This window comes from Amborella trichopoda, chromosome 12 (assembly GCF_054954075.1).
Source record: "Amborella trichopoda isolate Santa Cruz 75 chromosome 12, AtrichopodaSantaCruz75HAP2 v2.0, whole genome shotgun sequence".
Taxonomy (NCBI): Eukaryota; Viridiplantae; Streptophyta; class Magnoliopsida; order Amborellales; family Amborellaceae; genus Amborella; species Amborella trichopoda.
In genome coordinates, this window is record NC_142347.1 from 43969390 (window position 1) to 44029004 (window position 59615).

Consider the following 59615-nt stretch of genomic DNA (forward strand, 5'->3'; position numbering starts at 1 on the left):
TAGCAGTGGCAGTACCAATCGGTCCCGCATAGGATAAAACAATATTTCCAAAACAATCACGAATAACACCACCAATACCAGTCGGGCCCGGGTTCCCAAAAGAGCTCCCATCAAAATTTAGCTTCAGACAATCCATAGGCGGAGCAAACCACAATCCCTTAGGCCAACATCTACTCACACCAAGAGAAAACATATTAGAGAGATTTACCATAACATCAACTTTTGAGATCCCCCATCCCTCCTTGGACATCGAGAGACTTAACCAAATAGAAAGTTTGATTAAATGGATTAACTTGTCAAACGGCAAAACAAATCCCTCAAAAGTTCTCCTATTTCTCTCCTTCCAAACTTCCCACAGTATCACCCCTTTGTAATTTTCCATATTACACCACCAATTTTAGGCAAAAAGGGGAGCGTGAATTGAGTGACAAAATCAAGCATACTAAGAGGCAACACTAGGGAAACTCCTACCAAGTCCATCAACCAATGCCAAATCAAAAGATGAGCTACTGATTCCCCGTCTTGTTTACAAAGTAGACAAATGTTTGGCAAAATCTTACCCCTTTTCTGAAGATTATCAATAGTCAAGATTTTGTCATGTGCAACCAACCAAACAAATACTTGAACCTTATGGGGTATTAGCCATTTCCATATCTGAGCAAGAGTAGGACATGACCATCTCCACCGATCATGGAAAAACAAATTATAGCAAGATTTTACTGAGAAGTTACTATCACATTCAATTTCCCACACTAACATATCATCTGCATCTTCTGAAATATACACTTTGTCCAGGAGTTCTATCAGCGAGCGCCATTGGGATAATAGCATATTATATAAACACCTATATCTGAGAGAGATATTCCATGAATATCGCTGGCCTCTCCTTTTCACTGCTTCACAAATCAAAATAAGGGTTAGAAACCACACAGAACAAATCAGGGAAAACAGATTTGAGAGAAAAATCCCCAAACCATTTGTGATGCCAAAACAAAACCTATTGACCACTTCCAACATTCTACCTAAAGTAACCAGAAATCATGGGCCTACAGTTGTAAATAGCTCGCCACATATAAGACGTCTCCTTACGTCTACCAGTACTAAGCCATAAGTCATAACAATTCATCCCATATTTAGAAACCAAAACTTGGTACCAAAGATGATCTTTCAAGTGTGTGTTGTGCTACCACTATTTACACAAGAGAACTTGGTTAAACATTCTAATTTTTGAATACCCAATCCACCTTCACGGTTGGGGGTACAAACTCTATCCTCATCTTAACAAATGGAATTTCATGTTCTCATCATAGGAACCCCACAAAAAATATATCATCATCCTTTCAATTCTTTTCCCTATCGAAGCTGGAATTTGGATCACCGACATCTGGTACACTGGAAGGTTGGCCAAACATAATCTTAAAAGCCTAACCCTACCTCCCAAGGATATATATTTATGCTTCCAAAGATCAAATTTGACTTGCACCCTCTCAATTATCATATCCCAAACTGCAATAAAAAATTTTGAATCTGAAATTTGTAAACCCAAATATGTGATTAGGAAAGAACCCATTTGCACCCCATTACAACAGCCAGATTATTCACCAATGATTCTGCACAATTTATATCTATTAGGGATTACTTGTGGAAATTAACTTTGATCCCAGGGTCACTTCACAAATTTCAAAAAATCTTTACAATATTACCCAACTGTATTGCCTCCGCATCACAAAAAATAAGTGTATCATCAGCATATTGTAAGTGGGAGACCATAAATCCTGAAAAGGCTCCTACCGTTTCCACTCTAGTCAACATTAAGCTAAAATATTATGCATAAATGGTAAATAAGAATGGAGATAGTGGATCACCTTGGCGAAGACCTCTAGAGGCATTGAAAACCTAATGAGACTTCCTTTAAAGAGAACAGAGAAATGAGCTGAAGAAAGGCAACCACAAATCCAACTCCATCTCATTCCAAAACCCATCAGCTTCATAATCTCTAACAACACCGCCCACTCCACCCTATCATATGCCTTTTCTATATCCAATTTTAGCAAAACTCACAGCTTCTTGCTCAACACCCGAGAATGGATACATTCTTGCACCACTAGAGCACTATCAGTAATTTGACGGTCCTGAATAAAAGCAGACTGCGAGGTTGAGATGAGAAAAAGAATGACCCCTTTGAGGCGCTCAGCAAGAATTTTCACAATAATTTTATAAACACTCGACAACAAGCTAATAGGTTTACTATCTATAAGCTTAGATATCACAGCTTTTTTCATAATCAAGGCCAGAAAGGTTGAGTTAATTCCTTTAAAAATATGACCTCTAATAACTTTGACCAACATCAGTAATTCATCCTTAACAATATTCCACAATTTATGGAAAAAACTCAAAGGGAAATCATCTAGGCCTGGCGCCTTGTCACCGGACATTGTTAAAAATGCAGTTTTTACAATAAGAGGAACATTTCCTTCAACCACTTATTTCTCTATCTCTATTTCCATCATTCCTTCAACCACTTATTTCTCTATCTCTATTTTCAATAAATTTCCTCTAATCTCCATAACTCCTCTAACTCCTTAAGTTTCACACTACGTTCAATCACTGCTTCCTCCATAACCACACCATTCACTTGAGTGTTAAGATCCAGCATCTCGATCTCAACTAGAATCCCCTCAATCTTAGCCTTTAGATCAACCTTATTCTCTTTCTTCCACGCAAGTAGTTTATGTTTGATATTCAGCAATTTTTTGTGAAGTTGGAAATCCATGGAACCAACAACCTCAATATTTAACCAAGTCTTACTAATAAGATCAACCACATCTTTATCTTCCAGCCAGCTTAATTCAAATCTAAAAGGTTTTGGCCCACCTCTGAGACTCCCCGTATTAAGAAGAATAGGCAAGTGATCGGAGGATAAACATACCAGAGATTTGACAGAAACAAGAGGAAAAGAATCCACACATTCTGCCACAATCAAGAACCTATCCAATTTTGACATCGCAAGATTACCTACAGTATTATTGAACCAAGTGAACCTAAAATCAATAATAGGAGGATCCAAGAAGGCATTATCTTCAATAAACTTGTTAAACCTTCTCATAGAAGAATTAATAGGATGGCTTGTTAAACATTCATCAGGCCACATAAAAAGATTGAAATCCTCCTCAATTACAACCAGGTAAGACACAAAACGAATGGCCTCATTCATATCATTAACAAAGCCCACTTTTAGAGAAGAGATAAAAGGCTCATAAACATGCATAAAGCCACAAGAAAAACCCAGATTGGGACCCATAAAACCCAAAAGCAATAAGTTGTCTTTAACTACAGACTCAAAATTAGAAACCATTAAAGGATCCAAATCCCACTAGAGTTTCCAACAGCATCAATCCCACAAAAACATACTGTCCTTGAACCCAAATTTTCCCTAGCCCCAGAAAGAATAGGACGGGCAAGTTTAGTCTCTTGTAAAGCCAAAATAACAGGTTTAAACTTAGAAACTAAAAACAAAACATCCATTTTCCTCCTGGGGTCACCTAACCCCCTTACATTCGAAGACATAATATTCATCAAAAATAAGATGAAGGAAAGGAAGAAGAACCTGGCCTAGACGGACCATCTCCAAAGTAGGCTTCTTCCAGCATCATGGACTCTAGGTAATCTTCATCTATAGATGACTCAGAAGCTGAATCAATATGCATCATCTCTGGATCACGATAAGCAATCGTCACAGCAGCCAGAAATCCTCCCTTAAGGACACCATGTGCTTCCAATCTCGCCGACGACTGCACACCACGCTTAAAAACCTTCTTCTTTTTCTCCATTGCTGGAGCTTTACCTGTCGGGGTGCTGACCATAGCGTTCTCTGAGAGACTCAGAGTCACATTCTGCTCCACCTTACCAACCACCGCACACTTAACCTTTCTATATTTTCTTATCTCCTCCATCACCACAGCAAGAGGAACATACTCCATGCCCATGTCAACTGACATTTTTTGCACTAACAAAGAGTCATTAGCATGTGCCTGAATGGGTAGAGGACAAGCGTCTGCAGTCGGAGGATTAACGTCCAAAAGTAGTGCCACAGGGGACACTACCAAAAGTAACTCCAAAGGATCAAGAACCACCTCCTCCTCCTGTAACTCATCTGCAATCGGGGGATTGACATCCAAAGGTAGCGTCAAAGGGGGCACCACCAGGGGCATCTCCAAAGGTTCATGAGCCATCTCTTCCTCTTAGATAATAGTAGCTTCACCCTCCAAAAGTAATTGTGGCTCATCAGGATCTACTACCTTATGGCCAAAGGGTCAATTAACAACGGGTCAAACCGTGAACAACTTTTCATCTGTATCTTTGCAGCAGCCCACCAGAAAAGCAGATGATGCATCTTCAAATTGAATAAGACTATCACAACCAGGAAACACGAGGCCTGTTCCACTTTTTTCCGATGAACAAGAAGACACCAAGGAAGTCACCGGTGAGGAAAAAGGCAAGCAGCAGAGCTCAACCCTCTCCTCCAAAAGCTCCTCTGTCGCAGCAAAGGAGAGAGCTGCCACCTGTACTGGGAAATTATTCCCAACGATCGATTGTTGACAGGTAATATTTTCCCTATACGAGGAAATCTCGGGACTAAAATCCACTGCCAAGATGTCACTTTTTCACTGACGCAAAACTGAGAATGAGGTGGACCTGCACGATCACCAACTACCAGTGTCTTGGTCGCACCAAAATGTTCTTGCAAATGATCATCCAAAATCCAACCCTTCGAGACTTTCGTAACTACATCCGAAGTTTCCGCCTTTATATATATCGTCATGTCGTCATTCCCTTCTTTGATAAATTCTTGGGAGTTACTAATTGAATTAGAAAAACCCATTGTGAAATCCGAAAACCTGCCTACAGGAATTCACCTTTTCAAAATTTTGGGAGTTACATAATTTTGAATTTTGAATTTCGAATTTCCCAAAACGCTAGCGGAAATGACTATTCGAATGAAACCTCCTCGGAAAAATAGCCAACATCCTAACTTTTTCCGACAACTTCCTGGCATTCCAAGGATGACCACTAAAAGCCCTAGCAGAACTCTCCATCCCCTTTGACCTAGACTCACAAAAAAACCTGAATATTGAAGAAATCATCTCCAATGGCGAGGCAAATAAACTCTGAGACATAAGAACCTTTAGCTCGAATCATTTTAACAAGCACCCAATTACAAATAGGATTCAGAAACGAATCCCAATCCATGTCCAAATAGGAAACCAAGTTTCTACAATCCTTTTAATGATGGCCAAGTTCTAAGCATGCCTAAAGACGAACACAAACAATCTCTTTTTAAATAAAAGAACGATCAGCTGGCTTCCATAAATCCAACGAAAGGAAACTACCCCGATTCTACAAAAACGATTTTGGGGAGCTCTACTAACCTCATCCTTAGAACAAAGTTCAAAAACAATTTTATTCTCTCCAATAACCTTAACATCGGGACAAAAAGAAATATTTCATCCCCTCTAAGCCCAGTCAAAAAGACCAAAAAAATCAAAGATAGGAGGAGAGAATGAGCCTGACACAAAGAACTCGGGTTTAATATTAAGCTTGTCCCATTCTGATTTCTCAACTCGCACCACTGTAGGAAAAGTAGACCGACCATAGTCTTCCCCCAAAACACCCACTGTAGTAGCCATCCCAGATTTACTCAGTCATGGCCAAGAAACCCCGCCACAGCCTCTCCATTCTCATACTTCTTCAACACTAACTGAAACCCATGTTCCAAACTACAAATCGCTACAAAGCCAATACACCCCAAATCAGAAAAACCAACTTTTCTCTCACTAATCCAGCAGCATTACAACTTCCCCTTGCACTCTATAGCTATTTTGAGTCCTCTGAAATCAACATACCTCCTCCCGTCCAACTTAAACCCTAGTTTTTCCACTCCAAACCCCACGTAGCTCAATTTCAACCTCACCCATATGCCTAACTTTTCTAGCCATCAAACCCTAGTTTAAACCCTTGCATCATCATCAAAACCTTTACCAATCTAGAAAGCAAAACCTTTTTCCAATCCAAAACCTTTTACCAATCTAGAAAAGCAAACTCAAGATGCTCTTTCCCGACCTTTATCCATGGCCCCAAATTCATTTTTTGAGAGATTCTAGACAGAGAAAGAGCTTGTCCATGGCCCCAAATCCTCTGACCACTCTTTCTTCGACAAAAATTTCTTGGACTCCCAAGTTTGCAACAAAACCCTCCTTGAGAGGTACGTCTTTGTGAAAATCCTAGTCCATCCTTAATTTTTCACCAAAAAAATATCATTTTTTAATGTTTGATAAAGACGTTTCTATCCATATTACCATTATTGTCAACCTTGACATGATCACTTATTGGATATCTACATGCAACACACATAAGTTTACTACTATTCATAATATTATTCTTAAAAGATTGGTCCATGTATAAAATTTTGGAAATCTTTTGTGATCTCTCTATGAGTTGTAGAGTGCCTTCTTCTTTTCTTATCGCAAATTGAAACATGTATATTTTTTCGAAAATCTTTATTTCTTATCACAAATTGAAACACACATACCTTTTCGAAAATCTTTAGAAATCTCTATCTATGAGTTGCAAAGAGCCGTTCCCTTTTCCGTCTCTCTCTAACGAGCCTTTGTGAGTCCTAAACTTGGTCATGTGCCTCATACCCCGGTTGCTTGACAAAAATTATCAATGCACTCCCCCATCAGCATAACTTACGACATTAGTTTATTAAAGTTATTTTTTATTACAATATCATTCAAGGATCAAAGTGATTTGTTACCAGTTAAATTATGTAATTACTTTCTAGATATCCTAAGGAGTGTTATGTCATGTGTAAATTAAAATTATTAATGAGGACATCTCCACATTGCGTTACTTAGATTTCCATTAGAATCAGCAATTTCTTGATACATTTTGATTTCTTAGTAGTTCCTACAAAATTTAGAATTGATATCATGGGAATGTATGTGCATTTCCAATTAATAAAGGGTATGGTTTGTATAAAAATGAGGCCCTAAACAATCAAAGTAAAGCGTCCTTCCAAATAATATCGAAAGATGTTGTTTTAGTATCAAAAATCTTTATGATGACCTAAAAATTCATTTTCATCTATAATTATAAAATTTAAAGCTTCAAAAACAGTGTCCACCAAGTTGACATGAACACTTGAAAATCTTAAAAATTGATGGTCTAGATAATGCATTACAAGATGCACTATTTTCAAGATTTGAAGTCTTTTTTTTTTTTTTTACCTCCACGTATTTCAAGGTCAAGATGATCGGATTTGAGGGTTTTTCATCGAAGCAACTTCTTCTAGTATAATTTTGAGGTGTGCCTTAGTTTGATTGTTTAGGCCTCAACCTTTTATAAACGTTTTCCATATATAAATAATTAAAGCTAGGCATCTTCGTCCAATATGTACTCATGATTTATAACTTTTTTTTTACTTAGGTGGATTAGCGATGCTGAAAACACAGATGAGTAGCACATGAAATGAGGTTGTAAGAGCCCTCCGCTGTAAAATTCATGCCAACCCTTCTTGCTCGAAACTCGAAGCTCGCATAAGCTTGATAAGTCATCAACCTGATGAATGTAGTAGTACATTGGGTTTTTTACCTTTGATGTAGTTTATATTTTTATTCCTTTGTTTTTCAACTATATTTGTTATATTATAGATTCATTTCATCATGCTTCTCTGCTCTCCCTTGTTTTTTTCTTTTTCTTTTTCTTTTTATTTTTCTTTTTATTTTTCTTTTTTTTTTAATGTTTTGTTATATCTATAGGTTGGGAACTAAAATATTTGAGTAACTAGGATGATCTCGCATTCTCTCCCAATATTTAGATAAGGTATGCTCCATTCTTATCCATCCTAGTAATTTTATTATATAAATGATATATTGAATTTTTTAATTAATAGGAAATTAATAGATAGTATTTTTGTGATTCAAATTATTTCCATTTTTTAGTTAATAAATATAGTGTTTCTTCTTTCCCAATATCCTCTAAAGTTTTATTTTGTAATGAAATGATTCCTTGTTCTTTTTCTTTTTTTGGCTTTCTATTACAAGAAAGAGGCATGGTTGGAAAGCTAAATAAATTGGATATTTTTGTAAATATGTATTCAAATCTAATGGTCAATTTTTGAATTTTTTGGTATGCAATAATGGAACTTTTTTCTTTTCTTTTCTTTTTTTTTTTTTCTGTCAATGATTAATTTATTATTTATTATTTTATATTATTACTAATAGGGATTGTATATAATGAGACCATTTACCTTTGATACAAGGTGGTCACAATTACTTACAACCATCTGATGTACAGTTCGATAGCTTGGATGTGCCACAAAGTTAGAGAAAATTTCTTTTGAATTTGAGCTTGGTCAATGAAATAATTACTGCCATCCAATTTCACATCCAATGGTCAAGATTAACGTCTCACCTTGTATCAAAGTTTAATGGTCTCATTATTGTATGTAATGAGACCATTTACTTTTGATACAAGGCGGTCACAATTACTTCCAAACATCGGATGTGAAGTTTGATAACAATTACAAGGTCGTCACAATTATACTATCTTTCTACATTTATAGCAATCAAAAGCACTAATCAAAAGCAATCAAGAAATGATATATATATATATATATATATATATATATATATATATATATATATATATATATATATATATATATATATATATATATATATATATATATATATAGGGCGTGGTTTGTATAAGGTTGCAACCTTAAACAATCCAAATAAGGCTCAATTTCAAATTTTATCATAATACGTAATTTTGGGGTAAAAAATTCTTAGGTTTATTTGAAAATCTATTTTCATCCCTAATTATAAAATTTTAAATTAAAAAAAACTCAAAATCAAGTAGATCTATAAACATATGAAATCTTGAAAATGAACAGTCTAGATAATATTTTGCAAGATGTAATATTTCTGGGACACAATTTTTTATTTTTTATTATATTCATACATATTGATGTTGATATGATTGATTTGAGGGTTTTTAAACATTAAAACAACATTTCCAATGAAGTTATGAGGTGCATCTGTAATTCTATATTTTAAGGTTGCAACCTTGTATAAATTTTTTCCAAAAAAGAAGCCAAAATGCTCTCAACAAAAGAAAATTATTGATAATAATATGAAATAAGGCACTTTGTTATATGTTAAAGGTCCTCAAAATAATAGCTTAATGAGTCACCAGTGGATTTAAAAAATATTAAAATCAATAATTTAAACAGAAAAGGTTTTGGAACTAATTTTCTATTTCAAAGTTATAAAGAAAATAGTTTTAAAAATATTCGAAAAGATAAATATGTCAAAATTTAAATAACTAATTTTGAGGGATAAAACTTTACGCTTAAATTTTATAATTTTTTGGAAAAGAAAAAGAATAAAATCTATTAGAAAATATTAATAAATAATTGTTTGGGGGATAACATAGTTTTTTCAAACATTAGAAAATGGTAATAAATAATTATTAAAATATCAATAAATAAGTATTAGAAACACGATCACACAAATAAACTTCTTTAACTTTTTTAGGAGAATTTAAATTACAAAGAAAAATAGGCAATGCTTCTTTCAAATTTGAGGGGAAAAATGATTTCTTAAGGACATCATTGAAGTCATGCAAAAACATAAAAGAAAATTCCAATAACAAGAAAATAAACGAAAATGTCCTTAAGAAAAGTATATTACTAGGAAGAGAAAGTATAAAATGAGACTATTTACTTTTGGTACAAGGTAAGACATTAATCTTGACCATTGGATGTGAAATTGGGTGGTTGTAATTATTTCATCGACGAAGCTCAAATTTCAAAAGAAATCTTCTCGAACTTTGTGACACATCCAAGTTATCAAACTTCATATCGGATGGTTGTAAGTTATTATGATTACCTTGTATCAAAAGTAAATAGTCTCGTTTTATACAATCCCTAATGAGAAAGTATAAAATAAGACCATTTGCTTTTGGTACAAGATGAGACGTTAGTCTTGACCATTAGATGTGAATTGGGTGGTTGTAATTATTTCATTGGCCAAGCTCAAATTTCAAAAAAAATTCTCGAACTTTGTGACATATCCAAGTTATCAAACTTTGCATCAGATAGTTGTAAGTAATTGTGACCACCTTATATCAAAGGTAAATAGTCTCATTATATACAATCCCTAAAAAAATGTAAAATGAGACCATTTATTTTTGGTACAAGATGAGACGTTAATCTTGACCATTGGCTGTGAAATTGGGTAGCTATAATTATTTCATTAACTAAGCTCAAATTTCAAAAAAAAAAAATTTAAACTTTGTGACACATCCAAATTATCAAACTTCACGTCCGATGATTATAAGTAATTGCAATCACTTTTTATTAAAGGTAAATAATCGATCCCTAGCATAATTTGTTCTAGTCGATCAAAATAATCACGCCACGATTTGTTCTAGTTGATCAAAATAGTAAATAATCATGCCATGTTTGTATAAAAATATTATTATATTATTTTTATAGATGAGAATGTCTAGTATTTCGTGCGAGGCACGAACCCCTTGTCTCTCTTTGTACAGCTCTATGCCACTCTCCCCTATGCATTCGTTTTAGGAATCTCTCTCCCCCTCCCTCCCTCCCTCCACACACATTATTTTTAGGAGTCTCTCTCTATCTCTTACATATTATTTTATTTTTACCCATCAGGTCCAATACGTAGACTTGGATCAGGACCCAATTTAGGTTGACTCACCGGGTCTGCGGGTGGATCCGACCTCAATGCCACTCTTATTTGAAGAGATTATTAGTAATGATTACTTAAATATTATGAGTGATGCACAAAAACTTTTATAGAAAAGTATATAATAATACATTTGACTTTTAGTACAAGGTGGTCATAATTGATTTTAATTTTCCATTGACCAAGCTCAAAGTTCAAAAGAAATTTTTGTTTTTTTAACTGTGTGACACATCCAAACTATAAGATTTCACATGAGATGGTTTTAAGTACCTGTAACCTCCTTATAGCAAAAGTAAATAGTTTCATGATATACCATTACAATTTTTATTTCCTACATGTACTATTGCAAAAAGAATGTATATTCCTAAAAGGAAAGGGTACCTTCAAAATTTAAGATACAACTTCACCATGCTAAACAAATAGATAAAAAAAAAAAAAAATCCATGCAAAAAGATAAATCATGTTCTCAAGTGCTAAGAATTTAACGAGACATTAATAAAAACACCATAACTACAAAAAAGAAATTAACTTTTTAAAAAATGATAATAATTTATATAAAACTAACTATAAATATGTAACAAATAAAAAAACTGTGTGGAAAGGTGAGAGTGGTAGCACGTGCAAAGCTTTGGTAATTAGGTATTTACATGTTGTGTCTTTAAGCATTAAAAGAAAATGAGAAATGATCATGTAGGACCTTTTTCCACCCATATGTGTAAGACTCAAAGGATCACCACTAAATTCAGTACGAATCTCTAAAAAAGTCGAGTCTCACATTCATAAGATAACTTTTTTAAAGATCCGTATCAAATTTAATGGTGATCTTTTGAGATCCTACACACATGGGTCTATAAGATCATTACTCTAAAAAAGTACATGAATTATGTTTCAAAGATTTCCTGATAAATCATAAAATAAATATTTTATTTTGATTAACTTAGAGGTGAATGCATTGCCTAAATGACATCCCTGTAGAACTTGAGGAAAACATTTCACGTTTTTGTCAACCAAAACATGGGAAGCAATATCATGAATTGAACTTTTAATTGGATAACTAAATTCTTTTAATAATGATTAGGAAAACAATTCAATGAGACTATAACCTTTAATATAAAAAAAATGAAAAGCACCCTAAATCGTCAAATGTGCAATCCTATAAGTGGCCATGCTCAAGGTCTCACAACAATTTTTATGCTACTTTGTATCCAGCTTGTTGGATTTCTTGACTGATTTATTACTTACTTGTATCTAAGATAATGGATGCCTGATATCTGGGGCAGCTTAAAATGGACGGTGATTACTGAAACCAACATTCAACTACCCATAGGAGTGTACACATGGCCTTCCTGATTCCTAAGAACATGTATCTTCCAATGGTCCAAATCTTTGATGAAAACAACGCCACAGGTCTCAGTCGTTCACCAAACGGCCAATACAACTAACAGCTATTAACATCCTTCGTTGTCAATCGGAAAAATAACCAAGCAAAAATTTATAAAAAAGTTGCTTCACGCAGATAATAATTTCAATAGGAAACATCTACAATAAGACTATTTACTTTTGATACAAGGAGGGCATAATTATTATTGACCTTTAGATGTGAAATCGGGTGGTTGGGGTTCAATCTATTGTAAAATCCAATGGCTAAAAGTGTTTGTGACATCCTTCTAGCAATGTCTATAATATAAAATCCCATTTCAATAATATAACCGAGAGTTTCTAAACTATAGTTATAACTTAGAAGTCCCAGCCAAACAATTATTCCATAATCCGGCTAAAAAGCTGAACGTTTTTTTCTCTTGTCATGTTAATGTCCATTTTACCCAATTCAACTGTCTTAATATACTCTGATCCTTGCCCATGATACAAAGGAAAAGGGGAGGCCTTTGTATTGTTAAACATCGATATACATTATCACTCATTTTTTTAGTATTCCAAATGGTAATATAGGGGTTCACAAATTTACCATTCTTTACTGATAATCCAAAAGTAGAATTCAAGAAGTTAAAAGCAAGATTCAGAAAAAGGAAAAAAGTTCATATACAGATGAAACCTTACTTATACAAGTAGAGTTGCATTAATCTACACACTATATTTTATTGATTGGTTGTCAATGTGAAAATAATGGTTGTTATATCAAATACTGGTCTGGTCTATAAAGGAAATGCAATGGTTGTAATCAATTCATCCATACATATAAAAATGTTAGCATTTGTTGATGTCATGAGACAATGGGTCTCATTTTTGTTAATAAATTATTATTGAAAACAACAATAAGGAATCGGTTTTATTAGGGTCTTTATTTTATGAAGTACTCCACATAGGTCATTTAGTTCATCTAATATCTCTCTAATTTGCTTTACACTTCCTTGGAATGAAGCCACTTCCCATGAAACAATAGGGTTTTGGAACATTTTGTAAGATTTCCAAGAGAGCATACCATGTGAGCAATAGGCTTGGTCGACTAAATCTCTTTCTCAGAAAGATTTCAGACGAAGTAAATGTGTCATTTTTTTTTAATAAATAGTTTATTTAAGGCATCAACCTTATGTTGTAGAAGTAAGGAACACATTAAAAACCTTTCCGAAAAGTTTTTGTGATGCTAGAACACCTCCAATTGACCATCTTGAAATGATTATGAATAAAAAAAAAAATTAAGTACTAAAAGTAATACATCTTGTAACATAATTTCTAGATATGTTATTATTCAAGATTTTTATGGTTTTGCTCCACCCACACTATGTTTCAAACTTCAAATTTCATAATTAAGGATGGAAATAGAATTTCAGGCTGTCATGAAAATTTTCGACTAAAAAACCGTAATGACATCATTTAACAAAGTTTAGAAATGTGCCTTACTTCGATTGTTTAAAGTTGTCATGATATGCAAAACCACACCGTTTTTTTTTATACAAAAACTTTTTGAACAATGAGAGTTTTTTTAAACGGCACCAGGATAGGTTTTTAAAAGACAATGATATTTTATTAGTTTTTAAAAGTAATTAATACATCATTTGGCAATGTCACGTTGCATGTAGATAACCTATATATCTTTGTCCACCTTATTTCACCAAAAGTTTCTACTTATTTTTTTATTAATTATCTAAAATACCCTAAAGCAAAAGTTATTATATCTAAAATACCCCTAGGAAGTAAAGGGCTCAATCTCCAAAAAAAAAAAAAAAAAAAAACATTGAATAATTTAGAAAACACGTAAAGAGTACATGACAAAAATTGTGACAATTATTTTAAAATAAATATACGAAATCATTATTGTATTTAACAAAAATATGGTCATGAGAATGTTATTTTCAAAATAAACTAACATATTCTTCTTACCCCTAATTTCCTCTATGTCGATTTTTTTTTTTTTGTTATTTTCCTTGTTTTCATTTTTTTTTTGCCCCTTTTTTACCCTTAATTTTCCTACTTGGTTGGGTTTAGAAAGGAAATAAGAGTCATCTAACTTTTTCAGTATTCAAGAAAGTTCGACAATATTTTGAGGTGAACGTGGCTTCTTATTGTATCCTTTTCCTGCAAAATACTTTGGGATTCCATTATAGATGGAAGGCCGCCGCGCTCATAACGAGATTTTATCATTGAGAGATTCCAAAACATGCTAGGTGGTGGAAAAGTAAATGTTTGTCTATGAGAGGTAGGATAACTCTCATTAAAACTACTTTAGCTAACCTTTTTTGGACCACCGTGAATTTGGTAAGGCATTTGGAGTCCATGATACAAAATTTCTTTAGGTGAAATGGGATTTTGTACGTCTTCTTAAAAAAAAAAAAAAAAAAAAAGGGAGGTTTAGGCATTTGAAATCTGAGAATCATAAACCAATCCCTACTCAAAGAATTTAGGTGTAGGATGACTCAAGACTCAAACCAATTCAAGGAAGATGTAGTTTTGGGCAACCATATCACATATGACAATGGTTTTATAGCTAGAGAACTTCATAATAGGGTGCTGGTAGGGCCTGGTACAAGGACTAGGTTTTGGTCATGAGAGTATCACATTGGAATTGGGTAGTACTGGATATTATAGACCATTTCTTTGAACTGAGTTTGTTACGATGTCTTACTGTATGTGATCTTTTGCCGGGGAAATACAATTTTTATTTTTTTAATAATAATCACCCCTTATAATTTTGACAACAAGATTATTCACAGATAGTCTTATTACAAACAATAGAAATTCCAGAAAAAATAAATCTCAACTACTTAATGCCATTCATACAACTTAATATTGTGCTTGAGAATATAAAATAAAAAAATTAAACAAATAAAAGAAAAGATGACGAAGATAACCTCAACCGGGCTTTCTACACCCCACACCGAGTCACCACATCCAACAGCGCGGGATCTGTGGTCTAGCTTCAATCTCGAAGCAGGATAACTGATTTCAACCAAACTAGATAATCACCCCTTTAATAATCACCCCTTTAAAAACTCTACTAAAACTTTAACCCCCAAAATTAACTTAGATCAACTTAGATCTAGAGAGGAGAGAGTATACCACCTAAAATTTGAAGACAGCAAATTAAAGAGAGAAAGATGGAGGAGAGAGAGTGGGGCGTGTCCCTCTAGAAGAGAGAGAGGTTGTAGGAGAGAGGGAGGTTGTGTTGAGATTGCAGGAGAGCACCCCTATTTATGGTAAATATTTAGGTTTAGAGTTTCTTAGGGTTTTCCCATAGTTTACCTCTTTCATGAGATTGAATCTAAACCATTGATCAAAGTGACTTGTGGGGTAAGAGATATGAGTCATCCATTTCATAGATGGGGCATCAACATTATGGAAGGTGCTTGAACCATATCCCTCTTTCCTTAAACTATTTTCCCATCAATATATTTAAATAAAATAAATATCATGCATTCTCTAAAATTGTACTATTTATGTCACATATTCCATAAGGATATGTCAAATAATATCAAGTAAATAAATACTACCAAATATAAATAAGATAAGATCCATATCAATTCAAATTGACCATATCTCTTAAAAACATACTCGTACAAAGTAGATAATGCTATGGTCAATATATCCCTTCCAAAATTTTACCACATGCCACAAATCAAATTAACATTATCTTAAAAGCAAACAAAAGAATCCAAAGAGGGTGGGGCGTGCCACCCTTTCATGGCACATGTGGGCCCCCACCCACATGCCACACGGTGGGTCCATGTGCATTATGGGCTCCATGAAATTTTATTAGAAAAAAGTATTATTTTTAAAATTGAATAAAATAATTTAAAATATATATTTGAATTTTTATAACTTTTTAAGAACAATAACTGTATTTTTATAAGTACAAAATTCACAAATAAAATATTGAGAGATTAATAAAAATTCAAATAATAAAACTAAAATCATTTCAATAATAAAATAAAACACAATTAAATTAATATGATGGGAAAATGATCCATATGGTTTTCGGAATCCAATCTGTAATAACGGGGTACTCTACCTTTAATTGTGGACTACAGACCACACTAGCTTTATCGAACCGACCCTGTGTTTCCTATGACCCACAGTCCAAGCAGGGGCTCATTAACGAGTCACCAAAGTCAGGTCGATGAATCAAGGGGTCGTAATCTTCATCTGTGGATTACAAGTCCTCCCTAGAGACGAGTCAAGGTCACCACAACCTGATGCGACCACAGCTCTATGGCGCATAGGGATATCTCTCGCACATGCATACGCTTCACCCAAAGGTGGATATCTGGCTTTTCCAAATGATCTATCAATATGTATGCCGTGTGATGGAACATGGATGAGGTTTTAGCCCCCGTCTCAGTAGGCCTACCATCACACACAAGGGTCACACAGTCCCTCGGCTCACTCATCTAGGCATAAGCTCCAACCTCATCGGTGGCTAAACCAAAACCCTCATCGATTAATTATTTATGCCCAGGTACCTTGGGTTTTCCAACTGCTTGGCATAGATCGATAAGCACAGTCCAGTATAAGTAAACATCATTTGCTTAGTATGGTCCTTGAGGGATCACACTCCCACTAAATTTATGTTTCACTATAAAATACTCTAATACACACTATAAGGTCTTTAAAGGCCACATAAAGCCAACAGGGATAACTATGTGCATGAAAACTATAGCAACAACGTGCTGGACCTTGTGGCAAGAGAGGAACTTCATAACCTTTAAAGGGAAGACATGGGATCTCCAACCAGTCATTAAAGCCCCGAGGTCTACTGCAATCTGGTGGACCCAAGCACCGAAAGAATTCAAGGATGTAGCTAAAGAATATTTTGACAATAATTTTAGTGGGTTACTCTTTAGCAAGAATGTAAAAATAGTCAAGACCATCAAGATGGTTGGATCATGCTTAACTTTGATGTGGGTGTTGAGAATGAAGGACAGGTATGTTGGTTATGAGGAGCTACTTAGGGACCACACTGGTTCCATCACCTAGACATATCAAGGTTGTAACGAGGCGGAGCTGGTAGCACCGAAACAAAGGCTCTTTAGATTGTCTCCAAATCACAACGAGCTTATTGTAGATGGTGATTCTGCCAATATCATTAACTAGTGTAAACTGTAAATACCTTAATACTACGCAGCCCTAGAATACCGTAATGGACGGGGGATTATGTTTTTTTTTTGTTGTGGGAGAGAGGGCAAACTTCATTCACATAAATAAATAAAGAAAGGAATTCTACTGCGGACGTATTATATGTGGAGTTGCCTCATCGGGTGTTTTTTGGGTTGAAGTTTTTATAAGACTTAGGATTTTTATGAAAACAAAATAAAGCATCACCTCAAATCATCTTCTAGACAACACTTTAAGAGACGAAAATTTCCATGATGGTTTTAAAATCAATTTTCAATACCAACAATAAAATTTTAAACTCAAAAAATTGTATAGATATTGTGGATACTTGAATACTTATCTTTAGGGAGAAATGGACGGTCTAGATAATTTGTTAAAATATACGCTATTTTCTAAGTTTGAAATCTTAATTTTTTTAATGTTCAAGTTGATATCAATGTAAAGATTTTTTAATGCTTGATTTACAATTCCCGACGAGTTATCAGGCGAGGATTTACTTATTTTGATAGGGCTGCAGCCCTATAAAATCATTTTCTTTTTTATTTTACCCGAGCCCCCCTCTCCTTTAGGACAAGTTTATACAATGTTGTAACCTCAAAATGTAGTTTAAAGATGCACTTCAAAAATCTATCAGAAAAATGTTTCAATGTTGAAAAACCCTCTAATTGATCATCTCAACATCGAGATGTATATATATGAAAAAAAAAAAGGTTTTGAGTCTCATAAATAGTGCATCTTGCAACATATTATTTAGATCACTTATTTTCAAGATTTTCATATATTTATAAATTTAATTGATTTTAACCAATTTTAGACTTTAAAATTATATAATTAATGATAAAAATAAATTTTCGGATAATCTTAAAAAAAATTTATTTAAAAAATTATATGTTACGATAAAATTTGGGGATAAGCCTTAATTAGATTCTTTAAGGTTGCAACCTCACATAAACCACATACTTTTTCCTTACTTTTTCATTTCCTTTGAAGAAAAACGTGGCTCTTTCTGTAAATTCCAACAAAACCCGGCTATCCCGTCAACAGCTGTCAACGTCTTCCGTTATCCTTGCCGTTAGTAACATCATATGTAAACGAGCAGTCTTTCGATCAAGGAACCCCTGGAAAGTTATGGCTTCAGTCTCTTTCTCTCTCTAACTACGTTTTCTCTCTCTTCGATATCTCAAAAGAAAGCTCAGTATCTTCCTGTAAAATAGGCCGTATTTATCCAACCAAAATCTTACCCTAACCCTAGTTTTTTTGGTTGAAATCGCCCGATTTTGGTTAGGTCTGAAGTTTCTGGAGGTTTTCCAGTGAGTTTTGGTGGAAATTTTTTGCAGCGAGGATGAAGCTTACGGTGAAGACATTGAAAGGGAACCATTTTGAAATTAGGGTTCAGGCAAATGATACGGTGAGTTAAGGCTTCTTCGTTTGTTATTTGGTGTAATCTGGGAGGATTCTGAGATTAATGGCGATTAGTCTCTCTCTCTTCTCCCTCGCGCTCTCTGATTTCTGTGGATCATTACTTTGAAGCGTATGTTGATTATTACTTTGAAGCACTGCTTTCGTTTGGGTCACAGAATGGTTGAAGAATCATCTGGGTTTGTTATCACTGATGAAATCAATGGGGTGGTGCATGTTTGAATGTGCATTAGGAAAATTAATGGATGTTCTCACTGATATATTTGCTCTTTTCCTACAGCTTTATTGTTAAAATTGATGGATGTTACCTTTTTCCTTTTGTAATTGTCTCTTGTCCTGAAGCTTGCTAAGGCTTTCTCTTCTAATACCTGAGTGCTTTGGTTTTTGTCTTATTTCTTAGCATTGAGAGCATAACTCTTACCTGCGTGTGGTGAGCTTTTTTTCTTGGCATTGGTGTTTTCGTACTTTAATTTTGAGGGACAATTACTAATAGATAAATCATGTTTAGCTGTTATGTCTAAGGTTAACATTTTGAATGTAGATTTGTATGTTCAGCATAGGGTGAAAGAGAGTGTATTGATGTTTAATCCAGGTGGTTTTTTTCCTTTTTTACTATCTCTTGTTGAATATGTTGTGTTTGATTTTGCATTCCGTGGTTCTTGATATTGTTGCAGTAGTTTTTGATAAGCTCGTATCAAGTATGTCTGATGATGGCTATTTGAACTTAATTCGGGAGAAACATTGTGAATGGATTGAAGTTTAAGTTTACATTCTTATTGAACTCTTTGTGGAGAGAGAGTGGCATATTGGTGTAAATTAAGTTATGAAATTGCATGGAAGGAACCATGAGCTTGTTAATTTGAAACCGAGCTATGATTTGGAAGAATGCCTTGCCATAGTTGTTACTATGTTGATATTGGTTATGCTTTCTTCTTATAGTTACTAGATCCATGCTTTCTTCTTATAGTTGTTACTATGTTCATATTGGTTATAACCATAGTTGTTGGAGGGGGGAGCGGGATCAGTTCGGGATTTGCCGAATCGCCTATAGTGGAAGCTCCCCATGGTTAGGATCGGCATCTGTACAATGAACAAGACAAGGAGCGAGATCCTTAGGTTTATGAGAGCGAGATCTGATGTCAATGGGTTCGATCTAAGCTACACTATACAAAAAAATGAGGTTGTAACTAGAACTAGTACGAGTTCCCTTGTTTAAGGAATCGACGTTTAAGTATGTCATATAACTGGGGTTTCTCTTGTTCTAATATCGAGATTCTTAAAGCATAGGAATCAAGGTCCTCAGCTGATTGGCCCCGAGGTCCGCGAGTGCCATTTACCAGGGATCCCTTATCAAGTGCCCCCCACCCTTAACAATGGATGTATTTATTTATGCATGAATAACAACAAATTAATTATGTAGCTCTATAAGTCGGTCTTTCTTATGACCACTAGATCTTCATGCCATTACACAAGTTTAGGATGCGCCATTCCCTTTGAGTCCCCGGCAACCCAAAATCTTACCACTCAAGACTCATCTTCTTCGAATGTAGTCTCCTCTGCTTCCATTGTTTCAAAGGCTGGTTCTCCGAAGGAGAAAGAGGACAAGATGAAATACTATTTCTCTCTCTCTCTCTCTCTCAGTCTCTCTCTCTCTCTCTCTCTTTGATTAATGTATAAGAAGCTTTTTGCATCTTCAAATCGAACATATATTCTCATCTCTCAACTGTAATCTGATTTAAAACTCTAAAACAATAGGACACCATAAATATAAGATTTTAAATGATGAAATATATATTCTCACAACTAAGAGGGATGACTTACACAATAAGACTTAATAAAACAATGGGTCACTTTAAACTATGCCTAGTTCAAATTAAGAATCTAACATAATAGAACTTCGTATTATGCAAAAAAAGGGACTGGATTTTAACATCATAGAACTTATGATTCCTAAGTAATGGGAACTTCAGAGAATGCAATCTCTAACCTGGTATCATCCGTTAATGAAAGTATAACCCATAAACATGGAACCCAATATTTTAATGTACCAAAACCTTGGACCATGGTTGATGGGAGTGGGAATCTATTTTGAAATGAAATGGAATTGGATTCCACTGATGAGTGGAACGTGGTTCCCTTTTTTGGGAGCGAGATCCCAAAATCGAAAAAACGGGGTCCCTACAAGATCCCTTGCAAGAACCGTGGGATCGAGGTTCCGGCGCGGGATCGTCACCCTACCCGCAAGGTTCCTTTAACTATGGTTATAACATAGTCATGTGATTATTTTTATCATTTGAAAGCATCACGCATAAAAAATATATGATTACCTGGTTTTTTATTGAAGATATTCTTAAGAGAGCATTATCCACTTCATAGTTGGTGAAATGATGAACAAAAAAACATAATTGAGTGAAACTGGATAGTTGAGAGGTTTGAGGGAAGAGCAAACCATGTGGTGATCTGCAAAATACGGGTAGGGGCCCTTCTCCCCCACTGATTGAACCCCATATGTTATTTGCTTGTAACCAGTGGTTTAAAAATCGGTCGCAACGGACTCGCCCGATTCGGCACGAGAATCGGTGACCCCATGCCAATTTATGTGTAAAATCGGAAATCGCCTGGTTCTAGAGTAGAATCGCCGGTTCTGAACAATGAACCCCCCGCATGACGTCATAAACCGGCAAGAACCGCCAGTATGACATCATAAGATCGGTTGTGGTTAACGTCACCATGCGTCGCTCGTGAATAAATCTCGTGTGTGCCATGCGTGTGCAAAACTGTTGCGTGCACCGCACGTGGTTCCTGCCTCAAGTTATTCTTCAGGAGCATTGATGTTGGAATTGTTTACATAGCCTTTATTTGTCCCACCTTTCTTCGATGTGGGACAATTCTCAATACCCAACGTTGAGATCTTAAATCAATATATTGATTTATTATAGCATAACATGCAAAACGCGGCGTCATGGGGAGTTGGCTATCACGTTGGACATTATATAGGAGGTCTCAGGTTCGAACCTCCGCGGTGTTAACATTTTTTCTTTTGTCAAATGTCATACAAATAGTTTTTCTTTTGTCAAATAATGTCACCAAAAAATGTGTTTTACTTTTGTCTTAAATAATGTCATTAAAAATAATGTAAAGGAAGAAAATAATATCTTAAAAATAAAATAAAGAGGAAGAAAATAATATCATAAAACAAAGGAAAAAAAGCATTTTATTTTTATCTTTCAAAAAAAATAGAAGGCAAAAAATAATATCATCGAAAAAATAAAAGACAAAAAAATAATATAAAGGAAGGAAATAATGTCATGAAAAAAAAATAAAGAGGAAGAAAATAATGTCATAAAACAAGGAAAAAAAGCGTTTTATTTTTATCTTCCAAAAAAAATAAAAGGAAAAAAATAATATCATCAAAAAAAAGAAAAGGAAAAAATTAAAATAAAAGATAAGACAACAAACGTTTCTTGTCAAAAAACAATTTATCTTCTAAAAAAAATAAAAGAAAGAAAATAATGTCATCAAAAAAATAAAAGGAAAAAATAAAATAAAAGATAATACAATAATTCGAGATTTTAGTGCTCATTTTTTCATCAATTTAATCCATTTTTTATTGTAGTCCATGTATGATTATATATTTTATTCATGATGAGTTTATGATTTTTCTTTTATGTAATGTAAATTCAATGGTTAACATAAGTTCAAACAAGGAAAGAACATCTCAATATTTGCAAATTAATGAAAGAAAATGAAATAATAATGTAGTACCCCTATTTCTTATTGGATTCCTAAAAAACAATATTTATAATGAATTTTAATAATTTTTTTGGATTTTTTTTAAAGCTTAATTGGACCGATTCGGCCGATTCCAGATCCGGATGGGCGATTCACTGATCCGTATGGGTTTTTGGGGAGACCGATCTGGTGCACCGATCCGTTTTTTAAACCATTTCTTGTAACCCATATGTTATTTGCTTGTAATCTATTACAATAGTTATTTAAAGGAATCTCTCATTGTCCAATACTCTAGTGGGATGTTTAATAGAGAATGGTTTTGAAGTGGAAAAGCCACTGTGATGTATTCTATTGTGTAGTCAAGTGAATGGGATCTAGAAATATCACAACATTGTTTTGAAACCTTAGTGCATGGTAATATCAATGATGACTTTGGTGAGATGATTGATCAAAATTAGGGCATAGCGTTGCAAGGTTTAGGTAGTTCACAATCCTATGAAAAGGTGCAGGAATTTTCACAATGATAGACTTTGTGGGCTTAGGCGAGAGGAGCGGTCTTTGAGGGCTGTGGTGTTGCTAATTGTTAGTGGCATGGCATTCTTTGCTTTAAGGTTCTTCGGTTCCCTTGGTAAGGTGGGCTTTGGCAGCATAGCGGGGCTACTCTATCTAATGGTTTTTATGTTCGTATTTGTTGTCGTAAAGTTCCGATATGGGTATGGCACCCATTTGAAGAATATGTCCATTGTAAATGGAGAGTGTAGGAGTTGGTATTTGGGGGAAGGAGAAGGAGCACAATTCAGGGGTTAAAATATTGGCTTGGAGATGATTGGGACCAATTTCCTATGTAAACTGGACTGTGTATGTGTTCGCGTGTGTGTGTGTGAGAGAGAGAGATAGAGAGAGAGAGAGAGAGAGAGAGAGAGAGAAAGAGAAAGAGAGAGAGAGAGAAAGAGAAAGAGAGAGAGAGAGAGGGGAGGGAGATTGATTTAGGAAATGAGAGGAAAAAACATATTTGAGAAAGAAATCTGAAAGTTGTGCCTTAGTTCACATGTTTGTAGTTGCTACCAGTGTTCTAATACGCGGGATACGGGCACATCGCAGCAATGCAGTCAATAAATATAAAAATTCCAAAAAATCTTCAAAAAATAGGTTAATGCATGGGAAAAAAATACGGAGGTGATATATATGATGCTAGGCATTTAATTGATTCATTAACTCTAATATTATCAGCTGGTCAGAGACTTTGAATCCCGTGATAGAAGACATTAGAAAATTGAAAATAGAAACTTGAAACTAACTTTGTAGAAGACATTAAAAGGACATCACATTATCATAATTCATCAACATTCAATTCTAAACTTTAAAGTTCCAAACTCCAAAGCAAAGATACATACAACCACTAAAAGTCTATGAAGAGTTCAAGAGTGAAGACAAAACATTGAAGACAATAAAAATCAAAAGATAATCTAATCAGCTCTCAACTCTCAACTCTCAATCTCAAATCTCAATCAGACAAGTCATCCAGGGAGTCTCCATGTGCATGTGCATCTCTGGCATCCTATTCGACAACCCAACCAACAACGAATATAACCCGACCATTTTTTGCAAAAGAAAGTTCCGTCCAAATTTTTTTCTCTTTTTCTGATCCAAACACAGCCACAATTGGGGCTGTTTTTTGTGTTTGGGGGAGTTTAGAACCCCCCAAATCCCCCCTTTTCGAGGGGAAAATGACCAAACTACCCACGCTCATGGGCACTATTTTTGCCCACGAGCGTGGGTAGGCTCTGCAGGTGCATAGCCCCCATATGCAGTGGGATGGGCCACATATGTGGGCGCATCCCACCAAAGCGCATATGGGCCCCTAGGTGATGCGCCTAGGGGTGCATAGCGCATTATGCAGCCGCATTTTAAAACAATGGTTGGTACAATTCATAGAACACTAGAATATGCCAACAAGAGTATATCTCTAGGTAGTGGATCCGTATTGATGTATCGATGATTGGAAATAAGCCTTAAGGGTATAGTGCACGCTATCGTATTAGAATGGCATCATTTTATAATATATACAATAAGAATATGTTTATTATAGATTCTATGGACACTTCTTGGTCCCACTCTAGGCTCATAAGAGATGGACACAATGTGGTGGTTTGTTGGAAGGAAATTTAGATAGTATGTCTAATATCCTTGCAGTTATGCTAGTATAGTTTCGTTTTCGTTTGTCTTCTATGGTGTGGCTATCTGGTGCATTATCCTGGTAAGTTAGTATTGATATCCTGCTAAATTGCGAGTTGTCTAATCTTGACATGTGGATTATTCTATTAGAAAGACAGCATTTTATAATATATACAATAAGACGATGTTTATGATGGATTCTATGGACACTTCTTGGTCCCACTCCAGGCTCATAAGAGATGGACACAATTTGATGGTTTGTTGGAAGGAAATTGAGATAATATGTCTAATATCCTTGTGGTTATGCTAGTATAGCTTCCTTTTCGTTTGTCTTCTATGGTGTGGCTATCTGGTTCATTATTCTGGTAATTTAGTATTGTTATCCTGCTAAATTACGAGTTGTCTTCTCTTGACACATGGATTTTCATATTTTAAGTTTCAACTCTTCATTTAACATGGAGATTTGACATCATTTTACAGGTAATGGCTGTTAAAAAGCATATCGAAGAGTTACAAGGAAAAGATAACTATCCATGTGGACAGCAGCTGCTGATTCATAATGGGAAGGTATTGAAAGATGAGACAACCTTGGAAGAGAACAAAGTTAGCGAAGATGGTTTTCTAGTTGTCATGCTTAGTAAGGTATGGTATTTTCTCTTTTGTTTTTGGAAGTAATAGTTTTTATGACGTGCCTTTTTGCACCAATTTTTGGAATAGTCTTTGGCTGCCTCAAACTTAGGTATTCTGTTTGACTTGTTGCCCTAGCTAGCTGCAATCCTTTCTATTACAATTATAATATCAAAGAGAAGAAGAGAGAAATAAGAGGAAGATGTGAGAGAAAAGTTAAGGAGAGAAAGAAAGTTGGAGAGAGAAGCAATGAGATGGAGAGAGTTGGTTAGAGTACTGGAGTGAGTCACATTAGGGTTACTTAGCCTCTGTGCCCATCTTTATCTTATTTATAAACTTAAGTTACCTACAAATTACAATCATCATCATCGTCAAAGCCTTTTCTGATCTAATTGGGGTTGGCTAACATACAAATTACAATAATGCCGTTATTTCCATTATTTATTGTTTTCTAAAGTATATAGCAAAGGTACAAAATGCTGTTTTGGCCCTCAAACAAGGCACATAACTTAAAGCTCTAATCTTCAACACTCCCCTCAAGCTGGAGCATAAATATCATCCATGCCACTTTTGAACAAATCATTTGAGTCTAAGTCTAGTTTCGATCAAGACACTTGATGGACATATGAGCCAATTGGTCCTTTGACCTACATGTGGAGTAGATATCTTCTTACTTGCTACTTTGTCCCAATTAAAATGAGAATCCACTTCAGTATGTTTTTTTCTCACATGGAACATTGGGTTGCTAGCTATATGGATGGCTGCTTGATTGTCATAAAACATCTTCATTGGCTTTGTAATTGTGAATCCAATCTCCTGCATCAAGGTTTTCTGCCACAATAACTCTTATGTAATGTGAGCCATCACTCTATATTCAGCCTGTGCGTTAGACCTGGCTACCACGCTCTTTTCTTACTCTTCCATTTAACCAAGTTTTCCCCGACAGAAGTACAATAGCCTGTAGTAGATCTTCTATTCGAGATCCTACCTAATGTTGAAATGGCCACTTCTCCTCTAGATAAGGCCTCATATTGGAGCCCCCTTAAGATATCTCAAGATTCTCCTGACAGCCTCCCAATGTGGTCTCCTGGGAGAATGCATGAACCACTACACTCACTACAAAGGCTATGTCCAGCCTAGTTACCTACAATCCTTCTGTAACTGCCTGGATCTTCAAATACGTCTCCTTGATCCACTGATAATTTAATAGTTGGATCCACAAGCATATCAACTGGCCTGGTGCCCAACATTCCTGTTTATGTTGGTTTGTTACGTATTTCATGTTAGAGAAACTAAAATTGTACTTGGTTCGGGCAAGTTCAATTCCAAAAAAATATCTTAGTTTTCCCAAATCCTTGATCTGAACATATTGTAGTAGGTATATCTTCTATTTATTATTCATTCCCGATCACCCCCTGTGACTATCATTAACATGAGCCGTCAAGACAATTGTACCCATGGATTGATTCCGAATAAATACGTAAGAATCCATGGCTTCTTTGAAACCCATATGCCATAACAATCTTACTGAACTTATCTAACCACTCATGTGGCGACTGCTTCAGGCCGTAAATGGCTTTCTTCAACTTGCATACCTTGTCTAACTCCTTGTGAGTAACAAAAACTGGCTGTTGCTCCATGGACACCTCTTCTTGTAAATCACCCTAAAGAAAGGTATTTTGAACATCAAGTTGCAGCAATGGCCACCCCTTATTTGTTGCTATAGATATGATCACTTAAACCGAATTAAGTTTAGCAACAAGAGCAAACATCATAGAGTAATCAATACCAAAGATTTGAGTATACCCCTTTGCCACCGACCTGGCCTTTAGCTGCTCTACAGATCTATCTGGTTGATATTTAATTTCATACACTCCAATCACATCCAACAGGTCTCTTTCTTATTGGCAAAACAGTAGGTTCCCACTTGCCATTTGATTGAAGCGCTGCTAGTTCCTCGTCCGTTTCTCTCTTCCACCTTCATAAGAAAGAACTTGCGATAGAATTAAGGTTTAGAAATAGAGGAAAGTGATAAAGCAAAATCCTTACAGGAAGAAGACAAATTTGTAAATGTAACAAAATGAACAATGGGAATGTCTTCTACGAAATTGCTGACCTTTGGAAATGGTTATTGGAAGAGTGTTATCAGGCAGAGAAGTAGGACCAGGAACGAGCATTGGATAAGTAGAAGAAGCGGAGACTGATTGACTGACTGAATTGGTGGTAAGGGCATGTCCTTCACTTCTCTTCTCATATTTTGGGGCTTCTCCTATGGCACGTTAACAGGAGGATGGGATGCGGGCTTTATAGGGACAAACACTTGAGGTGTACAAAGAACCATCAGCTGCAGTGGGAACAAGAACCGAGGAAGAGGAAGGAGAATGTACATCATTATGTGAATTCTTTCCTTGAACAGCATAAAACAAATCAATGACAAGCATTTGACCTTCATCGGGAAAATACAAAGTGTTCTTAAAAAACGTGAAATCGGCACAAACAATATTCTTCCACAAAGAAGAATGATAGCATCGATAACCTTTCTGTGTATGAGAACATCCTAAAATATACACTTCATAGCTCGAGGATCTAATTTAGCAGCACCATGACCCAAAACATGAACATACATACTCAACAAATACTCGAGGAGGAATTATAATTATCTGGAAAGAGAATACAGTGTAGTGATTACCGTCTAAAAAAGAGGAGGGCATGCGATTTAGTAACAAGCAGTTAATATGACTTCTCTCCAATAAATTTTTGGCGCATGCATGTTTTAACATCAAGGCACGACTTACTTCTGTTATATGACGATTTTTTCATTCTGCATCCCCATTATGTTGAGAAGTGTGTGCGCAACTTGTTTGGTGTAAAATCCCATGTTGGGCCAAGTATTTTTGAAATTCTTGGGATAAATATTTATGTTGCATTATTAGAACGCAAAAGCATTCTTACCCAACTAAGTAAGTTTGAATCTCTTTATAGAAGAGCTGAAAATTGATAAAGCCTCAGATCTTTCTTTCATTAAATATAATCATGTCATTAGAGAATAATCATCCACAAAAATGAAAAAGCATCTGTGACCAAGAGCTGAAAAATTGATAAAGCCTCAAATCTTTCTTTCATTAAATATAATCATGTCATTAGAGAATAATCATCCACAAAAATCAAAAAGCATCTATGACCAAATAAACCCCGAACTCTGGTAGGACCCTAAATAGTTGAATGGACAATTAAAAAATGAACATACTTCCTTTTATTGTCTCTAGGACAAAAAGATATTGTATGATGCTTGCTTAATTTGGAAACTTCACACTCTATTCTTGATATAGACTTTAATAATGGAGCTAACGGCTTTAAATTATCAATAGATGGATGACCCAACCGACAATGCTATTGAAGAGGAGAAACATTTGTATAAAAAGCAACACCAATAAGACTACGATCCAGATAGTAAAGATATGAAACTCACAACCGCCACCAATTGTCCTCATCATTTTTGGATCCTGAAAACACAATAAGAATAATAGAATGTTATGAATATTGATTTGATTGGGTTAATTTACTAACTGACAATAAGCTAAAAGGGAACTTCGGTACATAAAGAACAAAAGACAATGAAAGAGGAGTAAGCAGAATAGTGCTTTTCCCAGACACTTGATAAAGAATGTAACAGATGCAATTGGAAACTTAGAATGTAGAACACTTACTAGCATAGTTTTAAAAAGCGAACCACCCAGCGCCTAGGCTGCCAAACTAGGCGGATATCTGTGGGCGCCTGCCAGAACGCGCCTAGGCGCCTGCCCGGGTGGCCGCCCAGGGCCTGCACCCCGCTCAGGGGCGGAAATGCGGCTCCTTGATGTTATTTTTGGGTCATTATTTTAATACAAGAGGGACAAAATTGTGGGTTTTAGGTTCATTTGAAATCTAAAACCCATTAGAGGCTATTTTAAAGAGAGAGGGCGCCCGCGCCCGCTTAGGCGCTAGGCTGCCTGGAGCCCCCCAAACCGCCTAGGTGCCACCTAGCGCTTTTTGAAACACTGCTCACTAGTTGTCACTATTTGTGTGATCAGTGGGTCCTAAATCAATGAATCAAGGAGATAGTCTCTGAGATACGGGGAATTTAGAATTACTTGTATTTTCAAGAGTAGCAATTGATGTAGAGGGATAAGTGGTAGGTTGTTGACTATTTTTAATAAGTTTATCGCGTTCCTCTCATGAGAGCAAAGCTGAATTCCTGGTAGAATCGAGAGCCTGGTGACAATCATTGGAGCCAACTGGATGGATATCATCACCCTAAGATACACAAGTTACCTGATTAGCCCAAGCAGGCTTAGAAAACTTAGCCCAACATTTATTAGCCATGTGATTAGTCTGTCTATAGTGAGTGTATTTTTCGTTTTCCACAGCCTCTACCACGACCTCCTCTTAAGTCACAATTACGTCCTTCATTACCACCACCACGACCTCTGCCTCCATCACTATCCTCGTGGATGAGGTCAAGGCTGACCTATTAGTGACACTAAAGGCATATGAAGGTATAGAACTATGGATATGGCAACCCATTGAAGACGGGACTGTACGTTATTAAGAGATGGGAGTTCATTGCTGGTTAAGATCTGTCCACGAATGGCTTAGTGTTCATTATTAAGGCCAGATAAGAATTTTGCAACTCGTAATTCTTCTCATTGCTTCTTCAGTAACTCCTTAGTTCATATCATTTGATAAGGGCTAATACATATTCAACCTTTCCCACATACCCTCAAGAGAATTATAGTATTCAACTAATACTTTTGTCATCTTGCTTTAGAAATAATATATTCTCATAAAATTGATAATTTTGGGAGATGTTCTTATCAAAAGAGTACATATCACGCAAAACCTCCCCAACTTCTTTAGCAGTACCAAGAAACATCACATTTGCCGTCGCATAGGGTTCCATACTATTCCATAACCAGGTTATAAGTTGATAATTCACCCTAGCCATTCGTCATACCTACTATCTGAATCTTTGGGCCCATTTTCAGACAAGAGCTTCATCTTACCCTTGGCACCAAGAAACACCTTTATAGATTGAACCCATAGGTGATAACTGGACCCATTTAATTTCATGGAGGTAACTGGCATTGCAATAATGTCATTGTTGTTAGAAATTCCAGGCTTACTTCAGTTGCCCTGAAGGTCAATTGCACACAAATAGTGTGTCAAAAAGCGCTAGGCGGGTCCTAGGCGGCCTGGGGGGTCCAGGCCGCCCAGCGCCCAAAACTTGGACGGCCCAGTCAAATCCAAAAAGGATACCCATTTGAATAAGAAAAGGATATATACTATAAAAAATAAAAATTAGGTATTTAAGGCACTTATATTGAGTTTGATTGCTCATTCTTCAAACTTCCCCCTCAAAGATTCTTCTAAGGACTCAAAATCTTTTAAAAAATCCCCCAATAGATTATAAAACATCAAAAATTAAATCTAATATCAATGGGTGATGTTTTGATCAATTTTTGTCAACTTTGAGAAACCTTTCGATCCTAAAGAAATCACCAAAAATTAGTTTTTTTAAGGTTTTCTCTCTCTAAAATGGGCTCCAATAAGTTTTAGGTTTCAAATGAACTTAAAACTATCATTCTAACCCTTTATATTTTAAAAAAAAATCAGTACAAAAAAATTCGCCTCTGGGCGGGGTGCCCACCTAGACGGGTTCCGAACCGCCTAGACGGGGCGCAAGCCTTGGGCGACCGCCCTGGGTTGGGCGCTGAGCGCCCGCCTAGGCAGGTTCCGTACCGCCTCGGTGGCCGCCCAGGGACTGCCGCCCAGATTGACCGCCTAGGCCTGGGCGATGCACCCAGGCCTTCTAGACCGCCTAGGCGACCGTCTAGGCGCTGGGTGGTTCGCTTTTTGAATCACTGCACACAAACGAGGAGAATTATCAATATTGTAGGAGACTATATGCACTTGGAGGCCTTGAATCAATCTATTGAATCATATAAACCCCAAAAGACAGCACAAACAGCAGGTTACAGGGAGAAGTACTTGGCGTTTCAATGCGGATGAACATAGATCTCCCCACTATAACACTTGCACGAACTTCCACAGGCTATCTACTGGATCAGTCACATACTTTGATATATTTCAGTCACTATTCCTCTTGATTCTTCATATCAGGAAACATGAGCAGCACAAGTCTTAACAGTAAGTGCAGATAATCATATTGGTTCTTCACACAAGGAAGAAAACTAAGGTGCCCTTTGATGAAATCGGCACATGCAGCATTTTTTTTCTTTTCTTTTTATTTTAAGGAGGAAAAAAACAGGGAAAGAAAAGCAAACAATTCAGATCTATGGATCTTCTTTCTTTGATACCATGTTCGAAGTATATCAAAGAGAGGAAAGGGAGAAATGAGAGAAAGGAAGTTGCGTTAGTGTTACTTAGCCCCCACACCCTATCTTATTTCTAAACTTATGTACAAATTACTGTAATTCCTTGTTTCCTTTATTTATCGTATTAATGTCCTTCAGTATAAAAAAAAGGACAAGAATGCCTTAATTGCCCCCAACCAAGGCACATAACTAAAATAACTATTCTTCAACAATTTCTATTGAATCGTAATGTAATTGGTGATTGTTGGTATCACTTTGCAGCTAATATTAGTATTAGAGTGCCAATTCTATGGTAATCAAGTTGTCTAATCTTTCATCTGAAAATTGGCAAAACTTGCTGAAAATTGGCAAAACTTGCAGTGAGTCATTCAGTCTTGTGGATGGTCGCATTTTAATCTTCTCTCCTCTTTCTCAGTATTTATATTAGCAGTTTTTACTATAATTAGGATGAGCGGCATTGGCATTCCTACATGGTTCAGAATAATTTAGTGCACGGATAAATTATGTGGCATTGATTAGAGCATCTGACCATGTTTTATATATTTCTTGCATAATAAAATCTTACTTCTCGTGATGTAGAGGCTGTTCAAAATTCTGTTTGGATATTTTAAAGACAGTCAACATGTGAGGTTCAGATAATAACAATTGTTTACTTGTTATTTTTACTATAGTGTGCTATCACGATTTGGTCGTTGTTTGGCCTAGGGCTTTTTATATATGCCATCCTTGCAGAGATACCTGGCATCTTTAACTTTATTCATGATATACTGCAGAGCAAGACCTCTGGGTCAGGAGGAGCCACATCTGCCCAGGTAGTTGTTTACTTTATCATTTTCATATATTTCATGACGAATAATGCTTGTGTTTCTCTGTGCTGAGTTGTTCTTGATACTGATGCAGCCATCAGCAGCAGCCACAAATCCTCAGAATCCAACTCCTGCGCCTGAGTCACGTCCACAACCAATGTGAGTCTCTAATATCTGTTGCCTAAGTTTTTTTTCTCTTTCCTTGCTTATATGTTGTTTTCACTCAAGGATGTATGCGAACTTCCCATGTATCAGGGCCTCACAGAACCCAGCAAGAGGGTCAGATGCAGGTCCAGAGTAAGTATTTGTCCTTCCACAGACTTGTTGAAGCTTTCTATTCCTTTTCCACATATATTTGAGGAATATTTTTTTTGGACATGAAAGCATCATATTGATAATATTGGAATGTGGGTTGCTGTTTTCCGTTCGATAATCCCTCTCCTTCAAGTCCCCATTCTCAAGTGATATCAAGTCTTCCCCTTCTCAATTAGCAATAAACATGTGCAGCATATAGTCTATTCCTAACACTAACTGATAACTTCAGGATTACCCATCTCATTGTGGTTTCATTTTCTCTAAGGTTTTGAATGCTAAGTTATCTAAAATTTATGCATCAAACTTGGAATGATTTGAAAACATCTAAGGAAACTGTGGGGCCATTGCAATACTTGCCATTTTCTTAATACAATGGATACTGAATCTAGATTTATGTAATTTCAGGGTCACCAATGTATATGGTCAAGCTGCATCAACTCTAGTTGCTGGCAATAATCTCGAACAAATGATTCAACAAATACTCGATATGGGTGGGGATAGCTGGGACAGAGACACAGTCACGCGTGCATTACGTGCTGCTTACAACAACCCGGAACGAGCTGTGGAATATTTATACTCTGTAATATTTTGTTGTTTGAACTATGGCACTTGTGAAATGAGGGACGTATGCTTGCACGCTTTTGGAACTGTTTTCTACCTGTGTACATGCAGGGTATTCCAGCAGCTGCAGAGGTTGCTGTTCCTGTGGTCCCTACATCAGCTCAGGCAGCTGATGCTACAACCGAAGCAGATGTTGCCGGGGTGGCACCAAATTCAGGAGGACCCAATGCTTCCCCTTTAAACATGTTTCCACAAGTAAGATACATGTCTGTTTTTATGTTAAGTGTTAGGTAAGATCTATTTTAATCCAAGGGAAAGTGGCAAAACCACAGGCTCAGTTTGAATGTGCCAGTTAGTTATGAGTAAGTGCCATTCTTGAATGGACTGGTTCATGCATGGTAAAAAGCATGTTTTTCAGTTCTCCATGAGTAATTCCTGTTTTTCTATCCTGCTTATATAACAGTCTTATAACCTACTTAAAAGAATACCTGTTTACCACATTCATGAGTACAGTTTCCATCCATCCATACTAGCCAATATTATGCTGCATTATTGCTATCCATCAAAACGATTGAGAGAGAGTGCGATCCAACATGGCCCCTCGATCACCATCCACCATCTCAAATGATGACCAATGATACCATGGAGTATGGTCTGTCATTGTCATCAGCCCTTGGATTATAGTATATTTTCATCTCATTGGCTATGCCTGATCCATGCTGTTGGTTTGTGTCTCAGTTTATTTTGCATTGTTCTACAGGGTTCCCCTACCTCTGGTGCCATTGCTGGAGGAGGTTCCCTGGATTTCCTTCGTAACAATGAACAGGTGTTATGGCTATTCCAACAGTAATCCTTAAAAATTTATATGATGATTTGTTATACTCTGCACTTGTGATATCTTTTGTCTGAAGATGTTAAGTTACAGTTCTCTCAAAAAATCTCTCCCTTTTACATGGGCTTGATAGATTGCCCGCTATCATTTTCTTTAACTGGTTTTGTCGCTAACATGTAGCATGATGGGAATCAATACATGACCTGCTTATTGATAAACTAATTCTTGTGGCATGCAAAGTAATCCTTTTAGAAAATTGTCTGTATTATTGGGATATGTAACATATGGGCCCCGATGCTGGTAGCATATACCTGTATAAAATAATGTCCTTGCCTTGGCAGTAATGATCACTGTGTGATAATGATCTCCTGATTATTTTGTTTCAGACCTAAAAATTATTTATAGTATGGATTTCGAATTGTGAATCCAATATCATATTCAGTTCCGTTGTTCAGTGAATGAACTTACTATTATTAAAGTTATGGCAAAAAGTAAGTCGTGTTATTTATCTATCCAAGGCAATCTGGATCTAGACATCCCAGCAGACAGAACATGAGGGTATTGTAGAAGAATTTTGATCCTGTTAAGACTCGCTAGCTATAAGCTAAGTTTCTAGTTGAGGCTGCTGCTCCTGCTCACAGTCAAAATTTTCTTGGACTCATGCACCAATTTAAAAAATAATAATTCTTAGACCATGCCCAGTCAGCACTGTTTTGATTTCTAAGTTCTATGTGGAGCATGTTGCTTCATGACAAATGGTTTGCCATTCCATTTCAAAATCTAACCTGTCCGGTTCAAAGTTATAAAGATTTTAGAAAAGGCAGCCCAAACTGGTTCTAAAATCTTTATGAGTTCAAATGGGCTTATGATATGAATTATTGAAAAAGGGCTGATGATATATGGCATGGATGAGTTACGTAACCCATAGATAGTCAATGATCATTAAGTCCCCACTAGAACCACCTGTAATCTTAAACAGGACAGGGTATAGTTTGATCATTAAAGGATGTGCATGTCTGTGAAAAATTATTACAAGCGGTTGTTCATTTTTCTATCATTGAATTGAGTTCTTGATGTTTAGAAAGCCATGAGAAGCTCAATCATGTCCATGATAGGCATTGCCTTCATATTCTTCATTTTATAGATGTAAATTTCTTTTTTTTCTCTGAACATTAACTGCTGCATATAGTAATAATTGCATATCATATGCCAAGATAAGAACTATCATGATGCAAGGAGAATTTCCCAAGTTTTCTTTGTGGGATCTTTGCTTGTTCGTAGATGGTTATTTTGGTGGGGTAATTATGTTCTTTTATTATAGATGGGGATTTACTCTCGATGTTAGACATCTGGATTCGCATTTTAAGGCAAATTTGGAATTTTATAAACTTATTTCATGTGGGTACTCTTATCATAATCTTTTAGTGACATTTATGTCGGTCTTAAAACTTTCTAATTTGATTTTAAGGCTATCTTGTACCAGAAAAGAAAACCTTTTTTAATAGCATTTTTTATCACTTAATTTTCCGGCCTCTCAATCTTTATCATTTCTCAGCTCCACGCCAATCCATTTGAATGCTTATGAGGAACTCACTTTTTCCTTAGGGTACTCGATTTACCTGGATGACTGGAAAAAACTTTTGGTTCATTTTCCATATTGCATTGTCCAGTTCTGCATTTAGTTAACTATGTTTTACACTATGAATATTTAGTCTTGAATACTGATTGGTTTGATTTGATTATTGCATATCACTATTCTTGCAAGAATGTTTAGTCATGTTGCATGATGAGAGTTCCTCATATCCAATTTATTTCCTTTTTCTCTTCTTTCAGTTCCAAACCCTACGACATATGGTCCAGGCAAACCCACAAATTCTGCAGGTTTTTGTTCATTTCTTTTGAGTATATAGTTCTTGCTTATTCACATCCAGATATCTCTGAGACACCAGTTTATTTACAGCCAATGCTTCAGGAGCTAAGCAAGCAAAATCCTCAGCTATTAAGACTTATTCAGGAGCACCAAGCTGAATTTCTTCAATTGATTAATGAACCTGCTGAAGGTGCAGAAGGGTGAGCTTCTATTTTATAGATTATTCTCACCAGGATAAAACGCTGTTAGAATTTCATGAATGTTGATCTCTAGCAGTGTTCTGAAACACGACTCGACCAAGGTACTCGGACCTTAGCCAAGGCGAGTTGCTTGGGGGAGTCGAGTAACTCACCTGAGTCGAAAAAATAAAGATGGTGATAAAAAAATATACTATTTTTAATATAGCCTTCACATCATGTATTGCTACATTGGGGCCTTCCTTTATGCGAGGTCTTAAGTTCAGTCCTTGTCATTGTTTTTTTCTTTTCTTTTTTTTTGGTTATTCCCATCCTTCCGAAAAAAAGAAAAAGAAAAAGACTGTCTTGTGGGTTTTCAAAATTGAAGTTCGGTGGTGGGATTCGAACTTCTATGATAATGGGACATGTGCGTGGGCACTGCCCAAGAAGCCATTCAAGCGTATGTGACCTAAGCTTCACATATTAATATAATAAACTTTACAAACATGGTGTACAGCCTACTCGCCTCACCCTTGGGGCTCGGCCGAGTCCCGAGTATCGGAACACTGGTCTCTAGTCCAGCCCTAGAAAACCAGGAAGAGAGATGAAATAGAAGAACTTGATCGTGATCACAAGAGTAAATTTATACTGTCAACTTTTGTCATGCTGGGAAAGGCTACCCATGTAATGCATTATGCAGATTAGGCATTCTAAAGCGCTCAAATATGAAGAGACCAGGTTGATCATAAATCGTAAAAAGGATTCATGTGTTAAACTAGGCTTCTTTTCACTCTCTTTCCCCCCCCCTTTTCGCCCCAGAAGTTATTGCACCCATGAAAAATGTATTATATGGAAGTTTTCTGGTCAAATCTGCTTGCTCGCGTGCCTAATGCTTTCCTGTTTGGGTTTTAACCTTCTCTTGGCAGAGATTTGTTTGGACAGGCTGAGCAAGACATGCCCCAATCCATCACAGTTACACCAGAGGAAAGAGAAGCCATTGAACGAGTATGTGAGCTCTCCATATAATCAACATATTATCTTCTTTTTATCAGTAAAAAGCTGATCTCTGTCTCACACTTTCTCCACCCCCCTTATTCAGTGCATTTTTTTTAATTTAAAGAAAATTTTCCTTTGTGCATAGCTCGAAGCAATGGGATTCGACAGGGCCCTTGTCATAGAAGCTTTCTTGGCATGTGATAGGAATGAAGAGCTTGCGATTAACTATCTCTTGGAGAATCCTGGGGATTATGAAGATTGACAGATGAAAAAGGAAGAAATCGGAGTCTTGTACTGTATCTTACTTATGCCATTTCCCATAGAGAGAAAAGCCTCTGCATTCTTGTAATGATTTGTGGGTTAAAGAGTTGATTCTTGTGGCATAAATCTGTAGAGCTCCTCACCCTTCGTTGCTTTTAGCACAGGTCCTGTCCCCTTCACTCTTGCTTAGTTTTTCTTTAAGGCCAGCTTTTGTTTTGTTTTAAGCGTGGCATTTTTTGATTTTTTGAGTTTGGGACTTCTGAAGAGCAAAATCCTCGTCTATTGTACTTGGAAACAATGCAGATTCAGAGAGGGGATCTCAGACGTGGGTATATACTCAATAGATTTCTACTAATTATTTGTCTCCAGTGTTGATTTGTACCGTCATGTGAATTGAAAATCGAGGGTTTGGATCGTGCAATTTGGACTGGTGATGACCCCAGGTTCGGCTGCTTGCGTCCAGGCCAAACCACTATTTGAGCCATATGGTAATGCCCTGAGAATGTGCTTGGGCCGGGTTTGAGCTACCATGGGTCTGCCCCGGAGATTTTTAAAGTATATGAATCTTCATATGCACAACCTTATTTTTTCATGCGGCCCTTGTTAACATGAATTCGGATTTAAAAACTTGTCTCGTCATAAATGTCTTTGATATATAGAAATCCATGTCTAGATAAATTGGTGGGTGCAATACAAACTATGTACTATGTATTAGAGCATATAGGTGGGCGCAATACAAACTATGTGCTGTGTGTTAGTACGAAACAAATTTAGCTTGGGACTATTTATGATTCCATTAGGAAATTTGAAATTGAATTGAAATTTCATATCGATTTTAAAAGCAAGATTGAGAGCTTTAAATGTTTCTGGCCAGGACTTTGGCTAGATTTGGCCCGGCCTGAACGTAACCTGTTAACAGCCCTTGCAATATACTAATCTTGGTCACAAAATCCCTCTAACAAGAAGGAAAGAGTTTATATAAGGTTGCAACCTTAAAATGTAGAACTACGGATGCACCTCAAAAATCCATCGAAAAGGGTTGTTTTAGTATTGAAAAACGTTGTGATTGATCATCTCGACATCAAAGATGTATGACTATGAAAAATAAGAAGGTCGAGCTTCAAAAATGGTACATCTTATAACATATTATCTACAATTTTCAATATTTTCATGTGTTTATAGATCTATTTGATTTTAATCATTTTTGGAATTTAAAATTTTATAATTAGACAGAAAAATAGATTTTGAAATAATCTTAAGAACATTTTACATCAATTATGATAAAATTGTTATATATTATGATAAAATTTGAAGGTGCACTTTAGTTGAATTGTTTAAGGTTGCAATCTTATGGAAACCACACCCTTAAGAATTGGGATATGTTTTGGTGATGGGTGCATAATTTGGCACGAGTGATATGTTCCTTTCCCCTCTGAATTACTTATGACCACTTCGGCCAAGGTAAATTACATACTCGATTTTGTGAAGAAAATATTGAAGCCTACGACCATATGGGTATCCAAACTTTTGAGATAACCCAATTGAGTTGATGCCAACATCACAGGAGAAGGCATAGAGCAGCAGAGTGAGTTAAAAGCTGGATAATTAGCACAATGATCAATAAGGTAGAGAGAAAATTAAGCAAATTCAAATGAGAAAATACCATATTAATAAACAATACAATAATGACTACGATTGACCCATATTCAATCTAAGCTTTTGAGCTTACACTCTTTTATCAGCTTATGGGCTGACAAGATATTTTCACATTAATAATATAATGGAGAGAGAGAGAGAGGGACAATAATCGCAACTTCATCCATTTATCTCTCTGCATAATCTTCTTATTTCCCCCTGGTTCCCCGTCTTCACGCCTATGCTGGTGAGCCTCAAAAACGACCTCTCCCAACCTTCAAAGAAGCTCTCCTCACTCTCAGCAAATCTCAACACCTTATTCCTTGTCCGCGTGTCCCCGAAAAGAACTGAATCAGAATGAAACAACCCCTTCCCCATCACCAAATTCTGATAATAGACATTGTCAAAAACCAAACCGGTTTCTGGGTCATTGTCCACTGTAATTGAAGGGTCTGCATTACGTGGGCATTGGCTTAACAAGTCATTTCCGTACTTCTTATCTAACAAAGGATCAGTGGGTGTCAGTTTGCCCTTTGAATCTTGAGCGAAACGGTCACTGAATGCGCTGCAATGTGACCTACCGATCGTATGAGCACCTACAAAAAAATGGAAAAACACACTTAAAAAGTCTATGCTAATGAAAATATCCAAATCCCAAAGGTGCTTTTGCTTTTGCAGTTAAAGATAATGTATTTGTATTTGTTTGTCTTCAGAGATCATAGAGTTAGTTATATAGCCAGTTTTTTTTTTTTCTTTTTTTTTTTTATAATTTCAAAATGATGAATTTGTGTGCAATCAGAAATCCTTTTAACTTGGTTTTCCCAATGTGCTTTTTTCTTTTTTCAAGATCATTAGAAGGGTTTTAGATTTCAAAATTTATGCAAATATCATGTTTATCAATGAAGGTAGGTAAAGGCTTTCTAACAGATCACGTGTGAGGGGGGTATAATTATCACAGGCCGTATATTAAAGAAAGAGTTAATTACGTACCAAAAAAGTAGGCAAAATATTAAAAAAGTCCAATTGTTTCAAAAACTAAAAGTAAGTAAGGTAGGTTACTATAGATTTTTAAAAAATTTCTAAAATGCTTTTTAGTACGAGGATACCATCCCCAAGTCGGTTTTAACTTTTCTTTCTTCTAATTTACTTCAATGTGCCCTATGTTTTAAGACAGTTGGTGATCAGTCCGAGGTCTCCATCTTCTGACCGCCCACATTGTGATATTACACCACATTATTGGCAGTTCGAGGTCTCCATCCTCAGGCCGCTCAGATTGTAGTGTTACATCACATTACAGACGGTTCGAGGTCTCCATCCTCAAACTGCCTATAATATGGTCGAATAACACAATGTGGGCAGTCTGATGATGGGGACCTCAGACTGCTAACTGGAATGAGCCTAAGCGAGCGGTCCGAGATCTCTATTCCCGAACTGCCTATAATGTGGTATAACCATAATCTGGGCAATCTGAAGATAGAGACCTCGGACCGGTCGCCAACTATCGTAAAATATATGACACAATCAAAATACTAAAAACTAAAAAATATAAAACCGATCCGGGGATGGTATCCTTGGATTGAAAGGCATTTTGAGAAAAAATTAAAAAGTCTACAGTAACTAACTTTCTTTGTAATTTTTAAGTCAATTAGACTCTTTTTGTATTTTGCCTTCTTCTTTTTGTATGTGTACGTAATTGGCTTAAATAAAATATAGAACATTGACGACCATAATACGGCCCATTGCTAGGCAAAGATACACCATAGCTGTCAATAAGGATACTTGACTGATTACTGTTAAACTCTACCATCCATCAATCCGGAGATGGTATCCTTGGATTGAGAGGCATTTTCAGAAAAAATTAAAAAGTCCACAGTAACTAACTTTTTTTGTAATTTTTAAGTCAATTGGATTTTTTTGTATTTTACCTTCCTTTTTTTTGTATGTGTACGTAATTGGCTCAAATAAAATATAGAACATTGACGACCATAATACGGCCCATTGCTAGGCAAAGAAACACCATAGCTGTCAATAAGGATACTTGACTGATTACTGTTAATCTCCACCATCCATCATTTAGAATGAAGGACGGATGACCCTATAGTGTACGAATTGGATGATATACTCGTTAGGTAGTTGTTAGATGGTTTTTTGGTATGGTGTACTTAGAAAAAGTTTAAATAAGGTGCCAACCTTGTACCAAAGAAGTGAGGTGCACCTTAAAAATCTATCTAAAATGATTGTTAAAAAGCTTTCCAATTTACTCATATTAAATTCAAGGTATATAGATATGAAAAAAATTTAAAAATAAAAAATTTAAAATCTTAAATATCGTCCATCTTGTAACATATTTCCTTGATTCTACATTTCCGTGATTTTAGATTTCATAAGTAGGTGTGAAAACTGATTTTCTAGACATCCAAGAGTACTGGGCACCAGAATTGCACCTTTGAACATGCATTAGAGGTGCACCTTATATTGTTTAAGGTGAGCACCTTACTAAAACGCACCCGTACTTGTTAGCTATGTAACATGGACATGTGTGTCTATAGGTTTTGCCACGTGTCAGCACAATAAATATATGACACTCATGCTTAAAAAAATTAGGTATTTTGTCTTGTTTCTTTTTTTTTTATTATGGACATTGAAATAAGTGTTATCAGGATTATATTCGCAACGAATCGGTGAGATATCAGATCCAGTCAAAATCAATCTGAACATTAATAAAATTAGTCTGAACAGTGGTCAAACTAGTGCGACATGATTTTTAAAATATACAAAAAATAAATAATAATAAATATGAAATATATTAGAAAAGACAATTGTCCAATTTCCTCTGTCAATACCCAATCAAATCCAACCAACTAAATGACCAAAATTGATTAAATAATGTTTTTAACAGAACCCAGTTTTTACTTTGGTAATACTAGTCAAGATACCAATAAGCAGTTTGACCAATCAAACCGACCGGTCTTTACAGTTTTGATAATATGTTGACAACAGTTGACCTCCACCCTCCATGATTGAGAAAGAAAGGAGAATCGCTAGTGATAAACCAACTGATGGATAATCTATAACGAAACCTAGTTTTTAGTTTGGTAAGACTGGTCATGACACCAATAAGCAGTCCGACCGGTAAAACTTAAAGGTCTTTACAATCTTGATAATATGCTAACAACAGTTGATCTCCACCAATCCATCATTCAAAAAAAAAGGAGAATCTCTAGTGATAAACCAATTGATGAATAATATATATATATATATAATTCGTTTACCCTTGTCACTATCCAAACTTCATCACATGGTCATAATTGTTCAGTGGTGATTTATTTTTCATTTTTTTTCTACAAATCCAAATTATTTGAAGCATGTATATATCTTAGTGAAGCACACTTAATAAAAATATGAAAAAAAATAATTTGTAAAATATAAATTGACTAAAATACCCTCAAAAATTTACATGAGTATTTTGGTCAATTTACACTTTACAAATTATTTTTTCCATATTTTTGGGTGCGCCTCACTAAGATGTTCACACGCTCCAAATTTTAGATCATTCCAATTAGAAAGAAAAAATGAAAATTGAAACACTACTAGATAACTATGATCGTGCGAAGAAGTTTGGATGATGATGAGGGTAGAAGAAATCACTGTTCATTTTCGCCTATAGACATTTTGTAGGATCTTCCTAGATATATATATATATATATATATATATATATATATATATATAGAGGAAAAAGCTAGAATTAGCCCACTAGCTCATAGGAACATATGAGCCCAACGGCCCAGATTGAATCCAGGGCGATCTGAAGATCACGAACATCCGGTAGTGCTTGAATTTTAATTTTTTTCTACAAATCCAAATCACTTGAAATTTTAAACGTATGTCTATCAAAAATAGTTGAATTTTTTAAAAATATCAAAAAACCTATATTTCAACCAAAATACCCTGGAAAAGTTTTGGGGGGTATTTTGGTCATTTTGTTTTCACGAATATTTTTTTTTATATTTTTATTAGATGCACCTTGATGAGAAGAACACACACATAAATTTTCAAGTGATTTGGACTTGTAAAAAAATAAAATAAAATTCAAGCACTACCGGACATTTGTGATCGTCAGATCAACCTAAATTCAATCTGGACCGTTGGGCTCATATGTTCATATGAGCTAGTGGGCTAATCCCAGCTTTATTTATATATATATATATATATATATATACACACACACGAACAAGCTTTCTATGCTTCCTCTACAATATAAAACTTATATACTTCCCTTTATCCAACCATCCATTCTGAATGGAGAGCAAAGATTGCCCCAATCACAATGTCACATCTCCATACTATTTTATTTTTAATTTTTTTCTACAAACTATTTTAACACCAAATTTTGTACATCCAATCCTCTATTAAACTCGCACTAGCTAAAAATATAAAAACAATATCTTCAATAAAATAAAATGACCAAAATACCCTTGAAAGTTTCAAGAGGTATTTTGGTCGTTATATTTTATCGAAAAAATTATTTTAAATATTTTTTATAGGTGCGTCCCAATGAGAAGATGGTACATACCAAATTTCACATTCATATAATTTGTATAAAAAAATCTAAAAATAAAATACTTTGAGACGTCGGATCTAAGAACAAATGGTGAGTGGCTCTCTTGATCAAAATTGGACAGATGGATGGTAGCGAAAGCATAGATCTTCTATGCTATAGAGGAAGTATAGAGACCTTTATTTATATATATATATAGTATCTGAAATGGCAATTTAAATATTGATATTTCTAACACTCATATTCCTATATACCTTTTCTATTGTCAATTATAAAAAAAAATTAGTGGCATCTCTCCTAAATAAGGAATTGGGTGGTAAAAGTAGAGTACCTGAGAGGGCGACAAGGTCATCTAGGTTGAGGGCTTTGGAGGAGAAGATTTTGGTCATTTGATCGAGGTCGAAGGTGGTGTCCACTATGTTGGCCCTCACATTTGCCTCCGATGAGACCCTCCCATCTTTCCTTCCCATTAAAACCCTCACATTTGGCCCTCCACCCTATATGTTTAAAAACAATTATCACACTCCCTCTCGAATAATTTGTGTAGGGAAAGAGAGTGAGAGATGAGGTGTAGTCTCTTATAGACCTTCTAAGGTTCATTGGTGTTGGGCTTGGTTTCGGGCCTCTTCACCCCGTGGTTAGGAGCTACTAGGGTTCAACTGTCCCGGCTGCTAAGTTCTCAACCAATCCTGGCCCGGCTGGCCCTAAAACACAAGGGCCTAGGCCATAAACTTGGGCCTTAGGGCCAGGCCACCATGAGCCTGTCATACCGGACTTGGGCCAGGTCTGCAACTTAGCAGGCTTGGGCCAGGTTTGAGAAACATGAGCATTAAATCCCTACCTGGCCTGGCCCTGATGCGGTCACGGTCAGGGGCAGGGGTAGGGGTGGCCCTCTAGGGACTACGATGGCCGGGCCCAGCGTGTTGCCACCCCTACTACTGATCAAATCCGAAGAGTGGAGAGAGAGAGAGAGGCAGTGTACCAATCGGACAGCATCTCTAGCAGCTAAGACGAGTACATCGGCACAAGAAACAGTCGAGGGACAAAAGACTTCAACCAACGCTTTCGCTGATTCCACAACCTGAAACCCTCCCAAAGATGCATTTGCAGGATCTGCCCTCTCTGTCCCATTCCCTTCTACCAAAACAGACCCATCACATCCCTGCAAATTCAAATCAAATAAATATCCCCACCACAACAACAAATCTCAAATCAAACATCTTGAGAAAGCTTAGCTTAGCATTCAAATTGAATACTGGTTTTTGGATTCTCTCACGAGAAACCAGAAGAAGTTTGAAGATAAAGAAGCACTAGCTAACAGTTTTTCCATTTTGGGGTGTTATTACCTCAACCATGCAGTCATGGAATAGCAAGCGAAGGAGTTTTGCAGGAACAGTTTGGTCGAAGGTTGAAGCTGATCTCACAGCATCTGTCACCAACATCTCCACATTTGGACATGACTCTTCATAGAAATTAAGAGAGAGAGAGGACGAAGTTCCAGGTTGAGCAAACAAGATGATGAATGTGCAGAGAAGCAAGATAAGTTTGAAGCACGGAGAGCTGAGATACATGGGCATTAAACCCATAAACAAAGATATGCCTTCCGAGTTCACACTCAAAGAGAAGAGAGAGAGAGAGCTAAAATCGCAAACTTGACCAGATGAGAGAGCGAGTGGAGGAAGAAGGAGGGTTTGGGGTATACAGTAGGCGAGGTGTTGTATTGAATGAGGACCCAACCATCTTTCTTACACTGCATTTATTTGAGTTGCAGTGTCGTAATGCCTAGCAAGAGAAGAAGATGAGTTGTTCAGTTACCCCTTCCTTTATGAGACACTCCCTCTCTGACATGAATCAATGTCCTCTCTCTCTCTCTCTCTCTCTCTCTCTGGTATTGCACCCCTTGGCTTGCACTAATGTCCTCCATCCCGTTCCCTGGTCTATGAAAGGGAAATTTATAGGGACCCGTAGAAATGCTGGCTTCTCAATAAATATATTTTTCAGATAGATTTTAAGACTTCATTCTTAAGGAAATGTAATCTCTAACACGGACATCACTAATATGAAAAAATAAATCAATTTAAAATCTAAAAATAATAAGTTTTACTGAGAAAATATTTGGATCATTAGTTTGCATTGTTTTTAGATAAAACACCTACTTGCATCCATCTTTATATAAAATCCAGCCCACACGAAACAATTTTCCAACTTATACATACCCCTCCACCCTACTTTCTAGGCATCACTTCTATCCTCACACTTTAAATCGAGCAAGCTTTCTAAATTTTTCCTACAATATCAAATTTATGTACTTCTTCTATCCAACCGCCCATTTAAAATAGATAGCTGAGATGGCCCAATCACAATGTCATTAAATTTATGTACTTCTTTTATCCAACCGTCTATTTTAAATGGATGGCTGAGATGGCCTAATCACAATGTCATGCCTCTACACCTTAATTTATAAAATATTTTGACACCAAAATTTAGGCGTCCTCATAAACTCGCACCTGTTAAAAAAAATATATAAAAACAATATCAAAATAGACTTAAAAATTTTAGGGGTATTTTGATCGTTATCTTTTTATCAAAAATGTTTTTCTTTAAATTGTTTTCAGGTGCTCCCCATTGAGATGCATGTACAAAATTTTATATTCATATAATTTGTAGAAAAAAATAAAAATAAAATCCTCTCGTGTCTAGATCAAACGATCAGTGACTTACTTGATCTAAATTGGACGGCTAGATAAAGCGTAATATATATCTTTTACATAGTAGAGAAATATAGGACATATTTCTATACGGTCGGCCTACATATTGTAGAAATCCAAACTTGACAATAAATATATTTCTAAAATATAAGTTGATCCTAATTTTTAGAGAACATATAATTTTTAACATGGAGATCGATATGAGAAAAAAAAATTGAAAACTACAAATATAATTATATTAAAAAACATTTGGACCGTTAGCTACAATTATTTTTAGATGGACCTCCTATTTGGATCATATTGTAAAAATGTGGTCCAACTCACATGAAACAATTTTTCTTTCCCCTTTTAAATCATATCACTAACCCTCAATACTTTTTATTCTCGACCCCACCCCTAAGTAAAAAGTTCAACTTTTAAGGACAAACCAGCATCATTTGTTTGGCTAAAAGTTGTTCCAGTATAAATGTGTTGGACCAATTTTTGGGTCCCCTATGGGTCCCAAAGTATAAAAAGGTGGCCGCAAGAATAAGCAGGATTGAGTTAATGTAGTTTAAAATTTGTTTGCAGGGCATGCTTAGAAAATTGGGTCAAAGAGTATATCTACTAAAAAAAGTATACAAAAAGACCATTCACTTTTTATAGAAAGAGGTGTCGATCACTCTTATCCATCATATTTTAAATCGGTGGTTGTAAATGCGCCGTTAACTAGACTTAAAATTCAAAAAAAAATTTTGTCAAACCCCGTAAAACATCCCTAACCATGCAATTTGATATCTAATTGATCTCATAATATACAATCCTTACAGTCATATGTTCCTTTTTGCACATGGGTACAAAGTGATTTCTATCTCACTCCCAAATTGCTCATCCAACAATCCGACTTGAATCAGTAGATGAACGCTACTCCCACCAATATGGGTTTTGAAACACTTTACTTTCTTTCCATATAGAGAGATTCAAGGGAAAATGGCCTAGATCTATGAGCCTCAAAACTTGCCTTGTTCACCAGAAAACAGAGGGCATGCCCTCTTGTCATTGATATTAGGGTAAGTGAGTTTGAGAAAGAGAAGTCTAAATAGGATTAGAGTTTTGATGATTCCATCTCCTCGTACGAGATCCAAGTATAGAGGAAGAAACTTTACAACCTGAAACTCAATTCTAATACTAACTGGACTTGAAAAGACTTCCAGTAATTTTCCAGCCACAATCAAATAAAACAAATTTTCTTAGTGCCCTTTTACTACCAGGAGGCCACAATCAAATAACACAAATTTTCTTAGTGCCCTTTTACTACCAGGAGGTCAAACATTCTCGTTTGTCAGATTTGAAATCGAGTGGTTATGAGTGCATCTTTGACAAGACTCCGATTTCAAAAAAAACCTTCTCTAATTTTGTAACACACTCCAAACCATCCAATTTAACATCTAATGTCTGATAGCAATTGTGACTTCCTCGTAACAAATAAAAATAGTTTGGTCGAATATAATCCAATTTCATGATTACCAATTGATAGGCCACGCATGCCAACTTTGATTAAGGTGCATTTTGTACAACAGGACCAACATGAACAAACATTTTACTTAACGAAAACGTAATCTATAAGACTTTTCACCATTAAGCTCAAGCCATCACCAAAGGACAAAAACTAATAATAATAGGAAAGTCAAAAATATAATAAACCTAAAAAGTGATTACCTCAATAGTCAGAATTGACGATAATAAAACCTCAATATTACATCATGTTTCCTTTTGAGGTGTTTGAATATATAAATACAAATAGCACAAAAATCTAACCAAATTTTCCAATAAGAGTGGAGGAGCAAGGGTTCACTAAAAAGGAAAAAGAGACCCAAAAGTAACTTCTCTTACAAGTTTGAGCATAAATTATGGATGAATGGAGACCTAATCTCAAGCTTTTTTGCGTGTTATTCTGCAAATTACGAAACGATTTCTGTTTAATATAAATTGAAAGAAAAAGGAGAAGAAGAGTTCCAAGTGTCTAGAGCTGGATCAGAAAACACACCTACAAGTGCATACATTGAAAAAAAAAAAACTGAAGTGGGTGTTTTACCTGAAGCATTTAATGCCAAGAGCGCTTGTAATTTCATGGGTCACACCAACAGCAAAGTGCAGCCATAGAGAAACTGCAAAAGAGAAGAAAAACAAAGAGCATGGATAATGTTATCACATGTATAATGACTGAAGAAAAGTTCAAGACCTTGGATTTAAGAAAATGGTCCATGCTAAGAGCCAAAACTTTTGGATTTCGGACCAAAACTTAGCTAAGTAGTTCGATGTTGAAAAGATGGCCCGAAAGTTTTGGCCTGGTTTCCCCAGTATTTTAATAAACATCTAAGCCTCCAGTATAAGATGTGACTTTTACTTTTTTTCAAGGAGAAAAAAAGCACCAAAAAAAAAATGTCTCAAACTAGCGATGAGATCTCGATTATTTGCACCAATTTCTTGACAATGATTCAATAATCAATATATAAGAAGCTTCTAGTGCAGGGAAGTATCATTACATGTAAAAAAGCAATAAAGGCCGACCATCATATGCTCACTAACACAAGGAACCCTGCAAGACAATGAAACCAAAATTTTCGGTTTAATTGTAGCTTTCAAAATTGTCACTAGCTCTAAATTCATGTAAATATTTAGATGCTTTACAAGCATAAAAGTGAGAAACTAATTTACCCATCCAATATTCTGGAAGAAAACGCATTCCCAATGGCCAGAGGGAGAATCAATAGTGACTGTCCACAGTAAAAAATTTAATGGACGCCCTGTTCAGTTTCAACTTATATTTAAAAGTAACTATTCATTTGGCTAAGAAAGTAATTTTTCAAAAGAACATGACGAACCCCTCAATTCCATACCATGCACATTCCTGTCTTCAATCCTTTGGGCTCATCACAGATATGCGCGAGAACCAATCTTCCCTGGTGAAGGAAAATAGTTTAGGTTAAAGGGAAAACTTCAGCCTGAAGCCATTCAACTCTTCAATCAAATATGTTCATAATGTCCTGATGTTTGCAAAAGGTCATCCTTTTAACTATTTTTGTCAGTCCATAGCAACATCAACCTCTTTCTTTGTTTAATAATGTAGAATTTAGTTCGGTTGATTTAGTAAGGGAAAGTGATATCAATTATTGCTTGGGGCCCACTTATTTAGAAATATTTAAGAAAAGAGCCTGGGCTTAATTGGTTAACGCTTGACAATTTGCAGCGCTACGTCCTAGGCTCAATTCCTACCAAGGGTAGGGGCCCTCTCCCCACTGACTCACCCTAAAAAAGTGACAACATCAACGGCTATTTACTTGCATATAAAATGGGTCAAGGTTGGTTAGGAGAGTAATGTCTTCCATATCCCAGTTGATGTTGCACTTAAAGACATCTACTGATCTTTCTTGGAGCCCTCACAGCAAGTATGGCCAAGTACACAGTAACTTGAGCAACATTAAAGGTGAGAGTAATGCTAAATATCAACTTTGTCGGACCCGTGACATTAGTGAATTAACAGTTTGCTTTTAACTTAAAATCTTTTTTGGTAAAAGGAAGAAGAATAGTGAAATGGTTCTAGAAGTTGCCTAATGGTATGATTCATCTAAAACCTCAGCTCTGGGATTACATTCAATGTTTACTAACAAAAAGCAATAGCAGAAAAGAAGAAGAAAAAGAACACACCACTAGGTATCCAAAAGCAAATCCAGTTCCCATCAACATGAGATGGGGCTCAGTTGCCAGTACGTCCGATGGAGATAACCAACCCCTGCTCACATTAAAATATTAGAACCGCAAGTATTAGATTAATTTAGGAGATGGAAAACTTGAGATTTACAGTACAACTTTACCATATAAAAACTCCTCCCACAAGTCCAAGGAATGGGAAAATCTGAAAAGTAAAAAAAAAAAGATAAGTAAAGATGCAAAGATGGATGAAAAGAGAATTATAATAATAATTATTATAAGTTGTAAAGGTCTAGATGTTCACCATAGCCAAAGCATTTGTCATGTTTCCTTTCCGTGAAGCAAGAACTTTGTGCACGTTAAAAATACTGCAAACCACATCCAAAGGCATTGCTGAGACACACAATGATGACTACGAGAGTTATCCAGCAGGTAAACTCAAAAAGGTCATGCAATCTCTACTCGAAATCGTGTAACCCGCCGAATATATATTCTAAGCAAGCAAAACACTTGTTTTTTCTAGTCCTGCTTTTTATTTGATTGAAAAGAAAACCATTATATAAGCTCTATCAAGTGTACATGTACAACGCCAAAAGAAGCATGAGTCGATTGGAACGATGTCTACGATAGTTTGATCTATAAAAAATTTAGACCCAAAAAAACAATTGAATAAGTAAAATTAAAATCAATATATCTGATTATATCATTATGTGACCCATAATATATTCTATAACCAACAGGAACTTACTTGTACACAATGGTCGGCAGAACTCCAACAGCCATCATGAAAAATATAAGAAACTGATATATCGGCATATCTGCATGTTGTCATTAAACATAAGTAAAACAGCTTGCCGTATACACAATTAAATTATTGTAACTATCTTTTTTTTTTATAGGAATATTGTAACTATCTTCGTGTGCACTATTATATATCTTCATTTCTTTTTGGCTAGGCTCACTATTATATATCCGGCAAATATATGATATCGACAACCATTAAGGCTATAAAGGTTAAAAAAACAAGATTCAAAATCAATATCTGCAAATTTTCTGATATGACTCTCATCCATATAGAGATAGGTGTAAAAATACTAGAACCCACATATTTACACAAACACCACTTCTACTTGAGCAAAACCTCTTACTTGGAATTAGGGGAATGTGATCTACAAACTTTATAGAATCTCTAACACCATGTATCCACCATTCAGCACCTAGGAACATAACAAGGACATGTTACAAGCAAACTTCAAAACACATATGTTAGTATTTTAATCAATGACTTAAGGCATGATTCCCAAGGAAATAAGTCTATAACAGTCTGTCAACTTCTTTTTATCAGAAAACTAAAGACTGCCTCAACCAGAGTATACATAAAAATAAATAATGCTAGGAAAAATATTCATTCAGAGGATTGATCATTAAATTTTTCCACACAATCATAAGGTAGGTGAATAAGCATTAAAGTGTTAAGTATAAGTACGGATGTAGAAAAACATACCAACAGCAGATGTAAAGAAGTGAATCATGTAAATAAGTAATAACCCTTCTGTAGGCCCATTTATTTCAGGAAGAATGAGTGTGTTGGTAAAAAAGCTGAAATCATACACAAATATTGCATAGTAAGTCAAATGGGAAAAGAAAAGTGAAGCAAACAAAGATTATATGGAAAATCCACATAGGATAGATTGCAACATTAACACTAGGAATGACACATTATATAACAGAAAGGAAAAACAGCCAATATAATCAGAAGGCTCTGATGGGGGTCTTAAATTCGAAGATGAAAAACCATCAAAGATCAAACTCATGAAATATCCACTCATCTGATCAAGCAGAAGCTACAGTATAAAGGAGCCAGTGAGATTGCAAAGATGCCACAATTTTTTCTCAGTAGAAAATTCATATACTAATATAAGCATTCTAACCAATTCAACAACAATTTTATCGTTACTTTCAAACACCAGAGTAACCTCAAAAAGGATCCATCAAAGATATTAAGCAGTTATAGTGTACATGAGACAGTATCTGCATGCACCCTCCATTACATCCCTTGAGAGCTTAGTTCTAAATTGTTACCCTCAGGCATAAGACTCAGGAATCATCAAGTTGACTCAGTTTACGTATTTGCTGAGTTTTAAAAACTCATTTAACTTCTTTCCAATATATAATCTTTTTTCTTTTTCTTTTCTTCCTTTTTTTTTTTTTTTGAGGGTCATCATTTTCTAATCTTTTGACCTTTCCTCTTTATATATATAAAATTCAGCCAAGTCCTTCCAAGTTCCACCAAATTGGCTCAGCTAGGGACTAGGCCAGCCGGGGATTTGTAAATTCAAACCTAGTGTAAGCTCACCACGCTGCCCTAGTAACAAGTGTCTCAACACATATACTTTCATCAGTGATTGGTAGCTACGAAGTAGCAAAAGGAGATATCACTATCAAGTGCAAATACAAATCACAAGACCCACATCAACGTTGTTTCCAGTATTACAAGTTCTACCATTCACAGGTGAAAATTGGTCTCTTACTGAAGGCCTTTTTTGACAGGGTATTCCTCTTACTTCAGTCCTCGGACTGTAATATATGAGGGGGATATTCCTCATTCATATATAATGCTGCATGAGATCAAACTTTTACATACCCATGATTGGACAAATGAGTTGCCTAGTAAGACTATAGTAACATTCCACTAACAGAAATTCCTCATCTAGTAACATTAGAACAGCACATGCTTCTTTTTCTTGAATTGGTAAGACATACCGATTCTTAAATTAAAATAAGTAACTAAACGAGGGGATCAAGAGCTCTAAAAAGGTTCAATTTTCAACACTTAAATCGAGAAAACTCTCCAAAAAGTGACTACATGCACAATAAGTATCAGCCATATAGCATGTGCATTACAAAAGGATATCCAAGGTTAAGAAAGAAACTGAATTTTTTAGTATAGAGAAAAATAAGAAAATCAACTTACTGCTCCCATGTTGCAAAGTAGAACGGGATGGCAGCAAGTATCCAAAACCATATAGTATGACGTCCACTCATGACAGAGTTCCCAAACGCCATCGTCTCAAACTGAAAAAAAAGAAGAAGAAGAATGATTCACGAATGCTCAAAGAGAAAGAAAGTGCATGATAATTAGCACCCATGTGTACGCTATGGTTGTAAATATTTTCTAATAACAGTTCTTAATATGGTACATACCGCACAAACAAGTGCATCACAACCTGGAAAGAAATATAAAGCAGATGTTACGTTTCCAGAGAAAGAGGATATTTTGAACCAAATGCAAAAGTGGGAAATATTCGTAAAAGTCCCTTTTTTGCAATATTTAAAACATATCCCATAATTTTTATATTTTACACCCATGTCCCTTAATTTCTCATCGTTTTAATTTTCCAAAAAATGCCCTCATGTCTGCACTCCAAGTGCCAACCCGAGCCGAAGCTCAAGTCAAGTCATCACATACCATGGCCACAAGGCTCAGAGAGCCACATTCTGGGTTTGCCACAGGGGTTCTTGAGTGCGGGTTGGCACTTGGATTGGCATTCCAAGTGTCAACCCGACCTCAACGCTTGGAGTGCTGTGCGGGGGCATTTTGGGAAAAATGAAAAGGAAAAACTGTAAAAGGGGAACATGAGTGTAAAATGTAAACATTACATGACATATTTAAATACCATAGAATAAAAGGGATACTCACAAAAAATTTCCTATAAAATTCCTTTAAGAACAAACAAAAATGTAATGAAGAACCCACCATGATCAAACAGCTCACCCAAAGGACTTGTAGAGTTTGTTCTCCTTGCTTGCTTCCCATCAATTGCATCAAATGTCTGTCTATCCAGTGGATGAAGTGTCACATAAAATCTAAACCCTCTGAAGATGTAAATGATGACTAATTAAAATGCAATGTCATACTACAGGATTCTTGTAATCAAACCTGATACAAGAACAATAGCAAACCGTGGGCAAAGTTGACCCATCTTGGAGGAGGAGAATCCAGTAGGGGTGAGTAGACCTGTCACATAGAAAGAAAATATGTCAGAATGCTTTTCGAGTTTTAAGCATAAGATGGTATTGCTATTTCTTAATAAAAAAAATGGACGTCAATTAAATTACAGAACGACCTGTTTCCTTGAGAATATACATTACACACAAGCGGGAGTTATTTTCAACACAGGGAAAAGATACAAAACAGGTGAATGAAAAAAACCACCCAAATGCTGAAAACATGGAAGTGAAAACTAGAAAAAGTAAAATTTCAGCCCGTTTCTAAATTGACACAAGAATAATGTACATAAGACACCTAAGAAAAAGAGCCTCATGTGGAGGAGCTTATAGAACTTATAGCAAATACCTCGGCCTGACTCAACGAGTACTGTAGCAGCAAAAAACATGTTAAAAAAATAAAAAAATTTATAAAAAAATAGAAAGACTATATTTAAACTAAAATTAATGGAAGAGAATCAGAAAGACTATATTTAAAGTAAAATTAATGGAAGAGAATCCCAGTATCTAATGCAACTATATTTTGGCATGTATAAGAAAAACATTACATTATTTCCGGTGCTTCCATAAAATTATTAAAATTGTTACGATGATCCATGTAACTTACATAGCTTAAGAAAGCTGATGTGAGAATAAAGGACAAGCCCACAGCGGTTATCTGTTAATATGGAAGAAACAACACAAGTTTAAATTAGTAATACATGAACAAGATCCAGAACATGACACACATAAAAACATTACCTCCCAAGGAATGTAATAGAGAAACTTGGAATCATTTCCTACAAATAAGCTGTGAGATGGGGTGACAATGAATAGTACTCACCACATTAGGCCTGCACAAATTTGCAGAATTAACATATTAGAAGGAAAGAGATGAGGAGTAATACAAATCTACAACATGTATTTACAGTTTATTGGCTCCAAGCTGTTTTCTTGAGTTTTAAACATTATTATCAAACCTAAGAGAATTCTATCTAGCCTAAGAGAATTCTACAGTTTGTCTATTGTATTGATCAAATCTTTTTTCATTATGATCCCATCTCAATTTCAGGAAGCCACTAGACTAGAGCATTTAGATAAATTGTTACTGATTGACCTTCCACTAAACTTAGTAAGCCTCACATGCCATTGCAATCACACAAGGCTTGCCCAACATGATATAAGCTATGCCCCGCTTGACATAAATTAACCAAATAGCGAAACCCAGCATGATCATATAAAATAAAAATACAAATAAAAACAGAGAGATAAAACTCAATATGATCATAATAAAATTAGGGTTCCATGTTACATGAATCAAATTGAAGGAAAAACTTACGCAATCCAAAGGGGAAAGAGATTGACGCAATAGCTCCAGAAAGGCTGTAATATATATTTGGCTACATATGATCTGTCAACACCACTATACTTGTGCCTAAGCAAGCCTTCAATACCATGAACCCCAATGTACCCCATTCTACAACACACAACAGCTGTGCTACTCCTGCCTTAGATTACCACTCCATGGAATGTGCAGAACCTTCTGCAACAATAGGAAAAAGAACTTGAAATTCAAAAAACCAATCTTGGGTTATAGCCAAACGCAATTACCGAAATAAAATAAATTTCCAAGTTAAATCAAAAATAGGGCTACTGAATGCGGTAGATTATATCCCATACTCATCAGCTGGCTAAGAATTAATACTACCAAATAAACAGCTAACCACAGAAAACATTAAAAACAAATGCAGTATGGTTTTCCTTTATGCAATCTTTCAACAAAGATGATTTGGCGGTTCACTTTACAAATGTACTTCTTTCAAGCCCACTTAACCACAAATAACTTCTTTTCTTTAACAAATCACTTGGCTATCAATTGGCAACAACCTTTTAATGCTCCAAAGTTAGATAGGTGAAGAATGCCTATATACTGTAAATTCGGCCTTCTAGGGCTACATCAGTGGAAGGATCAGATTTTGAATCAGATAATTAGAGTGAGTGAGAACATATGAATCAGTAAAAAAATATCTAAATTTTTGTGAATGGATTGTACAAGAAGTCTTTAGAAGCTCATGTGGCAATCGACTTTTAAGTGGTGAGGCTCACTTGCTCCATTCCTCTGGGCAAACAATCTAAAGGATGCTATTAACAGCAAGCAGACAACAACAAGCTCATAGAAATGTAGATGACAGAGAGACAGAGAAAGAGACTGTGTGTGTGTATGTGAGAGAGAGAGAGAGAGAAAACATTTGTAATACAAGTCGATTTAAAAAGTAAAAAGCTTTTAAAAAAAAAAATATAGCTTGATAATGCGAATTTGCCTACAGGAGAAGATCAGAAAGCGTATTTCTTCTTCACAGAGAGATTCATTTTCTCTTTTCATGAGTTAATCAGGTTTTCTTTCATATGAGTTTCCAAAACAATTTGAACTGTACTACTCAGGAATAAAATTAACGGTAAACTAAACATCGAGAAAAAGGGGAAAAACTCCACCTTCATCAATCAAAGCTCTTGCTCTTTTTCCCTTTTTTGGTAATTATCATGCAGAAAAACATTTAAAGTACTATATACCCCAATCCATAAAAATAACCACAGAAAGCACTCTATAACGAACTCGCTTCTGTTAGAGAGAGAGACAGAGGATGCACTCTACAGGACCATCGATCCTCAGAAACATACATACACACACGGAGAAAAAGAGAGAGAGAGATGGGCCTTCTTTTGCCTAAGAATGGATCTCGGTCGTCCATTGATCCGAACACAGGTAGAGAGAGAAGAAACGGAACACACCTTACCAACTGGGATTGAGAGTGAGAGAGTGAGGAGAAACGATGGAAACGGCTATTTCAACCTCAGAGAAAGAGAGAAAAAGAGGGAGAGAGGGGCATTGGATATGGATCCTTTGTCCTCTAAAACAGCAGAAAAACAGAGATGACAGGAAGATAGATAGACTAACAGAGAAAGACATTTTACCGAGAGAGAGAGATTTACCTCTAAAACCGGATCTGCATCTCTTCATCGATGTTAAGCAATGGCAGGAAAATTAAAAAGAGAGAGAAGGATTTCTTCTCGAACTTGGTTATTTCATGGTCTGTGATTTGTGCTTGCAGGCATAGTAGCAACTGATCTCAAACAAAAGTATAAGAAACACGGAGAAAATAACAGGAATAATAAAGCAAAAAGATTTAATGCTCCTCCGGGTACTGCTGTTCACTTGCTCCATCCGATAAAAACCCATTTAGTATTTCAAATCCATCGTCAACCCCAAAACTCAGAAAGAACAAATCCTAAATTAAACTCTTTATACCGTGGCATTATTTTTTGTTAGAGCCCTTTCCTATCTATTTGAAATTGATAATTCGTGATTGTGGTCTTTAACCTCATCGAGGTTATAAGTCATTTATATTTTTCTAACTATTTGAAATTGATAATTCGTGATTGTGGTCTTTACCTTCATTGAGGTTATAAGTCACTTATAGTTTTCTACTACTTCCTATGTCTTTTCGAGTTCAGCCATCCATTTGAACCACCTTATGCCTTATAACATGTTCTATACTGGGTTTATATCAGCCCACTTAAATCTATTTTATCTTATCATCTATTAAAGCTACATCTACATTGGACATCGCTCATCTATCTTAACGTTCTCATCTTACCGATCCCATAGGTACATTGTCTCTTGACTGTCCAAAATGCCGTCTAAAATTGAATATGATATCTCGAGAGTGAGATCCATTTATTAGGAAATTTAGAATTTAATTTTCCTCTTTTAAAAATAATTATCTTGTAATTCTTATTACCCAGTTTTTAAAATTTTGGAAGTTTTTTGCGTGAAGGAATAGATGGCCAGTATACTTTTATAGGAGCACAGTATATGCACTCATAAATTTTGTTGCGTTGTAAATGGGACCGAGCGCATGGAGATTCGTGAGCACGTCCGAAAAAAACGGGTGTCACGACGAAAATGGAGTATTCGTGTTTACACGAACAAAAGCGCCTTCGAATTTATTGAGTATTTATTTGGGGAGTTTTAAATATTTTTATGGGGCATCTCGCTTTCGGAATGTAACACTTGTAAGCACCAATCAAATTTTTCCCTTACTCAAAGCATGCCCCTTAATATGTTCTAAACCGCATTTAAAATTTATGTGCAGTTACGATCTTAAAAATGCAGAATTAAGGTGCAACCTCAAAAATATATTTTTAAAAGTTCTTTTAATATCGAAAAACTATTTAATTGATCATCTCGACATCGAGATGTAAAAATATGAAATAAAAAAAAAGGTTTCGAATCTAAAAAAATAATGTATCTTACGACACTTTAACTAGACTGCCCATTTTAACTATTTTTTATATTTAAAATTTATAATTAGATATTAAAATAGATTCTTAAACCGCCATAAAAAAAATTTACACCAAAATTATATTTGTGATAAAATTTAAAGATACGCTTTAATTGGATTGTTTAATGTTACAACCTTATGTAAACTATACCTTTAATTTTAATATTATTTACTTTTCAACTATCTCTCAAGTAAAAAAAAATTCATTCTTTACGATGAAAATATGCTTACATGACATGTTTCTCCCACAGAAAACAACAAAGCAAATTCGGTCCAACATGTGTCAAATCGGCTTCAAAAAAGACCAAAAGGCACTCCAGCGCACTTTGAATTGGACTCATTTTATTTTAAAATACTAAGTCAATTAAGCAACGGTGTGTTGTGAGGGGTATTTTCATCTTGGAGAAAAATGCATGTTTACTTGGGAATGTGGGTGTAAAAAAGGGTTAGTGGCTTAAAAAGTGCTTTTTGGAAAAAGTGGGGAGGTTAGGGGAAAGGAGAGGACGCCTACAAAGTAGGGTCCTTGGGGTATCTATAATTTTGCCTTTCTTTTACACCAGAAAAGGTTGGTGTAAGCCTCGCCCCGATATAAAATTAATGCCGCATCTTAAATATCAGCGTAAATGTCCTTGAGGAATCTTAGAATTCATCTTAAATTTCAGTGTATATTGAACTTAAAAACATTAGAATTAATCATCTCCACTTTGACAATTATGGATATAAAATACAGTTATAGATATGAAAATTATGATTATGAATCAAATTTATTTTTTTGATTGAGGGAAAAAGCAGATTTTTACAACTCCAGTGTGAGTTATATTTTGGGAAATGCTGGTGTAGGTCCACTAACCTGCAGCTACATATTGATCCAACAGTTCCGATTGAATCTCAGTCAATTCAACGATCACGATTGCATCTCGTATTTTAATTTTAATTGTTTTTTATATAAATACAAATCACTTGAAATTTTGGGTGTCTAAAAATATTAGAATCCAATAAAAATATCAAAAATATATTTCGTAAAAAATAAATTGACCAAAATAAAAAATATTATAGGGATATTTTGATCAATTTATATTTTACGATTTTTTTTAAATATTTTTTTTAAGCGCACATTTATGAGAATAATAAACGTTTAAAATTTTACATAATTTTAATATGTAGAAAAAAATTAAAATTAAAATACGAAATGAGGTCGTAT

The 59615-nt window shown here is 35.6% G+C and overlaps 3 protein-coding genes across 12 annotated transcripts; 1 reads left to right on the forward strand and 2 right to left on the reverse strand.

The window, feature by feature from the left end:
- The first annotated feature begins 18459 nt into the window (after positions 1–18459).
- RAD23B (Rad23 UV excision repair protein family) lies at positions 18460–37860 on the forward strand. The gene is made up of 12 exons (XM_006845386.4): positions 18460–18756; positions 25155–25316; positions 32449–32487; positions 32576–32640; positions 32737–32778; positions 33202–33376; positions 33469–33612; positions 34118–34183; positions 36023–36070; positions 36150–36259; positions 37162–37240; positions 37377–37860. Exons 1-12 carry the CDS (start codon positions 18691–18693, stop codon positions 37491–37493), a joined length of 1113 nt encoding a protein of 370 aa, XP_006845449.2. The 5' UTR covers positions 18460–18690; the 3' UTR covers positions 37494–37860.
- Positions 37861–39129: 1269 nt separating this feature from the next.
- On the reverse strand, positions 39130–45644 carry LOC18435341 (Peroxidase superfamily protein). 3 transcript variants are annotated; one of them, XM_006845387.4, is made up of 4 exons: positions 45033–45644; positions 44669–44848; positions 44018–44183; positions 39130–39723 (listed from the first exon to the last, which is right to left on the reverse strand). In XM_006845387.4, exons 1-4 carry the CDS (start codon positions 45270–45272, stop codon positions 39308–39310), a joined length of 1002 nt encoding a protein of 333 aa, XP_006845450.3. In that variant the 5' UTR covers positions 45273–45644; the 3' UTR covers positions 39130–39307. The 3 variants fall into 3 exon arrangements, with proteins under 3 accessions (XP_006845450.3, XP_088709987.1, XP_088709988.1); XM_088853861.1 differs by having other exon boundaries at positions 44528–44848; positions 45033–45621; XM_088853862.1 differs by lacking the exon at positions 44018–44183 and having other exon boundaries at positions 45033–45607.
- A 2405-nt stretch (positions 45645–48049) lies between these two features.
- LOC18435342 (choline/ethanolaminephosphotransferase 1) lies at positions 48050–57160 on the reverse strand. Of its 8 annotated transcripts, none has more exons than XM_006845388.4 (19): positions 57063–57160; positions 55411–55614; positions 54916–54925; positions 54700–54750; positions 54025–54102; positions 53842–53917; positions 53289–53311; positions 53059–53159; positions 51589–51683; positions 51233–51301; positions 50833–50902; positions 50389–50452; positions 50249–50289; positions 50082–50166; positions 49274–49336; positions 49092–49150; positions 48920–48972; positions 48469–48541; positions 48050–48327 (listed from the first exon to the last, which is right to left on the reverse strand). In XM_006845388.4, exons 2-19 carry the CDS (start codon positions 55545–55547, stop codon positions 48306–48308), a joined length of 1170 nt encoding a protein of 389 aa, XP_006845451.1. In that variant the 5' UTR covers positions 55548–55614; positions 57063–57160; the 3' UTR covers positions 48050–48305. The 8 variants fall into 8 exon arrangements, with proteins under 8 accessions (XP_006845451.1, XP_088709985.1, XP_088709984.1 ...); XM_088853859.1 differs by having other exon boundaries at positions 54834–54925; XM_088853858.1 differs by having other exon boundaries at positions 53860–53921; positions 54834–54925.
- Positions 57161–59615: the final 2455 nt, after the last annotated feature.

What these genes read in the sequence shown, in the direction of transcription:
- RAD23B (XM_006845386.4), top strand. Translation starts at nt 18,691, where the DNA reads ATGAAGCTTACGGTGAAGACATTGAAAGGGAACCATTTTGAAATTAGG. An exon ending in GAGGAGCCACATCTGCCCAG is followed by an intron (nt 32,488 to 32,575) that starts GTAGTTGTTTAC and finishes ATACTGATGCAG; the next exon opens with CCATCAGCAGCAGCCACAAA. An exon ending in CAAACCCACAAATTCTGCAG is followed by an intron (nt 36,071 to 36,149) that starts GTTTTTGTTCAT and finishes GTTTATTTACAG; the next exon opens with CCAATGCTTCAGGAGCTAAG.
- LOC18435341 (XM_088853861.1), bottom strand. Translation starts at nt 45,272, where the DNA reads ATGGGTTTAATGCCCATGTATCTCAGCTCTCCGTGCTTCAAACTTATC. An exon ending in TCCATGACTGCATGGTTGAG is followed by an intron (nt 44,849 to 45,032) that starts GTAATAACACCC and finishes TTGAATTTGCAG; the next exon opens with GGATGTGATGGGTCTGTTTT. An exon ending in TGACCTTGTCGCCCTCTCAG is followed by an intron (nt 39,724 to 44,017) that starts GTACTCTACTTT and finishes ATTTTTTTGTAG; the next exon opens with GTGCTCATACGATCGGTAGG.
- LOC18435342 (XM_006845388.4), bottom strand. Translation starts at nt 55,547, where the DNA reads ATGGGGTACATTGGGGTTCATGGTATTGAAGGCTTGCTTAGGCACAAG. An exon ending in CTTCTTTACATCTGCTGTTG is followed by an intron (nt 51,302 to 51,588) that starts GTATGTTTTTCT and finishes TTATGTTCCTAG; the next exon opens with GTGCTGAATGGTGGATACAT. An exon ending in GTGGGAGGAGTTTTTATATG is followed by an intron (nt 50,167 to 50,248) that starts GTAAAGTTGTAC and finishes TAATGTGAGCAG; the next exon opens with GGGTTGGTTATCTCCATCGG.